Here is a 72,089-nt window from a genome sequence, read left to right as displayed (position 1 = left end):
TATTTTTTGAAACTTCAGAAGAGGAGGCGATAGAGCTGGAGGCTGTGTCAGCAATGTAAGCCAAAACTTGTTCCTGAAGCTCCGGCTTTAAAAGCGGTTTACCTACTCCCAGAAAAGGGAGCCTTCAAGGCCTTATGGAGCCAGACAATGACGCAGGCTGAACACCTCCTGCATTAGGTGCTATAGTGCTTTTGCCACAACCAACAGATGCACCACCAAAAACACCACCATCAGGACCAGCTGTCAACCCCCGCCCACTTCCACATTCTCTTCCACCATACTTCCTCATTTTTGTGAAAATGTACCCAAAATACCACCAGCTATATGGTACTTTAAAACAAGGTAGAAGGTGTATATAGTATTGGTGAGAATTTGAATCTCACTAGAGATTTGAGGACGCTGAACTATTGTCTCAGGCCCAGTAGTGATTACACCTCAATGTAACAGGCTGAAATTGGATGGTGTATGACAAGGTGGAGGGTGTATGTAGTATTGTTTAGAATTAGAATCTCACTAGAGATTTGAGGACGCTGAACTATTGTCTCAGGCCCAGTAGAGATTACACCTCAATGTAACAGGCTGAAATTGGATGGTGTATGACAAGGTGGAGGGTGTATGTAGTATTGGTGAGAATTTGAATCTCACTAGAGATTTTAGGAGGTTGACAATGATGCTCTCAGTCCAAGTATGGCAGCAGGCAGCCTAATAAGCAGGACTGCTGCACACAAAAGGGTGGAAAAATGAACGCTTGGTAACTGTGCAGAAAAGAGGAAGAAAAGTATTTTTGCTTTTAATAAAGCAGTTTGCACAGCAGTGTGCAAACAGCTATGCAGCTATCAGGGAGCCTTATAAGGCAGCCTAATAACCAACAGAGCTGATGCAAAAAAATAGAGCCTCCCCTGTCACTGCACACAAACTGTTGTGTTGTACAGTGGAAATCGCTAACAGCAGATGCAGTTTTTTTTTTGGTTCTTATTCCCTGCCTAACGCTTTCCTTATTCTGAATGAGCAGCAGCAACCTCTCCCTAATGCTAAGATCGGCAGAAGTATGATGACAGTCGGTGTGCTCGCCTTTTTATAGCCCCTGTGACGCCACACAAAGCCAGCCAATCACTTGCATGCCCTTCTCAAAGATGGTGGTGACCGATGCCTATGTCATCGCGTTGACCACAGTGTGCATCCTCCATCATTGGCTAAAAATGGGCGCTAGAAGCATCATTTGAAACGCGACTTTGGCGCTCGGGTCGCCGACCTCGTGGCCGACCTCACGCTATGGTCGGGTTTCGTTTCATGAAACCCAACTTCAGCGAAAGTCGCCGACTTTTGAATTTGACCGACCTGTTTCGCTCAACTCTAGTCATCTTCTCTCGATGTAAGGCTCCGACTTGCAACTCCACTTCCTCAGTGACCAAGGTTACGGTCTCCTGTAGCAATTTGCCATCCACTGCAGCAATCAGGCGAGGATTACATAGGGTAACCACAGGAATTTGGTACTTGTCCACCTCTTCATGCCGGATGAAGTTACCTGCCAAGCCCGAATCCACGTAGGCCACCTCGGACCCACGTCTCTGCCCTGAAACCACAAGAACAGATATAATAAGAGGTTGAGAGGAATCATTAGCAACTAGGGAGGCCTCTCTTACATGACCTAGGTGGAGGAGTTTCCCGGTCTCTCTGGACAGTTGCGGACAAAACCTCCACAATAGAGGCATTGGCCTTGCGCCCGTCTCTCTGACGCAACTCAGCCAACGTGAGGCAATCCTCCTGCAAGAGGTCGACAGAGGAGGGAGAAGAGGACCCAGCAGGACGGGGACTAGCGGACCGGTTGGAAAGGAGGGCCGGTCTAGCAGACTTCCGGTCTCTCGTTGACTCCCGGGCGTGCTCCTGGAACCGCAGTTCAATGGGGGTGGCCAGCGAGATAAGGTCCTCCAGGGTGGTCGGGGTATCCCGACCCATGAGTTCATCCTTTATCCTGCTCGAAAGACCACGCCAGAATGCCCCTACCAATGCCGCGTTATTCCAACCAATCTCAGAGGAGAGAGTACGAAAGTGGATAAGTGTCCGACCATGAGAGAACCCTGATGAAGGTTAAAAAGACTCGGTAAGAGAGGCTAACTGACTCGGCTGATCAAAAACCCTGCAATAGGTATCCAAGAAAACCGGAGAGCTCGAGACAATGGGATCGTCCCGTTCCCAGAGAGAAGGGTTCAGCCAGGACAGGGCCTCTCCCTCCAGATGGGACATAATGAAGGCTACTTTGGCCTGATCAGAGGGATTTTGCTGATGCAACCATTCAAAATGGTGGCTACACTGGTGTAAGAACCCCCTGCAGAGTTTGGGGTCGCCACTAAGCGAGGTGGCTTGGCGAGGCGATGGGAGAGCTGTAGACACGGGGGGTGGAGTCGGGACCACGGCGGTAGACTGGAGAGCCAGGAAACGGCTATCGATAGAGGCCATATAACTTAAAATATGGGCTTGAGTATCCCATTGCTGACCCAGTGTCACGGGGGCTTAGTTCAGCTAATGTTGTAATTCCCGGGGCCCCTGTGATGTACATATAACTAGGGAAGACCCTGTCTGACCCTCAACCCAGGGTTTTTGCTGAAGGTGCAAATGCCTGAGCCTCCACCCTTTCCTTATCTCCTGCTCAGCCCTGCACTTAACCCTCCACCCTCCACCCAGTGAGGAGACACACCACCAAAGCCCCTACACAAATAATGACAGACAGGGAGAACTTAAACTGCACTGCGCCGCACACACAAAGGAATAAACAGTAATGTGAACAGGGCACAACTAAACACAAATATGGGAAGGAGAAAGGATAACGACGAATCATACGACACCAGATACGAATCTCTCTCTCTGCAACACCTCCACTCCAGACCAGAACCACTTGGTATGAAAACACAAGCTATAATCGGCGACGTCCATATGCCAGTATGACTATTTAAAGACCGTGACTAACCTTCCAACCTGGTCTCCAGCAGGATTAACCCCCGAGAGCCTGAAGATCAAGCCGGCGCCACTGAGGCTATAGTGGCTGGAGGTGGAACTACCTCTGCCTGCCGGACGCTGTGGTGTGAACAGCATCCGACATGACAGTACCCCGTCTTCTACGAGGGACCCCAGGGCCCTCAAGACTCATAGGACCCGGCTTGTCCAGATGACGACGGTGAAAAGAACTGACCAGCCGATCCGCATGTATGTCTGAGGCTGGAACCCAAGACCTCTCCTCCGGACCATACCCCCGCCAGTGCACCAAATACTGAAGAGTACGGCGTACTACTCGAGAGTCCACTACCTTGGCGACCTCAAACTCTAAATCGCCATCCACCATGACTGGAGGTGACATCGGCGTCGTGTCCACCAAGCCTACCACCTTTTTCAATAAAGCCCTGTGAAAAACGTTATGTATTTTGTACACCGCAGGAAGTTCCAACCGATAAGCCACTGGGTTAATGATGGCAGAAATCCTAAAAGGCCCAATAAACCTTGGACCCAGTTTTAAAGATGGAATTTTGAGTTTTATGTTCTTCGTAGCTAACCACACCCATTCACCCACACACAGGTCCGGACCTGGCACGCGTCTACTGTCAGCCACCCGTTTGTACCTGGCACTCATGCTCAACAAACGCTGTTTCACCCGCCTCCAGACTGATGACAATTGGGCTCCTAGCTGATCCTCCTCCGGGACACCCCCGGAGTCACCCTGACGTAAGGTACAAAACTGAGGATGTTGACCATACACACAAAAGAATGCAGACTCTCCTGATGACTCTTGGCGGTGATTATTTAACGCGAATTCGGCCAGAGGAAGGAAAGTAGACCACTCCTCCTGGTTGTCGGACACAAAGCATCGTAAATACTGTTCTAGATTTTGGTTCATGCGCTCAGCTTGTCCATTAGACTGTGGATGAAATGCCGATGAATGTGACAACTTGATCCCCAACCTTGAGCAAAAAGCTTTCCAAAACCTCGCCACAAATTGCGTACCCCTATCAGATACTATGTCAGACGGTACTCCGTGGAGTCTGACCACCTCCTTCACAAATACCTGAGCCAACGTCTTAGCATTGGGCAAAGAAGACAACGCCACAAAATGCGCCATCTTTGAAAAACGGTCAACCACCACCAGGATGACCGTGTTCCCTGCCGAGGCTGGCAAGTCAGTGATAAAATCCATGGAGATTTCTGTCCATGGCCTATTCGGTACCCCCAGAGGCTGTAGCGTGCCAGCAGGACGGGTTCGGGGTGACTTAGCCCTAGCGCACGTGATGCAAGCTGCCACGTACGAGACCACGTCCTGCCGGATTTTGGGCCACCAGAAACGACGCGATACCAGCTCTAAGGTGCCCTTCACCCCTGGATGACCAGCCAGTACCGAATCGTGGTGTTCCTTCAACACCTTAAGCCGAAGATGCAGGGGTACAAATGATTTGTTGGCGGGAAGTCCTGGTGGTACCTCCTCTTGGGCCTCGCCAATCTCCACCTCTACCTCCGTTGTGAGAGCCGAGACCACTACACCTTCCTGGAGGATGGGTACCGGCTCTTCCCGAGGTTCACCCCCCGGAAAACACCTAGACAAAGCATCCGCCTTGGTGTTTTTAGCCCCGGGACGGTACGTCACAAGAAAATTGAAACGAGTAAAAAACAATGCCCAGCGAGCCTGCCTAGGAGACAGACGCTTGGCCGACTCCAGATAGAGCAGATTCTTATGGTCGGTGATAACTGTGACCTGGTGAGCCGCCCCCTCCAAGAAGTGTCGCCATTCCTCAAAAGCCAGTTTGATGGCCAACAACTCCCTGTTGCCAATATCATAATTCCGTTCGGCCGGCGACAGCTTCTTGGAGAAGTAGGCGCATGGATGCATCTCGCTCAAGGACGAGCCTTGAGACAGTACTGCCCCCACTCCCACCTCCGACGCATCAACCTCTACCACAAAAGGTTTAGACACGTCTGGTTGCACCAGAATGGGGGCTGAAGCAAAACTATTCTTCAGACGCTCAAATGCACGTATAGCCACCTCAGGCCAGTTCGCCAGATCGGCACCCTTTTTTGTCGTGTCCGTGAGCGGTTTGGCGATAGTCGAAAAGTGTTTTATAAATTTCCTATAATAATTCGCAAACCCAAGGAACCGCTGGAGTGCTTTCCGACTCTCTGGCCTCTCCCATTGCAGCACCGCTTGCACCTTAGCGGTGTCCATTTTAAACCCGGCTGCGGACACAATATATCCCAAAAAGGGCAACTCCTGGACAAAAAATAAACATTTTTCCAGCTTAGCATAGAGCTGGTTCTCCCGAAGCAACTGTAACACCTGCCTAACATGCTCCAAATGAGTGTCCCGATCACTAGAATAAATGATATCATCCAGGTATACAATCACAAATCTCCCCAGGACATGAGCAAATACATCATTAATAAAATGTTGGAAAACGGCAGGAGCGGTGGTCAACCCAAACGGCATAACCAGACTCTCAAAATGACCCTCAGGAGTGTTAAACGCCGTCTTCCACTCATCCCCCTGACGGACCCTTATGAGGTTATAGTGGCTGGAGGTGGAACTACCTCTGCCTGCCGGACGCTGTGGTGTGAACAGCGTCCGACATGACACCCAGCTCCTGTTGAAGACTGGCCAGCTGAGCAGCATTTCCAGGATCAGCCACCTGCAGGGCCGACAAACAGGAGTCCATGGACTTCATGACAGACATTATGCGTCCCTGATTCTCCCTTAAAAAGAGCAACTCCTTTTGGGTGGCAGCAGGAGTACCGTCAGGATCCATAGCCTGATCTTATTGTTAGCAGGGCCGGTCAGGTGAGGAAAGTCTCCAGGAGTGGACCCTCTGGATTGTGGCACCGAGGGGACCCCGGGGGAGCCGCCAGGTGGAGCCAACCCCTATACAGGGATCGTTTAAGATTATCAAGAGAATGCCAAGAGTGTGCAAGGCAGTAATCAAAGCAAAAGGTGGCTACTTTGAAGAACCTAGAATATAAGACATACAGTATTTTCAGTTGTTTCACACTTTTTTGTTAATTATATAATTCCACATGTGTTAATTCATAGTTTTGATGCCTTCAGAGTGAATCTACAATTTTCATAGTCATGAAAATAAAGAAAACTCTTTGAATGAGAAAGTGTGTCCAAACTTTTGGTCTGTACTGTAGTTCCAACTCAGAAAAGATCAGGGCCCCTCAGGTTGTCGAAGAGCTCAGGAATCAGTGGCGGGGGATATTTATTCTTTATCGTAATGTCGTTCAGAGCCCTTTAGTCCATGCAAGGACGCAGGGAGCCATTTTTCTTCTTGACAAAGAAAAACCTGGCATCGGCAGGCGAGGAGGATTTACGTATAAAACCCTTGACAAGGTTCTCCCGGACGTATTCCGACATGGCAGATGTCTTGGCAGGTGAAAGTGGGTAGATTCGGCCCCTAGGCAGGGTGGTTCCTGGCCTTAGTTTGACTGGGCAGTTATAGTGCCGATGTGGAGGAAGGGTCTCAGCCTCTTTCTTGTCAAACACATCCATGAAGGACCAGTACGCGTAAGGCAACCCAGCAGGACCAGAAGGGGTTTGCGAGATGGTGACTGGACGGATAGACCTTAGGCATCTTTCCTGACATAGATGTCCCCATCGGAGGATCTCACCGGAACGCCAATTTAAGACGGGCTCATGTGTCCGGAGCCAGGGAAGGCCGAGAAGCAGCGGATGTGATAAGTTGGGCAGGACATAGAGAGCAATCTTCTCCTGATGCAGGGCCCCAACCTGCAAAACCACCTACTCAGTAACCATGGAAACAGATTCTTGCAGGGGTTTACCATCCACGGAGACAATCATACAGGGAAACTTCAGGGTGATCACGGGAATCTGGCATTTCTTCACCTCCTTAAGCCGAATGAAGTTGTCCGCCACACCCGAATCCACATATGCCAGCTTTGAGCCACGCCTCTGACCCTGGACAATCAGAGCAGAAAGAGTAAGGGGTGGAGAGGAATCTGACTCACCTAGGGAGGCCTCTCTTACATTACCTAGGTGGAGGCATTTCCCGGCCTCTCAGGACATGAGCACAGAAAAAGGGAGGTACCACCATAGTATAAGCACAGGCCCTGTGCTATCCTCTCTCTCCGGCGTTGCTCCGCCATCTTAACCTGGTCCACCTGCATAGGTTCCAGTGCAGGACTGCCAGCGGAACTCGAAGGCCGAGAATTGGGCGGTCTATGACCCGAAGAAAAGGAAGGCCTAAAGGGTCTCCTCTCTCTGGCAGCCTCTTGAGAGCGCTCTTGAAAGCCCAAATCTATGCGTGTAGAAATTGAAATGAGGTCCTCCAAAGAGGTTGGGGTGTCCCATCCTGCGAGCTCATCCTTAATCTTGTAATCACAAAAATTGCCCAATAGTCACAAAATCCCATTTAAGGGTAATATACCACCAATAATAATAGTCACTTTATGGTAACCAAATAGTAAAAAAATTTGGAACCACACAATGGTATAAATTCATAAAATCACATTTTTATTGACAGAAAAAACGAACAAAACATATGAGTATAACAGAAAGGTGTCAAACAATAAGACCAGGGACTAAAAAAGTCCATAGGAAATCCCCTTACAACAATCTTTCATAGACATTAAGGCACACCCATATATAAGGGAATGAGGGAAACAAGGATGCAATGTCTCATAATGAAGTGAATGAATGTTATAGTCTGTAACCGACATGTAATGAATCAATCACTTGTGACCATCCCTTCTAAATTATGACTCCTAAGCAGCGCTAACCGCAAATAGGGTGAGCAATAAAAGTTTAATTACCTAGAGTATGAGCTGAGGGGAATCCCTGGACGTCCCTGCTGCCCCGACGTGCGTTTCGCAATGCTTCTTCCAGAGGCGTGTCAGGGCAGGGGGCACTACTGGGTTAAGTACCTAACCAATGAACACCATTGGTCCGTAAACATGTGTCATCTGCATTGTGATAATGAAGCGCTAGGCCCGCGCCTGCGCACTACAAACTGGAAGGTCCTGTAAACCACTATATAAAGATAGGTATAAAATGGCGCTTGCGTCAGATCACAAGGGACACGCCAACCAATCAGGAATGTAATAGACAATCACGTAACTTGGAAACCACAGGTCCTGTTAGGGACATGTAGAAACCACAGATCACAACAGATCACGGCATAGATCCCAGGCGGTCCTGTTTACCTGCATGCGCTCAACCTCAGGAGATTGTTTATGGCCAATATCTAACGGAAGTTGCTTATTATTCAGGATAATAGTGAAATAAGACAAAGTGTATAATAATCCCATATGAAGACCAAATATAAAGTGCATTGTGCAATTAAACATCCATTAATATAGGACAATTAAAAATAAAGTGCACAGTGCAAGAATAATCAAATATACAATATATCATAGACATATATGCATAACTCCTAATGACCCATACATATATAATAAAGTGACAAATATATACATATATATATATATATATATCAAAGTGCATAATGCTATAATTCCATATAACAATATTTAAAGTGACAATATTAAATTATCAATATTGAAATTATACAATATTCCAAAAGTGACATTCCATTCCATAAAATAAGCAATACCCAATAAAGATGAAAAAATAAATAAAAATTATTTAAAAAATAAATTATAATATAGAACATAAATGAAAAATAATTAATAAATGAACAATAATAATAATGAAATGATAAAAAATAATGAAAAATAATTAATAATAAATAAATAATAATGTTATCCAGCAACTGTTCCACCGATGCAGGGCCAAACCATCACCTTCCCAAGAAAGACATATAGCAGACAACCGACATAATCACATCATGGCAGATATAACTGAAATGAATAATAAAAACAATTAAAACCAGAAAATATATAATAGTGTAAAAAACAACAATAAAAAACCCCCACCCAACACTTCTAAAGCTATTAAAGATATGCGCTAAAGCCTGAGCTCTCATTTAGTCCTTGGGGGTTAAGAGACCCCAATCTGTAGATCCATTGACACTCCTTTTTAGCCAATCTTTTGGACAGATCCCCCCTTCCAGGTCCCAACTCAACAACATCTATTCCCTTGATGGAAAGAAACCTAGAATTACATTGGTAATGTTTCTTGAAATGTCTGGGAAGGGTTTTTAAGGTTGTAACATCCACTACAGCTTTGGCTTTGTCAATGTCTAAACAATGTTCCCGTACTCTCACCGAGTTCACGGCTTGTCATGCCTATATAAATTTTTCCACAGGGGCATTCTGCATAGTACAGTATGCCTTTAGAAGAGCATGTGATATGTGCTCTAATGTCAAACTTTCTGGACTGATCAAAATTATGGTAGGAAAATGCCCTCCTCATATTGGCACAGCCTTTGCAGAGGCCACAGGGAAACAAACCTTTACGTTCCAGGTTTCTTTTGGATCTCTCCTTATTCTTGGCATCATAAGAACTGTGAACCAACATATCTCATAGCTTTGGAGCCCTTCTAGTTACAAACTGAGGAGAGGATGGTAAACATCCCTTAAGGACTGGATCAGTGAGGAGGATTCCCCAATGTTTTTCAAAAATCTTTTTGAGATCCAACCATCTACTGTTATAGTTCGTAATAAACCTTACCTGATTATCACTAACTTCCTGCGACGAAATAGGTAAATTTTGATGTAGAAGTTGATCCCTTGGCATATTTTTAGCTCTCTTATAACCTCTTTGGATAACACGGTGACCATAACCTCTTTCCTGAAAGCGTTTCATTAAGATTTTTGTTCCTCAAAATGAAACTCTTCTGAACAAATCCTTTTAGCACGTAGAAATTTTCTGATCGGAATGCCGGATATCGTTGATTTAGGGTGAGCAGATGAGGCGTGCAAAAACGAGTTAGTTGAAGTAGGTTTACTTTAGATAGTTGTAGAAAGACGGTCATTTGGAAGCACTGTAATTGAATAATCCAAAAAATCGATTTGACGTCCAAATTTATAAGTCAATTTGAAATTTTGATTGTTAACATTAAGATGACTCATAAATACTTCCAGGTCCATAACTGGAGCTTCCCAAATAAACAAAATGTCATCAATAGAACAGATCCAGTTATGGACCCAGTCAACATTATTGATGTCCCCTGTTATGAGCTCATTTTCTCCTTCACCTTTGATGTCCGTTGAACTCCGTCTGCTGGTGAAAGGAGGTAGTGAAATTGATTTGGATGGGAAAAACCTGTCATCTGAACAGGTGGAGTGTGATTGGACATCCGGAATCTCTGAGTGGATATAAGGCCACCGACGCCCTGCTTGGTTGCTGGTGATCCTCTCTGCTCTGAGCTCTGGCCTCCAGTTTAGTCCTGTCTACTAAAGCTAAGTTTTTGCTCTGCTATTGTTCCATGAGATTTTGTCTGGTTTACTTAGGTATATTCTGAAAACAGAGCAAAGAGATCAACTGATCAGAGACAAAAATGGAGTTCAGCCAGTCCCAACCAGGGCTGGCTGAATACAAACACTGAGTGCTGATATAGTGATTTTGAAGTCTAGCGACTTCAGGGCCTTTTCTATCAGACGTGTTGGACATTATTTTTGGCAGGGTTTTTGCGTGATTGCAGACAGTTGCTTTTCTTTCCTGTCCTATCTAGTTAGTGAGGGCCCCATCGTTTGCTCAGCCTGTCTTTCTGTCTGTGTTTGTGTTTTCATCTGTTTTCACCGTCAATACATGTTGGGGGCTGTCTATTGCTTTGGGGTCTGCTCTGGGGCAGTTTAGATTTCCCCTTTCTTTCTTTAGGTTTCATTAAGTTCTCCGGCTGTGAACGAGGTGTCTAGGACCACCATAGGAACACCCCACGGCTACTGTTAGTTGTTACGATCAGGGGTCTGCAGTCCGCTAGCTACCAACCTCTCCGGTTTTCTGGACTTAGCTTGTATTTTTGTTTTTTCCTCCTCCGGTGACTCATTCATAACAGAATCACCAGCCATACCGCAGATTCTAGGGTACTCAATAGCAGGAAAGAATTGTAAAAAAAAGGGTCAGAATTTTTTTTTTATGTATATTTTTTCCTCTTTTTCTCTGGGGCTGTAGGAGGAATTTTCTTAATGGAGATTAAGCAATTGTCTGATCGTGTGGAGCAGCTGGCTGCTGAAGTGCGGGGAATTTCCGCCTATCTTGCTCATTCACATGCTGCTGAACCAAAGATTCCTACTCCTGATGTGTTTTTTGGGGATCTTTCTAAATTTTTGAATTTTAAGAATAATTGTAAATTATTTCTTGCCTTGAAGCCTAACTCATCAGGGAGCTCTGCGCAGTAGGTTAAAATTGTCATCTCTTTGCTGCGCGGCGATCCCCAGGATTGGGCGTTTTCTTTGACACCTGATGAGATGATCCTATTCTAACTAATGTGGATGCATTTTTTCAAGCCTTGGGGTTGTTGTACGATGAACCTAATGCTATTGATCAAGCTGAGAAAGCCCTGTTGGCATTGAGCCAGGGTCAGGATTCTGCAGAGTTATACTGTCAGAAATTCCGAAAGTGGGTGGTCCTTACTACCTGGAATGATGGTGCCTTGGCAGCTCTCTTTCGGAAGGGTTTGTCAGAAACCATTAAAGATACTATGGTGGGATTTCCTGTTCCATCTGGTCTTGACGATTCTATGTCATTAGCCATTCAGATTGATCGGCGTTTACGTGAACGTAAAAGTACACGAGAAATGTTGCCACCTGTTGAACAAATGTCTGAACCTATGCAATGTGATAGAGTTTTGTCTAGGGCGCAACGTCAGGAGTTCAGAAGGCGTAATAAGCTGTGTTTTTTCTGTGGAGATGCCTCTCATATGATTTCTGTCTGCCCTAAACGAGAGAAACGTTTTGCACACACATTTGCTGTGGGTGGTGTTCAACCTAAGTTTCTTCTGGCAATTACTCTGATCTGCTCCCTGTCCACATTTTCCACTAAGGCTTTTGTGGATTCGGGAGCGGCTCTGAACCTGATGGACTTGGATTTTGCTAAACGTTGTGGGTTTCCTATGACACCTCTGCGGATGCCTACCCTTTGAGGGGTATTGATGCTACTCCTTTGGCGAAGAATAAACCTCAGTCTTGGACCCAGGGGGTAATGCGGGTCGCCCCAGAGCATCAAGAAAAATGCAGATTTTTGGTGTTGCATAATTTGCATGATACCATTGTTCTGGTTGCAAATCCATAATCCAGTTTTGGATTGGAAATCTGTGTCTGTGGTGAGTTGGGGTTGTCGGTGTGCTCTTGGTGACGCTCCTGTTTTCTCCACCACTCCCCAGTCACATGATGTTCCTGACTATTTGGCTGATTTTTATGATGTATTTAGTGAGAATAAGTCTGCGTCTTTGCCTCCTCATAGGAGTTATGACTGTGCAATTGAGTTGAGCCCTGGGTGTAAATTTCCCAAGGGTCGAATTTTCAATTTACCTGTACCCGAGCACGAGGCTATGCGATCTTATATTAAGGAGTCTTTGGAGAAGGGTCATATTAGACCATCCTCTTCACCCTTGGGTGCTGGGTTTTTTTTCGTGGCCAAGAAAGATGGTTCATTAAGGCCTTGTATTGACTATCGTTCCCTCAACAAAATTACTGTTAAATATCCGCATCCATTACCCCTGATTTCTGATCTATTCTCCAGAGTTAAAGGTGCTTGCTGGTTTACCAAGCTTGACCTCAGGGGGGCGTATAATCTTATTCGCATTAAGCATGGGGATGAATGGAAGACGGCGTTTAATACTCCGGAGGGACATTTTGAGTACCTGGTGATGCCTTTTGGGCTCACTAATGCCCCTTCTGTCTTCCAGTGCTTCATGAATGATATTTTCCGGGACTTTGTGGATAAATTTTTGATCATCTATCTGGATGATATTCTGATCTTTTCCAGGGATTGGGACTCTCATGTGGAACCTGTACGGTCTGTGTTCCGGATTTTGAGGGAGAATTCCCTGTATGTTAAGGGATCGAAATGCCTTTTTAGTAGAGTTGAGCGAAACGGGTCGAAAAAATTCAAAAGTCGCCGACTTTTGGCAAAGTCGGGTTTCATAAAACGAAACCCGACCCTAGGATGAGGTCGGCCACGAGGTCGGCGACTTACGCGCCAAAGTCGCGTTTCAAAAGTTTGTTTTGCGCTCTTTTTCAGCCAATCAGGATCCACGGACACTGTGGGCAACGTGATGACATAGGCACGGGTCACCACCATCTTTCAGAAGGGCATGCAAGTGATTGGCTTGCTTTGGTGGGCGTCACAGGGGGTATAAAAGGGCGTGCACGCCGACCGCCATCTTACTTCTGCCGATCTTAGTATAGGGAGAGGTTAGTGCTGATTCTGTAGGGAGAGCGTTAGGCAGGGAAGAAGACAAAAAAAATGCTTCTGCTGCTAGCGATTTGGCCTGCACAACACACCAGTCACTGTGTGTGCAGTGCAAGGGGAGGCTATATAGTGGTGTATCAGTGGTGTTGGTTGTTGGGCTGCCTTCTAAGGCTTCCTGACATTCCTGCATTGCTGTTTACCCACTGCTCCGCAAACTGCTTTTTTAAAAGCAATCCAATCTCCCTTATCCTCTAGTCACTTTTGTCACAGCTGTGCCATCGAGCCTGTCACATAGTGCTCAGATATCAGTGGGCCTCACACAATCCAAAAGTGTCCACTGTCCACAAGTGTGTGCAGAAATTCAAAATCTCCCTTATCCTCTAGTCACTTTTGTCACAGCTGTGCCATCGAGCCTGTCACATAGCGCTCAGATATTCACTGGGCCTCACACAATCCAAAAGTGTCCAGTGTCCAAAAGTGTGTGCAGAGATTCAAAATCTCCCTTATCCTCTAGTCACTTTTGTCACAGCTGTGCCATCGAGCCTGTCACATAGCGCTCAGATATCAGTGGGCCTCACACAATCCAAAAGTGTCCACTGTCCACAAGTGTGTGCAGAAATTCAAAATCTCCCTTAGGCCTCTTTCACACATCAGGTTTTCGCCGTTAGGCGCAATCCGGCGCTTTTGACAGAAACCGGATCCGGCGAAATGCAATGCCGGATCCGGTTTCCCCCCCATTGACTTGCATTTGCGCCGGATCGCCCCGGATGGCCATGCGTTTCATCCGGTTTTCGCCGGATCCGGCAATGTGCCGCGATCCGGCGTCTGGAAAAAACGGCTACTGTAACGTTTTTTGTCTCCGGCGAAAAAGCCGGACACGCCGGATCCGGCGCGTCCGGCTTTTTCACACAATGAAAGCCTATGAGCGCCGCAATGCGCCTGATCCGGCGAAAGCCGGATCCGGTGGCCGGATCCGGATCCGGTTTTTTTGGTCTGAGCATGCTCAGTAGCTCTGCCCACAAGACATATATAAAAGCAAGACAGTGGGACCCACAGCCACACCCAACATGCCACCCAAGAAAGCAACCAAGCGCAGCAGGAGAAGGCAGGAAACCACTGCAGCACCATCAGCACCACTACCACCACCCCAAATGGAGCAGCAAATGGAACATGCTGAGGAGGGGAGGCCAGCAGCAGATGAGAGACGGTAATTATCAAATCCCCCATTCCTCCAAACTAGGGCTATTGAATATCAAGATATTCATTGGCCCTTTGTTTCTCTTTATTCAACAGCCGCCCAATAGATGCAGCAGCAGCAGCAATGGCAGCAGCTGGTACACCACCCACAGGCATGGAGTGTGGCCACCAGGAAGACAGCACATCATCTTCTGGGAGCCCTCCCTCGCATCGTCAGCATTTGACGGTAAGTTTTTATTTCCAAAATCCATCATCTCTGTAATATATGTCTATTTATTGCCTTTTATTTCAAAACAGGATTCACAAGATGAAGAGGAGCTCCCAGAAGAAGAAGGAAGGGGTGGACAGACACTTGGAGTGGGCTCACAATTGGTAAGTTTTTTGCATCAAACGCAGAAACACAACATCACACTACACACAACACATAGAAAACAATGTTCTGCAGACCACACACAGCAAACAAATGCCTACATCCAAAGACATAACATTTTTTGTTTTCTTCTCTAGTCTTCCCAATCTGGTGCTCGTCCAAGAGGTCCTCACAGTGCCTCCCAGGGTCGTCGGCGACAGCAACGCGGCGGTCACCAGCGTGTAAGTATAAATATTTTTGCTTTGTTTTTTTGCACTTTTTATTTCATTTCTTTTGTGGAGGCTAATTATGTTATTTTTGTCTTTTTCTTTAACAGCCTTCACAGCGTGCTCCCGACTCTGACGGTGAGGATGGAGGACTCGATGTGGACCACCTCATCGATCTCGTCAGAGAAAGGGAGCCGCTCTGGAATATGGCTGACCGCCGCCACGCTGACCTTATCGTTAGCCGATGACTCTGGGAGGAAATCTGTTCGCTCCTTGTGGGCCGCTGGGAGGACCTCGATGTTCGGGCCCAGATTAAAGAGCGTAAGTATATACAGTACCGGTTGCTTGATGTAAACCAGTGTTTCCCGAACTCCAGTCCTCGTGGTCCCCACGGATCATGTATTCAGGATTTCTATTTACTATGGAAATCCTGAAAACATGACCCCTGGGGACCATGAGGACTGGAGTTTGTGAAACACTGATTTTGTATACTAACCACTCCTTTCTCGTTTCAGGGAACAGAATTGTGAATCGGTGGCGGTCTGTGAGGGATCGTTTCAAGAAGGAGTTCAATAAAGAGATGCGGGCCCCGAGTGGATCTGGAGGACTCAGGAGCAAGTACAAGTACGCACAAGCCCTGTCGTTCCTCCGGGAAACAATGGTCACTAGAAGGTAAATATTACACACCACATGTGAAAAAAAATGTTAGATGTAAATTTTTTTTTCAGCCAGGGCCATACCATGTCAGTATTTTAATTGTTTTTTTTCTCTTTATTCCACAGCACGGTGAGCAGCACTCGGGAGCCTGCACGACTGGACCCTTCTGAGGCGATCCCTGAGGAGACCGGCACCGAGGGACACTTCGACCGCCCCGGTACATCTGCACCTTCCCAGCCTTCCCACACATTCGACCCATCTGTCCCATCCACCAGCACAGGAGCATCGTGGCCGCCTACATTACATGAAGCTGCTGGTGAGGAGATCGCTTTCCCTTTACCCCACCCTTCTGCCCCTGCCACCTCTAGTACACCTGTGGGTACTGGGCGGCAGCGGCAGAGGGGTCAGGAAAAGAGTTATGCGCCAGAGTTCTTGCATCTGAATGCATCTTTCCAGAACTGTCTAAAAGTCTTGTCAGAGCAAATCTCCGCAGGCTTTCAGCAGATCAACTCCAGCATTCTGGAGGTGAAGACACTGCTGCAAACCATGCATTCAGAAGCAAGATCTTCGCCAAACCACACCTTTTTCAGGTCTGTTGTGGAGCGCATGGCAACACTATCTCCTACCCAGCAGATGCATGTAATGCATTCGTGCCACGGTGCTCTACAGCAGGTTACCTCCCAACCTCCACCTCCCACCACTGTAGTTCCTCCACCTGCACCCCCTCCAGCCACTTTCCATCCTCCCCCTCCTATTACATCTGCACCCCCTCCAGCCACTTTCCATCCTCCCCCTCCTATTACATCTGCACCCCCTCCAGCCACCTTCCATCCTCCCCCTCCTATTACATACCAGCAACCTCACCAGTACCAGCAACCTTCCCAGTACCAGCAACCTCCCCAGTACCAGACATCTCCCCACTTCCAGCAACCTGCCCCGTACCAAACTCCTTCCCCGTACCAAACTCCTTTCCCGTACCAAACTCCTTCCCCATACAACTTTCCATCAACATCATCTGCTCCTACAGTCCCTGCCCAACCCTCCACTCCACCGCCCACCAGCTCTTCTGCCTCCCACATGTCCACCCATTCTGTAGCTTTTTCCACACCATCACCTCTAACTGTTCCTTCCCCACCACGATCCCAGTCCTCTCTCCACACTCCCATTGTCGAAGTGTCCCGCAGCCCCTCCAGCAGTATTTCCACCCCACACTACACAGATTTATGATGTGTTTTGTAATAAAAATGCCCAGTTGGTTTCAAACCTTTATTAAAAAAGTTTTTTTAACTTTAAAAACAGTTTACAAAAAAAAAATATTTTAAATAAAAGTTAAATTATTGTTTACACTGGTTGTCTGTCATTTCTTTCTGCGGCGAAATATGTTTAAAAAAAAGGTTAAATACAGGGTATTTAAAAGGTAAAAAGGTATTCAAAACCAGGTATATAACTGTGGGTAAATTTTAGCTTTTTGCCACAGTTGTGTTCCTGGTTGTGTTTGAAGCAAAGTATTTCACCTGAAAAGTTGTGTTTATTGTTGGTGATTTCCTAACAATGTACACAACTTTTGTTAAAAGGTGAAATACTTTGCATAAAACACAACCAGGTACACACCTGTGGCCTAAAGCTAAAAATAGTAAGACCATGACAAGATAGCCAACTTTGGTTGGCAAAGGTATATACTGTTGGTCCAGAAGGTACACAAGTTTGGTTAGGGGACAAATCTTTCACACTCTGTCATCCTGCCAGTGTACTCTGCCTTGAGGTGACATAAAGTATAGTGCAAAATTGTCCCTCATTACTGAAACCGTCACAGAACTTCTAGTGGTAATATTTCCAATGACAACATCCATCTTCGCCAGTAACTTGCTCTTCTCTCCAACCTGCACTTTCTCCTCTACAACCTGTCAAAGAAGGGCTGTAGGAACATGCTATATATAGTTTTCCAGTAGCCAATCCCGTTCGGAAGGCCACAAGGGTCAATTTTAAAAACCAGATCCGGCGTAATCCGTCGAAAAACGGATAGAAAAACGGATGAACCGGATGAGACGGATCCGGTTTTGTCTGTCAAGAACAAGACGGATCCGGCAGAAAATCGGATCCGGCACATCAGGTTTTACAAAACATTTGCCGGATCCGGCATTCCGGCACGACGCCGGATCGCGCCTGACGCCGAAAACCTGATGTGTGAAAGTAGCCTAATCCTCTAGTCACTTTTGTCACAGCTGTGCCTTCGAGCCTGTCACATAGCGCTCAGATATTCATTGGGCCTCACACAATCCAAAAGTGTCCAGTGTCCAAAAGTGTGTGCAGAGATTCAAAATCTCCCTTATCCTCTAGTCACTTTTGTCACAGCTGTGCCATCGAGCCTGTCACATAGCGCTCAGATATTCATTGGGCCTCACACAATCCAAAAGTGTCCAGTGTCCAAAAGTGTGTGCAGAGATTCAAAATCTCCCTTATCCTCTAGTCACTTTTGTCACAGCTGTGCCATCGAGCCTGTCACATAGCGCTCAGATATTCATTGGGCCTCACACAATCCAAAAGTGTCCAGTGTCCAAAAGTGTGTGCAGAGATTCAAAATCTCCCTTATCCTCTAGTCACTTTTGTCACAGCTGTGCCATCGAGCCTGTCACATAGCGCTCAGATATCAGTGGGCCTCACACAATCCAAAAGTGTCCACTGTCCACAAGTGTGTGCAGAAATTCAAAATCTCCCTTATCCTCTAGTCACTTTTGTCACAGCTGTGCCATCGAGCCTGTCACATAGCGCTCAGATATTCATTGGGCCTCACACAATCCAAAAGTGTCCAGTGTCCAAAAGTGTGTGCAGAGATTCAAAATCTCCCTTATCCTCTAGTCACTTTTGTCACAGCTGTGCCATCGAGCCTGTCACATAGCGCTCAGATATCAGTGGGCCTCACACAATCCAAAAGTGTCCACTGTCCACAAGTGTGTGCAGAAATTCAAAATCTCCCTTATCCTCTAGTCACTTTTGTCACAGCTGTGCCATCGAGCCTGTCACATAGCGCTCAGATATTCATTGGGCCTCACACAATCCAAAAGTGTCCAGTGTCCAAAAGTGTGTGCAGAGATTCAAAATCTCCCTTATTCTCTAGTCACTTTTGTCACAGCTGTGCCATTGAGCCTGTCACATAGCGCTCAGATATCAGTGGGCCTCACACAATCCAAAAGTGTCCACTGTCCCAAAGTGTGTGCAGAAATTCAAAATCTCCCTTATCCTCTAGTCACTTTTGTCACAGCTGTGCCATCGAGCCTGTCACATAGCGCTCAGATATTCATTGGGCCTCACACAATCCAAAAGTGTCCAGTGTCCAAAAGTGTGTGCAGAGATTCAAAATCTTCCTTATCCTCTAGTCACTTTTGTCACAGCTGTGCCATCGAGCCTGTCACATAGCGCTCAGATATCAGTGGGCCTCACACAATCCAAAAGTGTCCAGTGTCTAAAAGTGTGTGCAGAGATTCAAAATCTCCCTTATCCTCTAGTCACTTTTGTCACAGCTGTGCCATCGAGCCTGTCACATAGCGCTCAGATATTCATTGGGCCTCACACAATCCAAAAGTGTCCAGTGTCCAAAAGTGTGTGCAGAGATTCAAAATCTCCCTTATCCTCTAGTCACTTTTGTCACAGCTGTGCCATCGAGCCTGTCACATAGCGCTCAGATATCAGTGGGCCTCACACAATCCAAAAGTGTCCACTGTCCACAAGTGTGTGTAGAAATTCAAAATCTCCCTTATCCTCTAGTCACTTTTGTCACAGCTGTGCCATCGAGCCTGTCACATAGCGCTCAGATATCAGTGGGCCTCACACAATCCAAAAGTGTCCAGTGTCCAAAAGTGTGTGCAGAAATTCAAAATCTCCCCTGTCCTATAGACACCTTGTACCTTGTTTTACATTACTATATAGTTTGTTGGATTTTGTCTACATTTCTACCAAAAATGAGGAAGGCTGGTGGAAGAGGCCGTGGAATTGGGCGGGGGTTGGCAGCTGGTAATGATGGTGTTGGTGGTGGATCTGATGGTAGTGGCAAGAGCAAAATAGGACCGAATGCAGGAGGTGCTCACCCTGCGTCATCGTCTGGCTACATAAGGCCTCGAACGCTTAGTTTTCTAGGAGTTGGCAAACCACTTTTAAAGCCAGAGCATCAGGAAAAAGTTTTGTCTTACATTGCTGACTCAGCCTCCAGCTCTATCGCCTCCTCTTCTTCAGTTGTAAAAAGTAAAAGCACTGAGTCGTCATTGGAGGCTCATGTTCATGAACCACACCTTTCCTTGTGTCCTTCACCCCAACCAAGATTGAAGGATGACGCAGGCCATACTACTGATTACTCCATGGAGCTGTTTTCACATACCATTCCTGGATTATCAAGTGAAATGGTGAATTACCCAGGCCAAGATGAATCTGACATGGAGTGCACTGATGCACAGCCGCTGATGGATGATTCTGCTGGTACATTCACTCAGAGCACTACATTGTCCTCGCAGTGTACAGAGCCAGATTCTGACCCTGATGAGACTCAGGTGCCCCTTCCCGCACACTATACCACCATACACGGTGACACAGAGGAAGGTGCACATGACATAGAAAAGGAGGTGATGGATGACCCAGTTGTTGACCCAGATTGGCATCCATTGGGGGAAGAGGGTGCTGCTTCCAATAGCTCAGATGAGGAGCATCCACAGCAGACATCGACATCGCAACAGCTGTTATCTGGCAGGCCCGGAGCACTCCAAAGACAGGTTCCAAACATCAAAAGAGTTGCTGGACAGCTTGTCCAGAGGGTCAAAAGATCACAGCGTGCTAGGCCGCAAAATGTCTGCCAAAGTAGGAAGAGTGCAGTGTGGCACTTTTTTGAACAAAATCCTCATGATCAGGCCAAGGTTATCTGTAAGAAGTGCGCAAAGACCTTTAGCCGAGGGAAAAATCTGAAAAATTTGAATACCAGTTGCATGCTTAGACATTTAACCAGCATGCACTTGCAAGCGTGGACACAACACCAAACCTCAAGTGCCACATGTGCAACTGATCACAACGAAGGTAGTCAGCAACGCTACATTGTTTCCCCCACTGTAAGCCCACCGGTTAGCACAGCAGCAAATGTTGAGGTGTCGTTGCAAGACCACAGCAGTCAGGGAATCCCACTGTTATATCAACGAAAGACTGATTCTAGGCCATCAGAAAGAACACCAACTCCATCACCATCATCAACCCTCTCTCAGTCCGCCCTGTCCACCGCTACTTCCACCATATTCAGCTCTCAAGTCCAGCTCACCCTCCCAGACACTATGAGTAGGTCAAGAAAGTACTCAGTCTCTCATCCGCGTACACTATGTTTGAACGCCCACATTGCCAAACTAATCTCGTTTGAGATGATGCCCTTTCGGTTGGTGGAAAGCGCAGCTTTCCGCGAACTCATGGCCTATGCAGTACCACGCTATGACCTACCCAGTCGCCACTTCTTCTCTCGCAAAGCCATCCCAGCCCTCCACCATCATGTGAAAGACCGCATTGTCCATGCACTCAAGCAGTCAGTGAGCGGAAAGGTGCACCTCACAACTGATGCATGGTCCAGTCGGCATGGCCAGGGCCGTTACGTGTCCATCACTGCGCACTGGGTTAATTTGGTGGATGCAGGGTCCACAGGGGACAGCGGTGGTGGGACAGTGCTGCCTAGCCCACGGTATAGGAAACAGATGGCTGTAGGCGTTCGACCCTCCTCCTCCTCCTCCTCCTCCAGAAGCGAAAGCTCGTCCACAGAGCGCAGTCGTACGAGCACTCCATCTGCAGCTGCCACTGTTGCACACGATGTGTCCCCCTATCGAGCAGCTAGTGGAAAGCGTCAACAGGCTGTGTTGCAGATGATGTGTTTGGGCGACAGACACACCGCCGAGGTGCTGGCCGAGTACTTGAAGCGACAAACATGGCTGGGCAGTGTACATCTTGAGGCAGGCAAGGTAGTTAGTGATAACGGCCGTAATTTTGTGGCAGCCATAGCCCTTTCAAAACTCAGCCACATACCTTGCTTGGCTCACACCTTGAACCTGGTGATGCAGTGCTTCCTCAAAAATTATCCGGAGTTAACAGCCCTGCTCCAGAAGGTGCGTAGACTGTGCGCGCACATCCGCCGGTCGCCTGTACACTCCGTTCGTATGCAGAAGCTGCAGCGATTGCTCCACCTTCCCAACCACCGCCTCATTATCGACATTGCAACAAGGTGGAACTCCACCCTGCACATGGTTGAGCGGCTGTGCGAGCAGAGGCAGGCCATAATGCATTTGTGGGAGGATACACAGCCAGGCACTTTGAGAGCAGACATGGAGTTGACAGGTGTGCAGTGGTCGAAGCTGAAAGACCTTTGTAAAGTCCTTCAGTGTTTTGAGGAATGCACACGGCTGGTAAGCGCAGACGACGCCATCCTAAGCATGAGCATCCCACTTATGCGTCTGCTCATGCAAACTTTGACGCACCTTAAGGAGCAGGCGTCTGCAGCCAATGTTGATGAGGAGGAAGAGGAGGAGGGAATCCTTGATGACATTCAGCCATTGTCTGCTCAGGGACCTCTCCTGGACGAGGTGGAGGTAGAAGAGGAAGAGGAGGAGGATGATGGGGATGATTACTTAGGGGAGGAGGATGCATCTCGTGGGGCAAGTGAAAATGTTGGCGTGGCAAGGTCTGGTACAGGGTTTGTGCGTGACTGGAGGGATGTGGATTTGCCAGAAAGTGCTCCTCCAACCAGCACTCGCAGTGCATCATTGACACCGGGAACATTGGCCCACATGTCAGATTATGCCTTGCAGATCCTAAAAAGGGACCCCCGCATTGCCAAAATGATGAACGATGACGACTACTGGTTGGCCAGCATCCTGGATCCACGCTATAAAGGCAAATTACAAAACATCATGCCACAGGAGAACCTTGACCTAATATTGGCTAATAAACAAGCAACTCTGGTAAATCGGTTGCTTGAGGCATTCCCAGCACACAGCAGCGGTGATGGTTCTCACACGAGCCGTACGGGCCAGGGGCAGCTTGGCAGAGGTGTTCGTGGTGCACACAGCAGAAGTGGCGTTGGAGTCAGGGGTTTCATGACAATGTTGTGGACTGATTTTTCAAATACCGCTCACACAACTGGTAATACTGCATCGATGGAAAGTGACAGGAGACAGCAGTTGTCAACTATGGTTACAAACTACTTTTCCTCCCATATCGATGTTCTCCCACACAGGTCATTCCCCTTTGACTATTGGGCCGCTAAACTGGACACCTGGCCTGAATTGGCCCAATATGCCTTACAGGAGCTCGCTTGCCCAGCTGCAAGTGTGCTATCGGAAAGAGTCTTCAGTGCAGCTGGATCAATCCTGACAGAAAAAAGGACCCGTCTGTCAACCCAAAATGTGGATGATCTAACCTTCATTAAAATGAACCACGCATGGGTTTCCAAGGATTTTGTCCCACCTTCTCCTGATGACACAGGGTGACAGAAAAATGGCTTGCTTTGGTCCACCTCTTCCTGGTACTTCACCTATTTCGCCTTTTGCATCAGCTGAATGTCCAACATCAACATATTCCACTTTCTAAAACTCCCTAACTGTGCTGCCTCCCCCCCCATGGCCGGGGTCACCACCTACCGCACGACACCGTGCGAGTGCCGTTGCCCTGGACAGGTGGGTAGGCAGACTCTTGGGCGCGGGCACTGGCACAGGGTCCCTCATAGTGCAATCAAGTGTCTCTGACGGTGGTGGTGCACACCCGCCATCAGACACACCGCTGTACTATGAGGGGCCCAGTGCCAGTACCAACGCCCACGAGTGGGCCCCCCTTGCTTGGGCAGGGCCCAAGCATTTGCAATCTTTACCTCTCCCTGCTCCTCCGCTGTGTAATCTGGGCCGTCAAATCCATACTGTGCCTGACACCGTCTGAGCCTGCCTCCTGAGACATATATTTTGAATGTGTACGCTATCCATACATGTTATCCAGGGATACGGTACCCTTTCTAACCTTTGTGCAATCACGTGCAATCCATACTGGGCCTAACACCGTCTGAGCCTGCCTCATGCTGTATAGACATATATTTTGAATGTGTACGCTATCCAAACATGTTATCCAGGGATACGGTACCCTTTCTAACCTTTGTGCAATCACGTGCAATCCATACTGGGCCTAACACCGTCTGAGCCTGCCTCATTCTGTATAGACATATATTTTGAATGTGTACGCTATCCATACATGTTATCCAGGGATACGGTACCCTTTCTAACCTTTGTGCAATCACGTGCAATCCATACTGGGCCTAACACCATCTGAGCCTGCCTCCTGAGACATATATTTTGAATGTGTAAGCTATCCATACATGTTATCCAGGGATACGGTACCCTTTCTAACCTTTGTGCAATCACGTGCAATCCATACTGGGCCTAACACCGTCTGAGCCTGCCTCCTGAGACATATATTTTGAATGTGTACGCTATCCATACATGTTATCCGGGGAAACGGTACCCTTTCTCACCTTTGTGCAATCACGTGCAATCCATACTGGGCCTAACACCGTCTGAGCCTGCCTCATGCTGTATAGACATATTTTTTGAATGTGTATGCTATCCATACATGTTATCCGGGGAAACGGTACCCTTTCTAACCTTTGTGCAATCACGTGCAATCCATACTGGGCCTAACACCATCTGAGCCTGCCTCCTGAGACATATATTTTGAATGTGTACGCTATCCATACATGTTATCCAGGGATACGGTACCCTTTCTAACCTTTGTGCAATCACGTGCAATCCATACTGGGCCTAACACCGTCTGAGCCTGCCTCCTGAGACATATATTTTGAATGTGTACGCTATCCATACATGTTATCCGGGGAAACGGTACCCTTTCTGACCTTTGTGCAATCACGTGCAATCCATACTGGGCCTAACACCGTCTGAGCCTGCCTCCTGAGACATATATTTTGAATGTGTACGCTATCCATACATGTTATCCAGGGATACGGTACCCTTTCTAACCTTTGTGCAATCACGTGCAATCCATACTGGGCCTAACACCGTCTGAGCCTGCCTCATGCTGTATAGACATATATTTTGAATGTGTACGCTATCCATACATGTTATCCAGGGATACGGTACCCTTTCTAACCTTTGTGCAATCACGTGCAATCCATACTGGGCCAAACACCGTCTGAGCCTGCCTCCTGAGACATATATTTTGAATGTGTACGCTATCCATACATGTTTTCCAGGGATATGGTACCCTTTCTAACCTTTGTGCAATCACGTGCAATCCATACTGGGCCTAACACCGTCTGAGCCTGCCTCCTGAGACATATATTTTGAATGTGTACGCTATCCATACATGTTATCCGGGGATACGGTACCCTTTCTAACCTTTGTGCAATCACGTGCAATCCATACTGGGCCTAACACCGTCTGAGCCTGCCTCATGCTGTATAGACATATATTTTGAATGTGTACGCTATCCATACATGTTATCCAGGGATACAGTACCCTTTCTAACCTTTGTGCAATCACGTGCAATCCATACTGGGCCTAACACCGTCTGAGCCTGCCTCCTGAGACATATATTTTGAATGTGTACGCTATCCATACATGTTATCCGGGGATACGATACCCTTTCTAACCTTTGTGCAATCACGTGCAATCCATACTGGGCCTAACACCGTCTGAGCCTGCCTCCTGAGACATATATTTTGAATGTGTACGCTATCCATACATGTTATCTGGGGATACGGTACCCTTTCTAACCTTTGTGCAATCACGTGCAATCCATACTGGGCCTAACACCGTCTGAGCCTGCCTCATGCTGTATAGACATATATTTTGAATGTGTACGCTATCCATAAATGTTATCCAGGGATACGGTACCCTTTCTAACCTTTGTGCAATCACGTGCAATCCATACTGGGCCTAACACCGTCTGAGCCTGCCTCCTGAGACATATATTTTGAATGTGTACGCTATCCATACATGTTATCTGGGGATACGGTACCCTTTCTCACCTTTATGCAATCACGTGTAATCCATACTGGGCGTGAGAACGGCTGGCGCGCTGTTAAGCAAGCTACAGCACCTGTCCAGACAAGTACAGGGATTCCCTAGCGAGGAGACTTATTTGATTGTTTTCAATGTTGGGACAGCAATTTTTGGGGAGCACTATACTCTGGAGAATGATAGATGAGGCCCACCATACACTGGAACATTCCAAAGGTGGACATCAGACACTGGAGCAGCATTTACAGGGCCCATTATACACTAGAGCATTAGAAATGGGGCCCATTATGTTTGGAGCATTATTTGGGCCCATAAGACAGTGGAGCTTCATCCATGGGGACCAACATATACTGTAGCATTATGTGGAGCTCATCATATACTGTTTCAAACATTATATGGGACCAATGATTCTGTATGGAGAAATAGATGGGCCTCGTCATGAGATGTAAAAAGTGAGGTATTTTTCATTGTACTATACCGCTATTTCTCTGCCGTATCGGAGCATGATGAGTTGTGGTATGTGTTAAAGGGGCGCTCTTTCGCCCAGGGCACATGAAAACCTGCAGCCAGCCCTCCCCCCCCACAACTTTAGCCAAATAACCCCCATTTTTCAGTGCGTAACTTGTATTATGAAGTTAATTAAGGTTGACAAGCTTAAGGCTACTTTCACACATCAGGTTTTCGTCGTCAGGCGCGATCCGGCGTCGTGCCGGAATGCCGGATCCGGCAAATGTTTTGTAAAACCTGATGTGCCGGATCCGGTTTTCTGCCGGATCCGTCTTGTTCTTGACAGACAAAACCGGATCCGTCTCATCCGGTTCATCCGTTTTTCTATCCGTTTTTCGACGGATTACGCCGGATCTGGTTTTTAAAATTGACCCTTGTGGCCTTCCGAACGGGATTGGCTACTGGAAAACTATATATAGCATGTTCCTACAGCCCTTCTTTGACAGGTTGTAGAGGAGAAAGTGCAGGTTGGAGAGAAGAGCAAGTTACTGGCGAAGATGGATGTTGTCATTGGAAATATTACCACTAGAAGTTCTGTGACGGTTTCAGTAATGAGGGACAATTTTGCACTATACTTTATGTCACCTCAAGGCAGAGTACACTGGCAGGATGACAGAGTGTGAAAGATTTGTCCCCTAACCAAACTTGTGTACCTTCTGGACCAACAGTATATACCTTTGCCAACCAAAGTTGGCTATCTTGTCATGGTCTTACTATTTTTAGCTTTAGGCCACAGGTGTGTACCTGGTTGTGTTTTATGCAAAGTATTTCACCTTTTAACAAAAGTTGTGTACATTGTTAGGAAATCACCAACAATAAACACAACTTTTCAGGTGAAATACTTTGCTTCAAACACAACCAGGAACACAACTGTGGCAAAAAGCTAAAATTTACCCACAGTTATATACCTGGTTTTGAATACCTTTTTACCTTTTAAATACCCTGTATTTAACCTTTTTTTTAAACATATTTCGCCGCAGAAAGAAATGACAGACAACCAGTGTAAACAATAATTTAACTTTTATTTAAAATATTTTTTTTTTGTAAACTGTTTTTAAAGTTAAAAAAACTTTTTTAATAAAGGTTTGAAACCAACTGGGCATTTTTATTACAAAACACATCATAAATCTGTGTAGTGTGGGGTGGAAATACTGCTGGAGGGGCTGCGGGACACTTCGACAATGGGAGTGTGGAGAGAGGACTGGGATCGTGGTGGGGAAGGAACAGTTAGAGGTGATGGTGTGGAAAAAGCTACAGAATGGGTGGACATGTGGGAGGCAGAAGAGCTGGTGGGCGGTGGAGTGGAGGGTTGGGCAGGGACTGTAGGAGCAGATGATGTTGATGGAAAGTTGTATGGGGAAGGAGTTTGGTACGGGGAAGGAGTTTGGTACGGGGCAGGTTGCTGGAAGTGGGGAGATGTCTGGTACTGGGGAGGTTGCTGGTACTGGGAAGGTTGCTGGTACTGGTGAGGTTGCTGGTATGTAATAGGAGGGGGAGGATGGAAGGTGGCTGGAGGGGGTGCAGATGTAATAGGAGGGGGAGGATGGAAAGTGGCTGGAGGGGGTGCAGATGTAATAGGAGGGGGAGGATGGAAAGTGGCTGGAGGGGGTGCAGGTGGAGGAACTACAGTGGTGGGAGGTGGAGGTTGGGAGGTAACCTGCTGTAGAGCACCATGGCACGAATGCATTACATGCATCTGCTGGGTAGGAGATAGTGTTGCCATGCGCTCCACAACAGACCTGAAAAAGGTGTGGTTTGGCGAAGATCTTGCTTCTGAATGCATGGTTTGCAGCAGTGTCTTCACCTCCAGAATGCTGGAGTTGATCTGCTGAAAGCCTGCGGAGATTTGCTCTGACAAGACTTTTAGACAGTTCTGGAAAGATGCATTCAGATGCAAGAACTCTTGCGCATAACTCTTTTCCTGACCCCTCTGCCGCTGCCGCCCAGTACCCACAGGTGTACTAGAGGTGGCAGGGGCAGAAGGGTGGGGTAAAGGGAAAGCGATCTCCTCACCAGCAGCTTCATGTAATGTAGGCGGCCACGATGCTCCTGTGCTGGTGGATGGGACAGATGGGTCGAATGTGTGGGAAGGCTGGGAAGGTGCAGATGTACCGGGGCGGTCGAAGTGTCCCTCGGTGCCGGTCTCCTCAGGGATCGCCTCAGAAGGGTCCAATCGTGCAGGCTCCCGAGTGCTGCTCACCGTGCTGTGGAATAAAGAGAAAAAAAAACAATTAAAATACTGACATGGTATGGCCCTGGCTGAAAAAAAAATTTACATCTAACATTTTTTTTCACATGTGGTGTGTAATATTTACCTTCTAGTGACCATTGTTTCCCGGAGGAACGACAGGGCTTGTGCGTACTTGTACTTGCTCCTGAGTCCTCCAGATCCACTCGGGGCCCGCATCTCTTTATTGAACTCCTTCTTGAAACGATCCCTCACAGACCGCCACCGATTCACAATTCTGTTCCCTGAAACGAGAAAGGAGTGGTTAGTATACAAAATCAGTGTTTCACAAACTCCAGTCCTCATGGTCCCCAGGGGTCAGGTTTTCAGGATTTCCATAGTAATTAGAAATCCTGAACACATGATCCGTGGGGACCACGAGGACTGGAGTTCGGGAAACACTGGTTTACATCAAGCAACCGGTACTGTATATACTTACGCTCTTTAATCTGGGCCCGAACATCGAGGTCCTCCCAGCGGCCCACAAGGAGCGAACAGATTTCCTCCCAGAGTCGTCGGGTAACGATAAGGTCAGCATGGCGGCGGTCAGCCATATTCCAGAGCGGCTCCCTTTCTCTGACGAGATCGATGAGGTGGTCCACATCGAGTCCTCCATCCTCACCGTCAGAGTCGGGAGCACGCTGTGAAGGCTGTTAAAGAAAAAGACAAAAATAACATAATTAGCCTCCACAAAAGAAATGAAATAAAAAGTGCAAAAAAACAAAGCAAAAATATTTATACTTACACGCTGGTGACCGCCGCGTTGCTGTCGCCGACGACCCTGGGAGGCACTGCGAGGACCTCTTGGCCGAGCACCAGATTCGGAAGACTAGAGAAGAAAACAAAAAATGTTATGTCTTTGGATGTAGGCATTTGTTTGCTGTGTGTGGTCTGCAGAACATTGTTTTCTATGTGTTGTGTGTAGTGTGATGTTGTGTTTCTGCGTTTGATGCAAAAAACTTACCAATTGTGAGCCCACTCCAAGTGTCTGTCCACCCCTTCCTTCTTCTTCTGGGAGCTCCTCTTCATCTTGTGAATCCTGTTTTGAAATAAAAGGCAATGAATAGACATATATTACAGAGATGATGGATTTTGGAAATAAAAACTTACCGTCAAACGCTGACGATGCGAGGGAGGGCTCCCAGAAGAAGATGTGCTGTCTTACTGATGGCCAGACTCCATGGCTGTGGGTGGTGTTCCAGCTGCTGCCATTGCTGCTGCTGCTGCTGCATCTATTGGGCGGCTGTTAAATAAAGAGAAACAAAGGGCCAATGAATATCTTGATATTCAATAGCCCTAGTTTGGAGGAATGGGGGATTTGATAATTACCGTCTCTCATCTGCTGCTGGCCTCCCCTCCTCAGCATGTTCCATTTGCTGCTCCATTTGGGGTGGTGGTGGTGCTGATGGTGCTGCAGTGGTCTCCTGCCTTCTGCTGCGCTTGGTTGCTTTCTTGGGTGGCATGTTGGGTGTGGCTGTGGGTCCCACTGTCTTGCTTTTATATATGTCTTGTGGGCAGAGCTACTGAGCATGCTCAGACCAAAAAAAACGGATCCGGCCACCGGATCCGGCCACCGGATCAGGCGCATTGCGGCGCTCATAGGCTTTCATTGTGTGAAAAAGCCGGACGCGCCGGATCCAGCGTGTCCGGCTTTTTCGCCGGAGACAAAAAACGTTACAGTAGCCGTTTTTTCCAGACGCCGGATCGCGACACATTGCCGGATCCGGCGAAAACCGGATGAAACGCATGGCCATCCGGCACGATCCGGCGCAAATGCAAGTCAATGGGAGGGAAACCGGATCCGGCATTGCATTTCGCCGGATCCGGTTTCTGTCAAAAGCGCCGGATCGCGCCTGACGGCGAAAACCTGATGTGTGAAAGAGGCCTAAGAAAGAAGAATTGATGCTTTTGGCATTCATTTGGGCACTGTAGGTGTGTTTCCTGTCCTCCTCTCACTGCCGACTTTTATTCCCCATTGACTTACATTGGGTTTCGTGTTTCGGGACGACCCCGACTTTTCCCTATAATAGGACGATCTTGCTCGACCCGACTTTTGGAAAAGTCGGGTTTCACGAAACGAAACGCGACCCTAAAAAACCAAAAGTCGCTCAACTCTACTTTTTAGTGTACAGAGGATTTCATTTTTGGGATTTATTTTGTCTCCGTCAACTATTGAAATGGACCCGGCCAAGGTACAGGCCATTTATGATTGGGTTCAGCCCACTTCTTTGAAGGCCCTCCAGAAGTTTTTGGGTTTTGCTAATTTTTATCGTAAATTTATAGCTAACTTTTCTGGTGTTGCCAAACCATTGACTGATTTGACTAAGAAGGGTGCTGATGTGCTGAATTGGTCTCCAGAGGCTGTTTCTTCCTTTTAGGAGCTGAAGCGGAGGTTCACTTCTGCTCCGGTTTTGCGGCAACCTGATGTCTCACTCCCGTTTCAGGTAGAGGTGGACGCTTCTGAGATTGGTGCAGGAGCTGTTTTGTCCCAAAAAGATCCGGTAACATCTAAAATGAATCCCTGTGCTTTCTTTTCCCGAAAGTTCTCCCCATCCGAATGCAACTATGATGTGGGGAATCGGGAACTGTTAGCCATGAAATGGGCATTTGAGGAGTGGAGACATTGGTTGGAGGGAGCTAAACATCAAGTCGTGGTCCTTACTGACCACAAGAGTTAGATTTACCTTGAGTCGGCCAAACGTTTGAATCCTAGACAGGCTAGGTGGGCCTTGTTTTTCACACTTTTTGATTTTGTGGTCTTTTTTCTTCCGGGCACTAAGAATGTCAAGGCAGACGCCCTCTCTAGGAGTTTCTTTGCTGATTCTCCTACTGTGACCAAGCCTGCTACCATCTTAGGTGAGGGGGTAGTTCTTTCTGCCATCTCGCCCGATTTGAGACGTGCTCTGGAAGAGTTTCAGGAGGACAAACCTGAGCGTTGTCCCATTGGAAAATTGTATGTTCCTGACCAGTGGAGGAAGAGAGTAATGTCTGAAGTTTATTGCTCCGCATTGGCTGGTCATCCAGGTATTTTTGGTACTAGAGATTTGGTGAGTCAGTCTTTTTGGTGGCCCGCCTTGTCTCGTGATGTCAGGAATTTTGTGCAGTCCTGTGGGACTTGCTCCCGGTCTAAACCTTGTTCTCGCTCTAGTGGGTTGTTGATCCCTTTTCCGGTGCCCAGGAGGCCATGGACCCATATTTCAATGGATTTTATTTCTGATATGCCTGTCTCTCAGAGAATGACTGTTATTTGGGTGATTTGTGAGAGATTCTCTAAGATGGTCCTTCTTGTACCATTCCCTAAGTTGCCATCTTCCTCAGAGTTGGTGCCCTTGTTTTTGCAACAGGTGGTTCGCTTGCATGGGATTCCTGAGAACATTGTGTCTGACAGAGGAGTTCAGTTTGTTTCTTGATTTTGGAGGACTTTTTGTTCCAAGCTGGGAATTCAGTTGTCCTTCTCCTCTGCGTTTCACCCTCAGACCAATGGGCAGACGGAGAGAACAAACCAGACTTTGGAGTTTTATTTGAGATGTTTTATTTCTGCTGATCAGGATGATTAGGTTTCATTTTTGCCCTTGGCCGAATTTGCTTTAAATAATAGAGCTAGTTCTGCCACTTTGATGTCACCTTTTTTTTGTAACTTTGGGTTTCATCCTCGATTCTCTTCAGGGCAGGTGGAGTCTTCTGCCTTCCCAGGTGTTGACACTGTGGTGGAGAGAATGCACCAGATCTGGGACCAAGTGGTGGATAAGTTGTCTCTCTCCCAGGAAAAGGCCCAGCGGTTTTCCAACCGTCAGAGGACCATTGGTCCCCGGTTTAAGGTGGGTGATATGGTTTGGTTGTCATCAAAGAATATCTCTATGAAGGTGGCTTCTCCAAAGTTTAAACCTAGATTTATTGGACCTTACATGATTTTGGAGATTCTTAATCTGGTCTCTTTTCGATTGGCTCTTCCTGTTACATTCAAGATCCATAACGTGTTTCATAAGTCTCTGTTAAAGAGGTTTGTTGAGCCAGTAGTTCCTGTGGTGGCACCTCCTGACCCTGTATTGGTTGAAGGTAATGTGGAATATGAGGTTGAGAAGATACTGGATTCTCGTCTGGCTAGACGGAGACTCCAGTATTTGGTTAAGTGGAAGGGTTATGGCCAGGAGGATAATTCTTTGGTCTCTGCATCCGATATTCATGCCGAAAGATTGGTTCGTGCATTTCATCGGGCCCATCCTGATCGCCCTGGTGGCGTGGATGAGGGTTCGGTGACCACTCCTCAAGGGGGAGGTACTGTTATGAGCTCATTTTCTCCTTCACCTTTGATGTCCCATGAAATCCCTCTGCTGGTGAAAGGAGGTAGTGAAATTGATTTGGATGGGAAAAACCTGTCATCTGAACAGGTGGAGTGTGATTGGACATCCGGAATCTCTGATTGGATATAAGGCCGCCGACGCCCTGCTGGGTTGCTGGTGATCCTCTCTGCTCTGAGCTCTGGCCTCCAGTTTAGTCCTGTCTACTAAAGCTAAGTTTTTGCTCTGCTATTGTTCCATGACATTTTGTCTGGTTTACTTAGTGTTTGTATTCAGCCAGCCCTGGTTGGGACTGGCTGAACTCCATTTTTGTCTCTGATCAGTTGATCTCTTTGCTCTGTTTTCAGAATATACTTGAGTGCTGATATAGTGATTTTGAAGTCTAGTGACTTCAGGGCCTTTTCTATCAGATGTGTTGGACATTATTTTTGGCAGGGTTTTTGCGTGATTGCAGACAGTTGCTTTTCTTTCCTGTCCTATCTAGTTAGTGAGGGCCCCATCGTTTGCTCAGCCTGTCTTTCTGTCTGTGTTTGTGTTTTCATCTGTTTTCACCATCAATACATGTTGGGGGCTGTCTATTGCTTTGGGGTCTGCTCTGGGGCAGTTTAGATTTCCCCTTTCTTTAGGCTTATTTAGTTCTCCGGCTGTGAACGAGGTGTCTAGGACCACCGTAGGAACCCCCCATGGCTACTGTTAGTTGTTGTGAATAGGATCAGGGGTCTGCAATCCGCTAGCTACCAACCTCTCCGGTTTTCTGGACTTAGCTTGTATTTTTGTTTTTTCCTCCTCCGGTGACTCATTCATAACAGTCCCCCTCCTGAAATTTCGACCACTCCCATGCCCCATGAACAAGTTTGCATAAGAGTGGGCACAAGAGGCCCCCATTGCAGTACCCCTCTGTTGCAAGAATATTTTTCCATTAAAAAGGAAGGCATTGTGATTCAGAATGAATCTCAATAGTATTAGAATAAATGATGCCATTTCACAACTTAAATTACTGTGTCGTAAATAGTTTTCTACAGCTCTTAAGCCATCTGTATGCTCAATGGAAGAATACAATGCCTCCACATTGGCGGTGACTAAAATCATTTCTTCTGTTAAATGCAAATTCTCCAGATGACCTAAAGCCGCGATAGTATCCTTAATAACCGATGGAATTTGTACTGCCAGTGGCTTCAAAAAATACTCCACCCCATCACAGATAATCTCACAAAGACCTTCATTGGCAGCAATTATGGGTCTACCTGGGGGATTGAAGGGATCTTTATGCACCTTAGGAATAAGGTAGAAAGTGGCCAATCTATAACTAAGTTTCTCATAGACCTCCAGGAGTTTCTTAGGGATGATGTTGTCTTCGTATGCCCTCCTTAAAATATTTACCTATTCCATTTGGAATTTAGTCAGGGGGTTATAAGTAAGTGGCTTATACTCAACAGAGTTATCAAGAATTTTGTATGCCTTAGCCTCATACATGGTATTTGGCCAAATAATGATGTCCCCCCCTTTATCGGCCATTTTTAAGACAACATCATCCCATTCCCTTAATTGCTGTAAGGCCTCACTCTCAATCCTAGTGAAATTGTTAAATGCCATATTTTTAGATTTTCTCAAATCCTCAATGTCAGAGGACACAATTTTAGTGAAAGTATCAACTGCAGGTACAGTGGTCAAAGGGGGAAATTTCTTTGACTTATTAAACAATCTTGTGGGAAAACCAGTACTTACTGTAGGAGAATTCTCCTCCATTAATGATTCCATAATTTCTAGAGCCTGTTGTTCCTCACTGCCTGAAATAACATCATCAGTTTCCCCTCTGCAATGCATCCTTTTCAAGACCAATTTTCTTGAAAAAAGGTTAAGGTCTTTTATAACCGTGAAAGGGTCTAAATCAAATGAAGGTGAAAAGATCAAGCCCTTAGACAACAATTTCTCTTGTGCTTCAGTCAAAGAATGTGAAGATAAATTAATTACCTTAACCCCATCCTTCTCCATTTTCCTCATAGGTGCATTTTTCTTATAAGCTTGTCTTGTTTTGGGGCCATACCTTCCTTCAAAGTTAGATCCCCCACTTTCACTCAAGGATGAAATGGAGGCCACAGAGGAGCTCCCTTGTGATCTGACCCATGGGCCATTTTATACCTCTCTTTACATAGTGGTTTACAGGACCTTCCAGTTGGTACTGCTCAGGCGCGGGCCTAGCGCTTAATTATCCCAATGCAGATGACACATGTTTACGGACCAATGGTGTTGATTGGTTAGGTGCTTAACCATTAGTGCCCCCTGCCCTGACTCGCCTCCGGAAATAGCATTGCGAAACAAGCGTCAGGGCAGCAGGAATGTCCGGGGATTCCCAACAACTCATACTCTAGGTAATTAACCTTTTATTCCTCACCCAATTTGTGGTTAGTGCCGCTTAGGAGTCATAATTTAGACGGGATGGTCACAAGTGATTGATTCATTACATGTCGGTTATAGACTATAGCATTCATTCACTTCCTCCATTATGGGACATTGCATCCTTGCTTCCCTCATTCCCTTTTATATGGATGTGCCTTAATGTCTATGACAGATTGTTGTAAGGGGATTTCCTATGGACTTTTTTAGTCCCTGGTTTTATTGTTTGACACCTTTCTGTTATACTCATGTGTTTTGTTCGTTTTTATGTCAATAAAAATGTGATTTTTTTAATTTATACCATTGTGTGTTACCAGATTTTTTTACTATTTGGTTACCATAAAGCGACTATCATCTTTAATCTTGCCGAACAGCCCTCACCAAAAGGCACCAACCAAGGCCTCGTTGTTCCACCCCAGCTCCGATGACAAGGTGCGGAAGCGTATGGCATATTGACCCACCATGAGAGAGCCCTGATGGAGGTTGAACAAGGAATCCGTAGTGGAAGCCAACCACCCAGGCTCATCAAAGACCCTTCGGAAGGTCTCCATAAAGGTCACCACACTGGAGACAATAGGGTCATCTCGCTCCCATAGGGGATTCACCCAGGAGAGAGCCTCTCCCTCCAAATGGGACACGATAAAGGCCACCTTAGCCCGGTCGGTGGGCTACTGTTGGGGTAACAATTCAAAGTGCAAGCGACACTGGTTGAGGAAAACCCGGTACAGCTTGGGGTCGCCACCATAGTGAGGTGGTTTCCCCAATCGGGGCGAGGGTTAAGGGGTAGGATCAGTGGCCAGAGAGGATGTCTGTGAGGAGGACACCTGCAAGGAGAGCAGGCGGTCATCCACGGAGGCCATGTAGGACAAGATATGAGCCTGCGTGCCGCGTTGCTGAACCAGCTCCTGCTGGAGACTGGCTAACTGAGAGGCATTCACAGGGTCCGCGGCCTGCAGGGCAGACAACGGAGAATCCATTGTCTTCATATAAGACATGATGCGAGTCTGGTTTTCTCGCAAGAACACCAACTCCTTCTGGGCAGCAGTCCCAGCGGGGTCCATGGCCTGAAGATGCTGTAACGCTTGAGGCGTCGTGTATCGAGAGTGAACCCAATGGACTGTAGTTCCAAACCTTCCTGGACCGAGCGCACCAGGTTTGACCAACCCCTATACAGGGATCATTTGGGAGCAGGCTCGGGAACCTCAAGAACCATGGATGCCAGGACCAGGGGTCGGCTTAGGAAGGAGGCAGGAGAACCATGGAGAAAAGACAAAAAGGAGCAGGAGAGGAGAACATAGGGACCAGAGGCAGCAAGGAGGCAATGAGACAGGAGGTAGGCAGATGGTGAGATAGCGGAGCAGTGAGGAGAGGTTAGAACTGGTAGCTGACAGAGGAGAGAGCCGGAGGCAATGGAGGCGGGACGGGAGCAAGTGAAGGTGCAGATGGAGGCAGGACCTGGGGGTACATGGAGCAGGTACAGGTCCTGGAAGAGAGGAAGAAAATGACGGGGTTAAGTTCCTTGCAGTGCGGAGCCAGGTGGTGACAGCAAGGCGGCCAAAAATGTTGCAGGTTAGTCACGATATTCAGGCGCCTCCACTAAGGGACGGTGGATTGAAATACCCGACGCCTGTCCATCATTGGACAGGCAACACAACCGGGTCATGTCACTGGAGGACGCAAGATAGGGGGAGCGAGCGCGGTCCGGCCCTAGGTGGCATGTGCAAGCATCGGGGGCGCGCGGTCGGCAGCAGGAGAGGAAGTGCGCCGGGGAGCCCGTGCAGACACTCGGATGGGAGCGCAGGCAGAAGACAGAGACAAGGCAGGAGCAGTGGCACGGCAGGTGGCGGGCCCGGCTGCGGTAAGGTGGAAGCCCGGGGAGCGGGACGCTCTAACACACAGTGCCATATAATAGGAAGATTTCAATATTATAAGTGAATAAAAACTTTGATGGGAAGAGGAGTGCGTCTTTAAAAAACTATATAGAGGAATTGTATAAAAAAAAAACAAAATATGGCATGAACTGAAAAAATTTTGTCATTAATTCATATCATTTATGATTTATTGTGACTATTCTGTCAAGAAAATCCAGAAGACAAATCTATAGTTCCTCCCTTTCCCCATCTTGAAATACAGTAATCAGCTAAGATAGTCTCATAAATATGTGTGCTACATTTAAGTATAGCCTTAACATTTTCTAAACATTTGTTGAAGAGTTCTCCTGATCTCCTTATTCCTCAGACTGTAAATGATGGGATTCATCATTGGAGTCACCAAAATGTACAGCAGAGATAAAAACTTATTCGTGCTCGATGATGTGTCATTGGATAGTGGCATGTAAACCATGAAGAGCGTTCCATAGTAGATGCATACAGTGGTGAGATGGGAGCCACACGTGGAGAAGACTTTTGACAAGCCACTGGTGGATGAAAGGATCATTATGATGAAGAAAATACTCAAATAGCTGATAAGAACTAAAGCAAAAGGGATGACACCTCCAATGATGGCTATTACAAAGTTAACCAAAGTCAAGAGGTAAGTGTCGGAAGTAGCCAAATCAAGAAGTAACTCAAAGTCACAGAAGAAGTGGTCTATTGTGTTGTTACCACAAAACTTCAGCCGCCAAACCAAAATCACCTCAAAGGAAAAGACAAAGTTCAAAAACCAGGAGCCAAGAACCATCTTGAAGCAAACATGAGGTTGCATTATAGAATTGTAGTGCATCGGGCGGCAAATGGCCAAGTACCGATCATAAGACATTACACTGATCAGAAAAAAGGGGTTAAAACCAAATATAAATACCATATGGAAATGGAAGATGCAGCTCCACACTGGCACCTCCTTCATGTCATATAGAATTACATTTAACATCATGGGCACTATGGTCGTAGTGGAAAGGATATCGGCTACAGCTAGATGCTTGAGAAAGTAGAACATTGGGGTATTGAGGTTGTGATTGGTGGACACCAACACTATAATAAGGAGGTTTCCAGCCAGTATTATCATGTAACAGAAGAAGAAAAGGATGAAGAGCAGAAATTTGTATTTATATAGACCTTTAAATCCAAGGAGCAGGAACTCTGTGACTTCAGTCTGGTTGACGTCGCACATTTTCTGTGAATACACTGAAAACAAGAGAAAATGATTGAAGTCTCTTTCTTGTAAGAAAGTGAATTATGTCAATAATGAAAGCATTAAAAGATCACAATAATCTACATGTAGAAAAAATGCCTCATACACAGATTATCGATCTTGATTAGCACCACGTTGAGTCAGAGGTGTATCTAGGCTTTCTGGCACCCGGGACAAGAATTCAGTTCAGCACCCCCCCAAGTACATATGCGACTTGCTCACTTAGTCATGTACCGACGAGCTGCTCTTCCTAATGCTCTCAATGTTCAGTGAAAAACAGAGAAGGAAGAGAAGCTCGTTGTCACAGGACCAGGGCCGGACTGGGACAAAAAAGCAGCCCTGCCACACAAATCCCACCAGCCCACAAACTATAACACTCATCAGCCCCAATCAGTGAATTTTTGCTATACTTTGTTGTCCCCTCATCACTCTCTTAAAGGAGTTAATTGAAGAGCCACAGGTGAATGGCACCACAGTGCGTATGATTGACCACAGCTCCATTTACATGGTGCTCTTCAAAGCTACGTTTCCCAGGATCATGGGGGTCCCAGCGGTCAGACCACAACAAACAGAAAGTCATCCCCTATACCCACATAATGCTCCATACAGTATTATGTGCCCCATATATTACTGCATACAGCATAATGGGCACCATATAATTCTTCTTACCATACCCTGCTGCTCTGGTCTCCTCAGTGTATTCTGATCCTCCGCACTGCTTGGCACAGGGACATCATTAAATTTACGTATATAATTGACCACTTGTACTAATAGTAATAGTGATTTGTTTGTACCCTGTGGTCTGGGGCTGGCCCACTTTATGGGGGTGCTCAGGGCATATGATTATACACCAGTAAAAAGTCTGAAAGGATCAATGTGACCAGTGCCACCTAGTTTCCTAGAAAGAAGAGAGAAAGAAAGAAAGAAAGAAAGAAAGAAAGAAAGAAAGAAAGAGGGGAAAGAAAGAACAGAGAGAGAAAGAAAGAAGAAAGAAAGAAGAAAGAAACAGAGGGAGAAAGAAAGAGGGGACAGAAAAAAAGAACAGAGAAGGCGAGAGAAAGAAAGATCGGACAGAAAAAAGGAACAGAGAGAGAAAAAAAGAAAGAGGGGAAAAAACAGAGAGAAAGAAAGAGGGGAAAGAAAGAGGGGAAAGAAAGAACAGAGAGAGAAAGAAAGAGAAAGAGGGGAAAGAAAGAACAGAGAGAGAAAGAAAGAAAGAGGGGAAAGAAAGTAACAACAGAGACAGAAATAAATAAATAAAGAAAGAAAGAAAGAACAGAAAGGGGACAGAAACAAAGAACAGAGAGAAAAAAGAAAACAGAGAGAAAGAAAGAAAGAAAGAAGAGAGAAAGAAAGAAAAAAAGAAAGAGAAAGAAAGGAAAGAAAGAAAGAAAGAAAGAAAGAAAGAAAGAAAGAAAGAGGGGAAAGAAAGAACAGAGAGAGAAAGAAAGAAGAAAGAAAGAAACAACAGAGAGAGAAAGAAAGGGGAAAGAAACAGAGAGAGAGAAAGAAGGGACAGAAAAAAAGAACAGAGAGAGAGAGAGAGAAAGAAAGATGGGACAGAGAAAAGGAACAGAGAGAGAGAAAAAAAGAAAGAGGGGAAAGAAAGAACAGAGTGAGAGAAAGAAAGAGGGGAAAGATGGAGCAGAGAGAAAGAAAGAGAAAGAGGGGAAAGAAAGAACAGAGAGAGAAAGAAAGAAAGAAAGAAAGAAAGAGGGGAAAGAAAGAAACAACAGAGAAAGAAAGAAAGAAAGAAAGAAAGAAAGAAAGAAAGAAAGAAAGAAAGAAAGAAAGAAAGAAAGAAAGAAAGAAAAAGAAAGAAAGGGGAAAGAAAGAAAGAAAGAAAGAACAGAGAGAAAGAAAGAGGGGACAGAAAAAAAGAACAGAGAGAGAGAAAAAAAAGAAAGAGGGGAAAGAAAGTACAGAGAGGGAGAAATAAAGGGGGGGAAAAAGAACAGAGAGAGAAAGAAAGAGGGGAAAGATAGAACAGAGAGAGAAAGAGAAAAATAAAGAAAGAACACAGAGACAGAGAGAGAAGAGAGAATGAATAGAAAGAAAGAGGGGAAAGAAAGAGAACAGAGAAAGAAAGAACAGAGAGCAAGAAAGGAAGAAAGGAAATCCTGACCTGTATATAAATCCACATCAGCGCAGGCAGATGGCGCCCCCCCCGTCCTGCCCTGTATATACATCCAAATCAGCGCAGGCAGATGGCGGCCCCCCAGTCCCTGTATATACATCCACATCAGCACAGGCAGATGGCGGCCCCCAGTCATGCCCTGTAATATACATCCACATCAGTGCAGGCAGATGGCGGCCCCCCAGTCCTGCCCTGTTATATACATCCACATCAGCGCAGGCAGATGGCGGCCCCCCAAGTCCCTGTATATACATCCACATCAGTGCAGGCAGATGGCCGCCCCCCAGTCCTGCCCTGTAATATACATCCACATCAGCGCAGGCAGACGGCGGCCCCCCAGTCACTGTATATACATATATATATGCACAGCACAGCCCACCCCACCAGCCCCAGCACAGACCACCTGCCCCAGCACAGCACACCTGCCCCAGCACAGACCACCTGCCCCAGCACAGCCCACCAGCCCCAGCACAACCAATCTGCCCCAGCACAGAGCTGCCACCACCGCACCAGCCTCGACCACCGAACGACCCCTGTGACCACTCCTCCACCTGTGCCGGATCCCTGTCCTTGTAAGCTGAATTCGCACTGTAAGACGGACCCCCATCTGACACATTATTATTTTTTTCCCTATTTTCCTTCTGAAAATTTGGGGTGCATCTTATGGTCCGGTGCGTCTTATAGTCCGAAAAAAACAGCAACTGCTGCTCCGTAATGGCGGATACTAAATGGTGGTATCGCACTGAACACACGTGGGTTAACCTCCACCCAGTATGTAGTAGCGACGGATTCTGTTGTTTCACAGAGCCATGGTATCACACAAAAAAAATGCCGTACCCTGTTGACTGTCACAGGGCAAAGCTGAGTCAGCGCTAGTGAATGGTCACAAGACTCTGCCCCAAGGACACGAGGTAAGAACCTCTCTAGACCCACTAGGTGCACGGTGTTGCACCTGTGAATGCCACTAATAGATGTTGGCTACTGTGGAGTGCAGACCAAGTACACAGTGACGTACAGGCAAAGCCACTATTTTTTGCTGAAGCTAGGCCCTGACTCTGCCTCATACCTGCGCTATCAGCCTAGGAACTAACTGGCAAATCTGATCAAAATATGCGTACCAAGGGTAGGAGTTTGATAATGAGTCAGTCACCAAAGAAATTCATACATGCATACAACACTCACTCCACATTGTCTATACTAGCACACGGCCGTGAGATTATTTTTATAACCCCAGCCTTCCGGGACCTTGCTAATGACCCAACCCGAGCTGCTTGAGGACCTGAGCATATGACCTCCAACCACCAATGAGCGGTCATCTCACGGGCATGCTCAGATGGAGTGGAGAAAAGCAGAACTTAGTCCCTGGAGCGTCTGCTCATTGCTGACTAATGCTGGATGCTATAGCTGAACCTGGGGCAGCAGCAGCAAGCAGATGCATAGAATTAGCCTGAGCAAAATGCTGGGACCAACGTCTCTAAGGGCAGGAATCTCTGCAGCTGCAGAACAATGAGAGACCGCAGAGGACATGGCTTGAGAATCCCTCTGTGTAGTGGCGGAAACTTGACGCCTAACATCGCCCCCCTCCTAGGGCCCCGCTCTTTGGGCCTCGCTACTCTCAAAAGCTGCAATAAGCTGAGGATCATAAATGTGCTCAATAGGTTCCCAGGTCCTGTCCTCTGGGCCATTACCCTTCCAATCCACCAGATAGTATTTTTTGCCACATACCACCTTGCAACTACAATGGCATTCACCTCATAATTGTCCGTAGACGAGCCCGATGTCCTGGCAGATGACTCTGAAAACCGGGAAATGGGGACGAGTTTTAGGAGGGACACATGAAAGGAGTCGGTGATACCTAGGCGTGGAGGAAGGGCCAGACGATAGACCACAGGGTTAACTTGTTCCAGGACCTTGAAGGGACCTATATAGTGAGGCGCAAACTTACTGGACTCAACTCGCAGCCTGATATTATGGGCGGAGAGCCACACAAAGTCACCAGGAGCAAAGGTCGGAGCGGGGCGCAGGAGTGCATCAGCGGAAACCCTCATTCTCTCTTTGGAGGCCCGGATGGCATACTGTGTGCGGTCCCAAATGTCACGTGCCTCCATCGCCCATTCTGCCATCCTAGAGTCGGTGGAAGAAACGGGCATCAACACATAAACCTGCGGATGCTACCCATAGTTAAGGAGGAATGGGGTTTTTCCTTTGGAATCGGCTACGGCGTTGTTCAGCGCAAACTCCGCCCACGGTAGCAAGGATGTCCACTCATCCTGCCTGGCCAAAACAAAATGTCACAGATATATGACCAGGGTCTGGTTGTCCCTCTCTACCAACCCGTCCGTCTCGGGATGATAAGCTGAAGAGAGATTCAACTCAATACTGAGTAGGCGACAAAGCTCTCTCCAGAACCGAGACGCAAACTGAGGACCCCAGTCGCTGACAATTTTGTCAGGCATACCGTGTAGGTGAAAACGTGCTTAATGAACAACGCCGTCAAGACCCATACAGAAGGTACCCCCAAAAGGGGCACCAGGTGCACCATTTTGGAAAAATGGTCGGTGACTACCCAGATGACTGTGCAGCTGCGATACTTGGGTAATCCCACCAAAAAGTCCATCCTGACCATTTCCCAGGGCCTGTCTGCCACTGGCAGGGGGTAAAGTAGCTAAGCAGGCCATTGCCAAGAGGACCTATTCTTGGCGCAGGAGACACATGCCCGAATATAGTCGCCGATGGTACGGGCTTTGTGCGGCCACAAAAACATCCTCGCCAGAAGCACAGATGTCCTCTTGGTCCCAAAATGTCCACCCACCCTGGACGAGTGAGCCCAAAAGAGAACCTCCGGTCACAGATTAGGTGGCACAAAAGTCTGCCTGGGGGCACAGACTCAAGCAAAACCAGGGCCACGGTCCTCAGGCTCTCAGAAGGGACAATTAGCCGAGGCTCCTCCTCCTCTGATGACACTACGGAGCGGGAGAGAGTGTCGGCACAAATGTTCTTCTCCCTGGAACGAAAGAGGAGGGTGAAGTGAAACCGGGAGAAGAACTTAGACCATCTAGCCTAGTTTAGCAGCTGTGCAGTTTGTAAATAAACCAAATTTTTGTGGTCGGTGTATACTTGGAATGGATAGCGAGCCCCCTCCAGGGCTTCATGGCTAGCAACTCCCTGTCCCCGATGGAATAGTTCTTCTCCACCAGTGAGAAGGTCTTAGAAAAGATGAAGCAAGGATGCTTCTGACCTTGAGCATCCTTTTGAAACAGGACTGCTCCAGCACTGACGGATGAGGCATCCACCTCCATAAAAAATGGTTTATCTACTTAGGCGTGATTTAAGATGGGAGTGCTAGCGAATTGTGCTTTGATAGAGAGGAAGGCCTTGGAGACCTCCTCCAACCACAATTTAGGATTTGCTCCCTTCTTGGTGAGGGCAACCAAGGGAGCTACCAAAGTTGAGAAGTAGGGAATGAATTGACGATAATAGTATATGAACCCCATAAAGCACTGCACCGCTTTGAGGGAATGGTGTTCCTGCCAATCCATCACCGCCTGTAGCTTGGTATGATCCATGGCCAATCCATGGGCAGAGATGATATAGCACAGGAAAGGCAAGGACTCCTGCTCAAACACACACTTCTCCAACTTGGCGTAGAGGGAATTTGCCCGTAGGAGGTCGAAAACTTTGCAAACATCTCTCCGGTGAGAGTCAATACCTGGAGAGTCGATGCCTGGGTATCACCGACACCTTCCACGTGTCCCTCCTTAAGCCCGTTCACATATCACAGTTTTCTGAGTCATTGACCAGGACATCAGGCTTGTCCTCGGACGAGTACGAAGTGAACGCCATCGTAGGGTGTAAGGTAGTTCATGGCAAAAGGTATTACCTAGTGGACTGGAAGGGTCATGGCCCAGAGGATAGGGCCTGGGAACCTGTGGAGAATATTTATGCTCCCCTGCTCATTGCAGCCTTTGAGCATAGTGAAGTGCAGGAGGGAGAAGGGGTAATGTTAGGCATTGGGTTTCTCACTCTGCACGGGAGGAATCCCGAGCCTTGCCTTCTGCGGTCTCCTATTCAGTTCTGGCCGCAGAGGAGCCTGCTCAGCAAAGACGTTGTTCCCGACGCCTTGCTCAGACTAGTGCTGTCAGGTTGGTTGCTGCTGCCATCCCTGATTCAGCTATAACAGCCTGCACTAGCCAGCAGCGAGCAGCTCCTGGGACTAAGTCCCTTTTTCGCTCAACTGAGCATGCCCAACCTCCCATTGGAGTTCAGGGTTGACATGTTCAGGTCCCGTGCCTGTTCCGATTGGACCACAGGGAAGGTCCTGGAAGGTCACCACTATAAAAGACTTGCATGGCCGCTCAGCCATGCGCTAATATAGACTCAGATGGCTAGTTGTGTGTGTGATGAAGGATGCTTGTGAACCGCTGATGGACTCATTAAGACTTCCTCCCCTCTGGTTGTGTTTGTTTATAGGGTTAGGGAGTAGATTCAGCGCCGAGTAGTGGCATGCCAATCTGCACTAGGCACCACTGTACCGCTTATACAGCAGTGTCCTTCAGTGTGGCGCCGTGCGCAGATAATGTGCTTTCCAGATCTAGCTTAGGCTGGTAAGTGGCATCCGCCAGTGCGGCGCTGCATGCTTTTGGAGTGGTTATCCCTAGTCGCTTTGTCCAGGCATCACAGTTGCTGTGCTGAATGATAGTGGGGCTAAAGGGACTCTAACCCTGTGTCCTTGAGGCAGAGATCTGTGTCTCTACACTAGCGCTCAGGGGCGTATCTAGGGGGGGCAGCCGGGGCAGTTGCCCCAGGCTCAGCCGGCAGGGGGCGCAGTCCGGGCCGACTAATGCAGTGGTCCGCAGTGTCCTCCCTGGTGGCTGCATACTGCCTCCCCCCTAGGCCTGAGAGTCGGCGGTTCTCTGTGACAGCTGTCAAGCTGACAGCTGGCGCAGAGAAAGTGAGCGTGCCGGCTCCGAGGGAACAATTGTACTGGCGTCTGTTTAGAGGGTTAATGTGTGGCGGGCTAATGAGTGGGGATGGGGGTTATTGAGTGGGGGGTTAATGAGTGGGGATGGGGGTTAATGAGTGGGGATGGGGGTTAATGAGTGGGGATGGGGGTTAATGTGTGTGGGGGTTAAAGAGTGGGGATGGGGTTAATGTGTAGTGGGGTTAATGAGTGGGGATGGGGGTTAATGATTGGGGGGTTAATGAGTGAGAATGGGGGTTAATGTGTTGCGGGTTAATGAGTGGGGATGGGGGTTATTGAGTGAGGGTTAATGAGTGGGGATGGGGGTTAATGAGTGGGGATAGGAGTTATTGAGTGGGGGGTTAATGAGTGGGGATGGAATTAATGAGTGGGGATGGGGGTTATTGCTTGGGGTGTTAATGAGTGGGGATGGAGTTAATGTGTGGGGGATTTGGAGTGGGGGGTATATAATGTGTGTGGGGGATTTGGAGTAGGGATGCGAGGTAATTTAATGTGTGGAGGATTTGGTGTGGGGATGGGGGTTAATGTGTGGGGGATTTGGAGTGGGGGGTACATAATGTGTGTGGGGAATTTGGAGTAGGGATGGGAGGTTATTTAATGTGTGTGAGGGATTTGGAGAGTGGATGGGGTGTTATTTAATGTGTGTGAGAGATTTGGAGTGGGGATGGGGGGATTTAATGTGTGTGAGGAGATTTGAGGACACAGAGTATGTATGAGGAAACAGTATGGGGCTTGGGTGCAGACAGTATGGGGAGCGAACGGGTTAATGTATGTGGACACAGTATGGGGAGTCAGGGGTATGTGTGAGCAGACAGTATAGAGAGTGAGGGGGTAAATATATGATGAGACAGTATGGTGAATAGAGGGATGTTAGAGGAGGGAGGGGAATAGTGTGAGGCGACAGTATATTGCAGACATTTTTATTCAGGAGCATTATAATGACACTTCTATATTTAAGGGCATCGTGTGGAGATTTGCTGCAGAAGACCGGAGAAGATGGAAGTCTGCAGAGGCCGCTGTGGATGAGAAAACTCATCATGGGGTCTGGACAAGAAGAAGAAAAGGAGACCGACTGCAGAGACGTCATCTATAAGGTACCTGGATGTAAATGTTATTTGTGCTACTGACTAATTCTCATGTTTTTATTTGTTAGGAACATTAAACGGGTTGTCCAGGTTTGCACAGAGTCTGTAGTCATTCTATGTGACTGCAGACTTCTGAATTCTCACTGAACGCTGTCAGGATTCTCTCGTGCCGGTAATTTACATACATGCGGTCACATGCTGACTAGACATGTGTGGCCTCACTCAATGAAAATGAACCGAGCGAGGCCAGGCACGTCTAGTCGGAATGTGGCCAGAAGTATATACGAGTAAATCACATACTTGTGCTGACATGACTGTACATCGACAAGGGAGAATCCTAAAAGTGTGCAGTGCATTCGTTGTGAGAATTCAGAAGCTGCAATGTCAGGATACAGCTCTGCAGGTTCCAGTAGTCATCACACGGACACTTCACTCATATGCGATTTTCATACTTGACGAGCTTCTCATCCTGCTTTCAGTTTTTTACTGAATATTGAGAGCATTTGGGAGAGCAGCTCGTGGGTACATGGCTAAGTGTGCAAGTCGCATATGTACTTGGTGTGGGGGGGGCGCCGAACCAAATTCTTGTCCCGGGTGCCAGGAAGCCTAGATACGCCTCTGCTAGCGCTCTCCTTGTCGGGCTCTGTGAGCGTAATTTGCTCCGTCGTATATGTTTGGCGACTCTGTGCTGTAACAGAATCCGTCACTGTACACACCGGGTCAGTGGTTAACCCGCCGGTATTCAGTTAGTACTCCACCATTACCGAGCAGCAGGTTACCATCTCTGCACGGTGAACCCCGGGTTGCGATTGCACTTTCTTATATTTTATATTTAGTGCGATCCGCAACCCTATTATCAAGGGCTACTGGTTCGAGCAGAGTACGAAGTGTGTCAACTGTTCCCAAGCGCAATCCCTCTGTGCCCCAAGTCAAGGCAAGGGGGCGCACATCCTCTGTCTGGAATTTTTTCAGACAGTCCTTCTGAAGCAAACATTGTCATCTGTAGCATCTGCCATATGAAGCTGAGCAGAGGCCATGGCAAAGGCAGCCAGAGCACCACCAGTATGCGGAAACACATGGCAGCCAGAACCCTAGTCGGTGGGCAGAGTAACTGGGTACCAAATCAGTGTCTGCGGGTCAAATCACTGTTATGTCTCCTGTGATCCATCCTTCCCAATCTGCTGTCCTGGACACAGGTGCTCATACCTCCTGCACATAAGCTGCGGTTGAAGAGACACAAGACACAACAACCTCATTCACTTGTTTATCCCAGCCAAGCATCCAGTAGTTCGTGCCCCAGATCTATGAATGGAAGCGTAAGTACCAACCCACGCACCCACAAGCACAAATACTAAACGCGCACATTGCCAAGTTGCTAGCCATGAAGATGTTGCCGTTTAGGCTTGTGGGGACACAGTCTTTCTGTAATCTCTTGGCTTTGGCTGCTTCACAACACTCTGTTCCTAGTTGGCACTATTTTTCCCAGTTTACCATCCCCGCGTTACACCAGCATGTGTTAGATAATTTAAAGCGTGCTCTCACCAATGCCGTAACCGGGAAGGTCCATCTAACAGCAGACACAGGGACAAAAAGTAGTGGACAGGGATGATACATTTCTGTCATGGCACACTGGCTGAACCTGGTGGAGGGTGGGACAAAGTTGCAAAGTGGAACATCACATATCCTACTCACACCACGAATAGTGGGCCCAACCTCAATCAAGGTTTCTGCCTAATCATATATGTCCTGTCTCCCCTCTTCCTCCTCCTCCTCCACCTCCTATGCTGAATTACCCTCCACATCACTCCCAAGTTGGGAGCTGCACAGCAGGGCATCAGCAAAGTGGCAACACACTCTACTGAAGCTGATCTGTTTAGGTCAAGCACCACACACTGCAGCAGAGCTGTGGCAAGGAATAAAACAACAGACCGATCAGTTGCTCTCCCACTGCAACTAGAACGCAGTCTGGTTGTCTGCAATAATAGGCCTAACCTGGTGGTGGCTTTAAAGCTCGGAAAGCTGGTTCACGTGTCATGCATGGCTCACGTGCTGAACCTAGTTGTTCAGAAATGTATCAAAACATACCCTGACTTGCTGTACCTTCTTGAGAAGGTGTGCCGTATTTGCGCCCATTTCCGCCAATCCTCAATTGGTGTTGCCGATCTTGCAGCATTTAAAAAGCAATTTAATTTGCCAAATCGCCAACTCATTTGCAATCTGCCCACAAGGTGGAACTCAACATATCAATTGTTGGCAATGATCAGTGTGCAGCAGAGGACACTTGCTAAATACCAGCTTAAACATGTCCGTCAGACTGCAACTCAGCCAAGACACATAACAACTGTCGAGTGGGTGTGGATCGCTGACATTTGTGAAGTGCTTGATAACTTTGAGTACTGCATCCACCTTGTGAGCGGTGATCAGGCTAATATCAGTGTAACCATCCCGCTGCTGTGTACGTTGAAAGAATTGCTGCATAATCTAAGCATGGAATCTTTGAGTGCCCATCACCTGGGTAAGGAGCAAGATTTCACATTAGGTGATCCTGCCCAGCTCAGCCAATATCATGAGGCAAGATTGGGAGATGAAGATGAGGAGGAAGACAAGGAGGGAGAGGACTTCTTTTTCTGTGGTAACAAGGGGAACCCTGATGCTACAAAGGAGACTCCAAACCCCAGCTTCATGTCTGTCCAGCATGGGTGGGCTAGAGAGGAGGATGTGGAGGAGAGTCAGTGTGAGGAGAGGATGGGTATTGTTCCTCCTTCTGGAGCCACATAACATTTGCCACTTTGCAGCTTGGCACACATGACACAGTTCATATCTAACTGTCTGTCCCAAGACCCTCACTTGATCCACATTTACAACAGCAAAATACACTGGTTGGCCACCTTTCTTGACCCATGGAACAAGGAAAATTTCCTTTGCTACTGTTGCAGTCACCAAGGGGTGTCAAAATTGAATCCTTCAAGAGGCCCGTTGTCAATCATTTGATGACAACGTCACACTCAGACACCGCTGGTAGCAGAGGTACCAGCTCTTTTCAACAGCTTGCATTAATGGGGAGAGACATGCCAAGCAGGTCCAAAATAGGTGGGGGGAAAATGTCAACAAACTGGACTATCTTCAATAAAGCGGCTCATCAGCAAGGGCTAGCTGGACAGGTAACAGTGTCAAGGAGGCAGAAGTTGAACAACATGATCAACGAGTATCTAAGTTACCATACCTGCGTCCTTCCTAATGCTTCTGTTCAGTTTATTTTCTGGGTATCCAAGCTGCACCGTTGGCCAGACCTCTCCTAATATGCATTGGGGGTGCTGGCCTGCCCTGCTGCTAGTGTGAAGTCAGAGCATGTTTTCAGTGCCGCTGGGGCAATCATCACAGATACACGCACACGGTTGACTACAGAGAATGCAGACAGGCTGACTCTGATAAAATTTAACAAGGGCTGGATATCGCCACAGTTTATAAGTCATCCTGATGACAGTATCCCAACCTAAAGTCACCCGAAACGTTCTATTATGCCACTGGTGATCACGTCCCATTCCTTCCCATACAAACCCCTTTCCTTCTTCTTACACTTGCATCCTACTCCTGCTTCTGCCACATGTACCTCATGGTCATCAAGGTAGAAACAATGTTCCATTCATTAATATTTCCCATTGGAGGCACTTGTGATGAGACCTCCTTCCTGCGTCAGCAATGATAAAGCCCCTTGGATAATTTTTTGAAATACTATATCTATGCCTGCACATTGGGCACTGGAACTACTGTGCTAGCAGTCCTAGCTTCATAAGTGTATGGCCCTTGAGGCCTCCTTCCTGCATCAACCATGATACAGCCCCTTGGGCAGATTTTTGGAGACACTGTGCCTGCACATTGTGCAGTGTCAGTGGAACAACAAGGATAGTAGTCCAACCTTTATAATTGTGAAGCCCTTGTGATGACGAAGAGTGGCTTCTTCCTGCATTAACCAACACACAGATTTTTACGGCCTGTTTTTAAACAGTCATGCACCCATTTCAGCCTTTTGCTCAGGCCCCCAACCCACTTTGTAGGGTTCAGCAGAAAATTACTTGCATTTTCCATTGACTTGTATTAGACTCACTACTCGTTACGAATACCCGAGTGTTAGGACCTACTCATTATGAGTATAGTGATTCCAAATAATTGACTATTTAAACAGCAGACAAAAAGGCAGAAAAGCTTACCTGCCCAGATCCTGGAACAAATGCACTACAGGGTGCATCCTGCCCAAAAAACAAGATGTTAGCAATATAGGTGCAAAATACCAGATCAACAGCCACTTTCCACCTACCCAATCCTGGAGGGGGTGACTGCCCAGTATACAATTGCACAATAAAGGCCCACATAGGGCATTGTTCACACAAGGGTACTGCATAGTGTCTGCTTCCCAGCCTATTTGACACACCCCTACTTTTCTATTAGGTGAGCTGGCCAGCACACTCTCAATGCATCACAGTGTGAACATTCCTCATGCGAGAACAAACGTGTTTGGGCTTGGCTGCACCCCAAAAAACATAGTGCAAAGAATATAAAAATAGTGAGGTATAGATATTTTGACCAAAATAGGTAAGCTCGTAACCCGCGCCAAGGGTCCCTACACTTACGAGTCCCTACACTAATTATCAAAGCCACAAAAGAAGACTCAAAGTCTCCAAAAATTCAATTTAAACAGCAGACAAAGAGGCAGCAAAGCTTACCTGCCCAGATCATGAAACAAATGCACTACAGGGTGCAGCCAGCCCAAAAAGCAAGATGTTAGCAACGCAGGTGCAAAATGCCAGATCAACAGCCACTGTACATTTACCCTTTCCTGGAGGGGGTGACTGCCCAGTATACAATTGCACAAAAAAGGCCCACATAGAGCGTTGTTCACACAAGAGTACTGCACAGTGTCTTGTTCACATCCTATTAGTCATGCCCCTACTTTTTGATTAGGCGGGCTGGCCAGCACACTCTCAATACATCACAGTGTGAACACTCCTCATACGAGACCAAGCTTGCTTGGGCTTGACTGCATCCCGAAAAATACAGTGCAAAGAATACAAAAATAGTGAGGTATTGTCATGTCGGACACTGTTCGCACCAGGGTGTCCGGCAGACAGCGGTAATACCCCATCCTACCACTTGGTTCTCAGCGGCGCTGGTTGGTCTTCTGATCCGGCTTGGATTGGGTTAACCAGGTTGTCATTCTGGCTGAGGGCTTAGCCATGCCCTCTGTCTTTAAATTGTCCTGCGTGACTATGGGCGTCGCCGACTATAGCTCTTGCCTTGTGCTAGCGATACCGGTCTGGAGTGGTGGTCTAAGGAGCATACGGTGTCTGGTGTAGTATATTCCGTTGTTGCAATTTTGCCTCCCTGTGTTGTATTATTTGGTTGCCCTTGCACATTATTGTATTCTCCTGTGTGTACATGGTGTGGTGCGTTTCCTTTATCCCTGTCCATACTTACTTGTGGGGTCTGGTGTTTGGTCTCCTCACTGGGTGGAGGGTGGTGGGTTCAGCTTAGGGCTGGACAGGAGACAAGGACAGGGTGGAGGCCCAGGCAGGCACACCTTCAGTGTAAACCCTGGGTTGAGGGACAGACAGGGTTTCCCCTAGTCTGAGGGACACCGCAGGGGCCACAGGGTTTCAGCCTAAAGTTACGTAGGCTTCCCATAACAGGTATTAGTTGATATTTTGGCCAAAATAGGTAAGCTTGTAACCCGCACCAAGGGTCCCCATACTTATGAGTCCCTAAACTAAATTAATTAGCATAGCCACTAAAGAAGACTCAAAGTCTCCAAAAATTCTATTTAAACAGCAGACAAAGAGGCAGCAAAGCTTACCTGCCCAGATCATGGAACAAATGCACTACAGGATGCGCCAGCCCATAAAGCAAGATTTTAGCAACACAAGTGCAAAATACCAGATCAACAGCCACTTCTCACCTACCCATTCCTGGAGGGGTTGACTGCCCAGTATACAATTGCATAAGAAAGGCCTGCATAGGGTGTTCACACAGGAGTACTGCATAGTGTCTTGTTCACATCCTTTTAGTAACGCCCCTACTTTTTGACTAAGCGGGCTGGCGAGCACACTCTCAATGCATCACAGTGTGAACACTCCTCATATGAGATCAAACTTGTTTGAGCTTGGCTGCACCCCGAAAATTATAATGCAAAGAATACAAAAATAGTGAGGTATTAGTTGATATTTTGGCCAAAATAGGTAAGCTCGTAACCCGCGACAAGGGTCCCCACACTTACGAGGCCCTACACTAAACTAATTAGCAAAGTCACTAAAGAAGACTCAAAGTCTCCAAAAATTCTGTTTAAAAAGCAGACAAAAAGGCAGCAAAGCTTACCTGCCCAGATCCTGGAACATATGCACTACAGGGTGCATCCTGCCCAAAAAGCAAGATGTTAGCAATATAGGTGCAAAATACGAGTTCAACAGCCACTTCCCACCTACCCATTCCTGGATTGGGTGCCTGTCCAGAATACAATTTCACAATAAATGCTTGCATAGGGCGTTGTTCACACAAAGGTACTGCATAGTGTCTGTTTCACAGCCTATAAGTCATGCCTCTACTTTTCAATTAGGCAGGCTGGCCAGCACACTCTCAATGCATCACAGTGTGAACACTCCTCATGCGAAAACAAACATGCTTGGTCTTGGCTGCACCCTGAAAAATATAGTGCAAAAAATACAAAAAGTGAGGTATTAGTTGATATTTTGGCCAGAATAGGTAAGCTCGTAACCCGCGACAAGGGTCCCCACACTTACGAGTCCCTACACTAAACTAATTAGCAAAGCCATGAAAGAAGACTCAAAGTCTCCAAAAATTCTATTGAAACAGCAGACAAAAAGGCAGCAAAGCTTACCTGCCCAGATCCTGGAACAAATGCACTACAGGGAGCAGCCAGTCCAAAAAGCAAGATGTTAGCAGCACAGGTGCAAAATACCAGATCAACAGCCACTCTCCACTTACCCATTCCTGGAGGGGGTGACTGCCCAGTATACAATTGTGTAATAAAGGCCCACATATGGCGTTGTTCACACAAGGGAATATTTGACTATTCGCTCATCCCTATTTTTTAACATTTCAATATTATATAAAGTTTTTAACACATTTTTGTTACTTATAAATTTAATAAAACTTATAAAATATTAAAATGAGAAATAAAATAAAAACTGAAAAATGAGGGGAAATATCTAAGAAGAAGAATGAAACCAGAGGAGGATCCATCTGGATCAGTTGGTCTTTTTGACATTGTGAAAAAGCAGCAAATAGATCTATGAGCCACTACACCAGTGTTTGTTTGCAATGTTGCTAACGGGAGAAGAATATATGTATGTATATATATATATATATATATATATACATATATATATATATATATATATACAGTATATGCATAAAAAAAAATATATATATATAGATCTCTGGTGCCAGCAACTTGGTGTGCCTGTCAGGACATTACAAATGTATAATATTCATGTAAGGTGTGGGGCCCTACTTGAGCACCTTCTGAAGTTGTGCATACGCTGTTTTTCCTAGGGCATTACAAATGGACATGACATTGGAAAGAGAAAGTGAAGACAGGAAGAAAGAATCCAAACCACAAATACTGATAAGAAAAGAGAGGACAGAGCATGAAATAAGAGCAGTACAAGACTGTTACAGCAAGTGAAATGACATATGTGTGTTGTTTAGAGCTAATGCCGAACTTTACCATATACTGACAAGAGGTTGAGAAAACACAGATAACTCTGCACAGAGCAGAGCAATGGTGCAGACAAGAGGAGTCCTGGCACATGGGTGACAGATGCAGTGAGAGGAGGCTGCACTGATTGCTGTGACAAGACTGTGCTGAAGAAGAACAGGCTGTCAGAGTAAAAACTGGTTCTCGGACAGATGGAACTATATATTGTGTGTCAGATTTATCTATTACTAGCTGAAGAGCCTGGCGTTGCCCGGGCATAGTAACCAACTATGGTTAGTTATAACAAATTATAATGATTATATTGCACATAAAAACCGAGCATCTAATCCTCTCCTGTGACACTGACTGCTGAGCCATGTATCTAATCCTGTCCTGTGTGATACTGAGTGCTGAGCCGTGTATCTAATCCTATTCTGTGATACTGTCTGCTGAGCAGTGCATCTAATCCTATCCTGTGTGATACTGACTGCTGAGCCATGTATCTAATCCTATCCTGTGTGATACTGACTGCTGAGCCATGTATCTAATCCTATCCTGTGTGATACTGGGCTCTCCCTGCAGTCTGTGTCAGAGGGTGGTCTGTGTTGGCACGGTAATAAATTGTTATTTCCAGCTCTACAGTAGGACGATAACACCATAGAAATGATAAGAATAATAGGCCTCAGTTACCACAACTGTACAAAGAAAACTGTTGCTGATAGTGACCAATCACAGCTCATTTTTCATCTTTTAAGCAGCTCTGGGACTGCGTGGCGAGTTTTGAGTGGCGAGATTTGAGTGGCGACTTTTATGTGGCGAGGTTGGTGTATGTGTTGTGAAATGTGTGCTGAGGGTGGTATATGTGGTGAAGCACGTGGTAGTGTATGGCGCATTTTGAGTGCGTGTTCATATCCCCATGTGTGGTGAGTATCCCATGTCAGGGCCCCACCTTAGCAACTGTACGGTATATACTCTTTGGCGCCATCGATCTCATTCTTTACGTCCCCCTTGTTCACATCTGGCAGCTGTCAATTTGCCTTCAACACTTTTCCTTTCACTTTTTCCCCATTATGTAGATATGGGCAAAATTGTTTGGTGAATTGGAACGCGCAGGGTTAAAATTTCGCCTCACAACATAGCCTATGACACTCTCGGAGTCCAGGCGTGTGACTGTGTCAAATTTTGTGGCTGTAGCTGCGACGGTGCGGATGCCAATCCTGGACAGACACACATACATACATACACACATACACACACATCCACATTGATCTTTATATATTAGATTCCGAGGAGGGGAGATGTATAATTATACGTGGAAGGTGCTATGGAGATAGACTTTGAGTGCATTAAGAGGGAGGGATTGGAAAGTGAAGGGAATGATGATAAGATGAAACCCGGCAATAATACTAGAATGAATTAGCCCCAGCAAGAAATAAGAGTAAATTGTATTGCATATAATCCTACCCTGGTACAATCTCTGCTACAATCCCTGCTTGTGACATCTAGTGCAGCCTTTCCTTTAATGGTATATAACAGTGCCACTGCCTACTGAATGTCTGCTAAATTCATTTGTTGCATTGAACTCAATACTTACTGCTGTATAGCCATGTTTGGGCCAGTAGAGATGTTATCAGGTGCAAGGTGTTACTAGCATATGGATGTAGCCAGGCCCTGTGTCTTTGATTGTGTAACCTCCCCTGGTGTGCTAGCCAATTGCTAATTTATCCCAAATCAGTTCCCACAATCCCTCTCACCTGATCCTCTACTCAGTCCTATATATTCAGATGCCTCCTAAAGGTACTGTCACACTTAGCGATGTACCAGCGATCCCGACCAGCGATGTGATGCGGTCAGGATCGCTGGTGCATCACTAAGTGGTCGCCAGTGAGCTACCACACAGGCAGATCTCACCAGCGACATCGCAGGGGTCGGGGGTCGCTACTTACCTGTCACACTAGGCGATCCTGACGTCCTCCCGCCCGCATTCACGCTCGTCGCTCGTCTCTCCACAGGAAGCCCAGCAGGAAGCTGACGACGAGAAACGGTCCAGGACGTTCTTGCGCGATCAGCGATAATCAGCGGGGGAGCGGGTCGGAGGTAAGTATCAGACATAGTGATGTCGCTAGCAATATCGCTATAATGTCACAAAACCAGTGACGTTATAGCGATATTGCTAGCGATATCGCTTAGTGTGACAGTACCTTAAGGGGCGCAGGTGTGCGGGGTCAGGCACGTGTCTCCCTGCAGCATAAGTATCACTGCACCAAAAGTTTCGTGAAGATGCAGTTATTACTATGGCAGTTATTCACGGCAGGAGTCAGGACCCCACACTATCTACCTGTCTCTTTTGGGTGTCTGCTGAGGAAGCACTTCTTATTACTTGTATCTAGCTTTTCTATTAACCTTCCTACTCCTTCATCATGTTTACATATGCCCTCAAAGTGTTTGCTCCTTTAATCCTCACTCTCTTTCGCTATCCCAAACCCCAGCACCTTCTAACCAAATAATCATCTCCCCTTCCCTCTTTCCTTCCCACCTGACCTCCTCTGCTGAACTGCTCCTCAACCTCAAATCTGTCTGAATGAAACCTAAAACAAGCTGCCCACTCTCCTTCTCCCATCTGCTCTCCCTTTCTCTGCTCCTCCTCACAGCTGGCGACATATCTCCCAATCCTGGACCCCCACAGCTCATAACCCCCATTACTACCCCTTCCTACTGCTCCCTATGTAATAAGAACTACGGCAATCTTTCCAACTTAAAACCCGTGCCATTGACACCCAACCCCCTGCTCCCTCTCGCTGGAGCACTTTGCAATGCCCGCTCCATCTGCAATAAGCTTCATGTGATTCACAACCTCTTTCTCTCTCCCAATCTTGTCTTTCTCGGCCTCACAGAAACCTGGCTGACACCCTCTGACACCACCTCCCCTGCTGCGCTGTGTCACGGCGGCCTCCACTTCACCCACACTCCTCGCCCTGGCAACAGACACGTTGGAGGAGTGGGTCTTCTCCTTTCTTCCAACTGCACCTTTAACCCAATCCCACCGCTTCCCTCCATAATCCTCCCCTCTTTTGAAGTCCACTCTGTCCGCATCTACTCTCCTTCCAACCACCAAGTGGCCATCATATACCGACCTCCAGGCCCAACCACTGCCTTCATTGACCAATTCTCTACCTGGATTCTTCACTTTCCTTACATAGTGGTACCACACCTCGTGCTTTTTTCTTTTATAAGTAGTCACATAAAATAATGATCGCCCTGGGAATTATTGGCTAGTACTTTGTTATTATTTGCACATATATGCAACACGTTAACATTACATAGTGGTATTGCACCTTGCACTTTTTCTTTTATAAATAGTTACACATACTATTGATAGCCCTGTGAATTATTGGTTTATTTATTTATTTATTTTTGCAAATTTGCACCTTACTCTGAGATTGTTTTGTTCTATTTTATATGACAATTTGTTGCGTCTTGCACTTTTTTATAAATAGGGTCACAATTAAAGTTGAGCGAAACGGGTCGAAAAATTTCAAAAGTCGCCGACTTTTGGCAAAGTCGGGTTTCATGAAACGAAACCCGACCCTAGGATGAGGTCGGCCACGAGGTCGGCGACTTACGCGCCAAAGTCGCGTTTCAAAAGTTTGTTTTGCGCTCTTTTTCAGCCAATCAGGATCCACGGACACTGTGGGCAACGTGATGACATAGGCAGGGGTCACCACCATCTTTCAGAAGGGCATGCAAGTGATTGGCTTGCTTTGGTGGGCGTCACAGGGGGTATAAAAGGGCGTGCACGCCGACCGCCATCTTACTTCTGCCGATCTCAGTATAGGGAAAGGTTGCTGCTGATTCTGTAGGGAGAGCGTTAGGCAGGGAAGAAGACAAAAAAACTGCTTCTGCTGCTAGCGATTTGGCCTGCACAACACACCAGTCACTGTGTGTGCAGTGCAAGGGGAGGCTATATAGAGGTGTATCAGTGGTGTTGGTTGTTGGGCTGCCTTCTAAGGCTTCCTGACAGGCTGGCATTGCTGTTTACCCACTGCTCCGCAAACTGCTTTTTTAAAAGCAATCCAATCTCCCTTATCCTCTAGTCACTTTGGTCACAGCTGTGCCATCGAGCCTGTCACATAGCGCTCAGATATTCATTGGGCCTCACACAATCCAAAAGTGTCCAGTGTCCAAAAGTGTGTGCAGAGATTCAAAATCTCCCTTATCCTCTAGTCACTTAGGTCACAGCTGTGCCATCGAGCCTGTCACATAGCGCTCAGATATCAGTGGGCCTCACACAATCCAAAAGTGTCCAGTGTCCAAAAGTGTGTGCAGAGATTCAAAATCTTACTTATCCTCTAGTCACTTTTGTCACAGATGTGTCATTGAGCCTGTCACATAGCGCTCAGATATTCATTGGGCCTCACACAATCCAAAAGTGTCCAGTGTCCAAAAGTGTGTGCAGAGATTCAAAATCTCCCTTATCCTCTAGTCACTTAGGTCACAGCTGTGCCATCGAGCCTGTCACATAGCGCTCAGATATCAGTGGGCCTCACACAATCCAAAAGTGTCCAGTGTCCAAAAGTGTGTGCAGAGATTCAAAATCTCCCTTATCCTCTAGTCATTTAGGTCACAGCTGTGCCATCGAGCCTGTCACATAGCGCTCAGATATCAGTGGGCCTCACACAATCCAAAAGTGTCCAGTGTCCAAAAGTGTGTGGAGAGATTCAAAATCTCACTTATCCTCTAGTCACTTAGGTCACAGCTGTGCCATCGAGCCTGTCACAGCTGTGCCATCGAGCCTGTCACATAGCGCTCAGATATTCATTGGGCCTCACACAATCCAAAAGTGTCCAGTGTCCAAAAGTGTGTGCAGAGATTCAAAATCTCCCTTATCCTCTAGTCACTTAGGTCACAGCTGTGCCATCGAGCCTGTCACATAGCGCTCAGATATCAGTGGGCCTCACACAATCCAAAAGTGTCCAGTGTCCAAAAGTGTGTGCAGAGATTCAAAATCTCCCTTATCCTCTAGTCACTTAGGTCACAGCTGTGCCATCGAGCCTGTCACATAGCACTCAGATATCAGTGGGCCTCACACAATCCAAAAGTGTCCAGTGTCCAAAAGTGTGTGCAGAGATTCAAAATCTCCCTTATCCTCTAGTCACTTTTGTCACAGCTGTGCCATCGAGCCTGTCACATAGCGCTCAGATATTCATTGGGCCTCACACAATCCAAAAGTGTCCAGTGTCCAAAAGTGTGTGCAGAGATTCAAAATCTCCCTTATCCTCTAGTCACTTAGGTCACAGCTGTGCCATCGAGCCTGTCACATGGCGCTCAGATATCAGTGGGCCGCACACAATCCAAAAGTGTCCAGTGTCCAAAAGTGTGTGCAGAGATTCAAAATCTCCCTTATCCTCTAGTCACTTAGGTCACAGCTGTGCCATCGAGCCTGTCACATAGCGCTCAGATATTCATTGGGCCTCACACAATCCAAAAGTGTCCAGTGTCCAAAAGTGTGTGCAGAGATTCAAAATCTCCCTTATCCTCTAGTCACTTAGGTCACAGCTGTGCCATCGAGCCTGTCACATAGCGCTCAGATATCAGTGGGCCTCACACAATCCAAAAGTGTCCAGTGTCCAAAAGTGTGTGCAGAGATTCAAAATCTCCCTTATCCTCTAGTCACTTTTGTCACAGCTGTGCCATTGAGCCTGTCACATAGCGCTCAGATATTCATTGGGCCTCACACAATCCAAAAGTGTCCAGTGTCCAAAAGTGTGTGCAGAGATTCAAAATCTCCCTTATCCTCTAGTCACTTAGGTCACAGCTGTGCCATAGAGCCTGTCACATAGAGCTCAGATATTGATTGGGCCTCACACAATCCAAAAGTGTCCAGTGTCCAAAAGTGTGTGCAGAGATTCAAAATCTCCCTTATCCTCTAGTCACTTAGGTCACAGCTGTGCCATCGAGCCTGTCACATAGCACTCAGATATCAGTGGGCCTCACACAATCCAAAAGTGTCCAGTGTCCAAAAGTGTGTGCAGAGATTCAAAATCTCACTTATCCTCTAGTCACTTAGGTCACAGCTGTGCCATCGAGCCTGTCACATAGCGCTCAGATATTCATTGGGCCTCACACAATCCAAAAGTGTCCAGTGTCCAAAAGTGTGTGCAGAGATTCAAAATCTCCCTTATCCTCTAGTCACTTAGGTCACAGCTGTGCCATCGAGCCTGTCACATAGCGCTCAGATATCAGTGGGCCTCACACAATCCAAAAGTGTCCAGTGTCCAAAAGTGTGTGCAGAGATTCAAAATCTCCCTTATCCTCTAGTCACTTAGGTCACAGCTGTGCCATCGAGCCTGTCACATAGTGCTCAGATATTCATTGGGCCTCACACAATCCAAAAGTGTCCAGTGACCAAAAGTGTGTGCAGAGATTCAAAATCTCCCTTATCCTCTAGTCACTTAGTTCACAGCTGTGCCATCGAGCCTGTCACATAGCGCTCAGATATCAGTGGGCCTCACACAATCCAAAAGTGTCCAGTGTCCAAAAGTGTGTGCAGAGATTCAAAATCTCCCTTATCCTCTAGTCACTTAGGTCACAGCTGTGCCATCGAGCCTGTCACATAGCGCTCAGATATTCATTGGGCTTCACACAATCCAAAAGTGTCCAGTGTCCAAAAGTGTGTGCAGAGATTCAAAATCTCGCTTATCCTCTAGTCACTTAGGTCACAGCTGTGCCATCGAGCCTGTCACATAGCGCTCAGATATCAGTGGGCCTCACACAATCCAAAAGTGTCCAGTGTCCAAAAGTGTGTGCAGAGATTCAAAATCTCCCTTATCCTCTAGTCACTTTTGTCACAGCTGCGCCATCGAGCCTGTCACATAGCGCTCAGATATTCATTGGGCCTCACACAATCCAAAAGTGTCCAGTGTCCAAAAGTGTGTGCAGAGATTCAAAATCTCCCTTATCCCCTAGTCACTTAGGTCACAGCTGTGCCATCGAGCCTGTCACATAGTGCTCAGATATCAGTAGGCCTCACACAATCCAAAAGTGTCCAGTGTCCAAAAGTGTGTGCAGAGATTCAAAATCTCCCTTATCCTCTAGTCACTTTTGTCACAGCTGTGCCATCGAGCCTGTCACATAGCGCTCAGATATTCATTGGGCCTCACACAATCCAAAAGTGTCCAGTGTCCAAAAGTGTGTGCAGAGATTCAAAATCTCGCTTATCCTCTAGTCACTTAGGTCACAGCTGTGCCATCGAGCCTGTCACATAGCGCTCAGATATCAGTGGGCCTCACACAATCCAAAAGTGTCCAGTGTCCAAAAGTGTGTGCAGAGATTCAAAATCTCCCTTATCCTCTAGTCACTTTTGTCACAGCTGTGCCATCGAGCCTGTCACATAGCGCTCAGATATTCATTGGGCCTCACACAATCCTAAAGTGTCCAGTGTCCAAAAGTGTGTGCAGAGATTCAAAATCTCCCTTATCCTCTAGTCACTTAGGTCACAGCTGTGCCATCGAGCCTGTCACATAGTGCTCAGATATCAGTGGGCCTCACACAATCCAAAAGTGCCCAGTGTCCAAAAATGTGTGCAGAGATTCAAAATCTCCCTTATCCTCTAGTCACTTTTGTCACAGCTGTGCCATCGAGCCTGTCACATAGCGCTCAGATATTCATTGGGCCTCACACAATCCAAAAGTGTCCAGTGTCCAAAAGTGTGTGCAGAGATTCAAAATCTCCCTTATCCTCTAGTCACTTAGGTCACAGCTATGCCATCGAGCCTGTCACATAGCGCTCAGATATCAGTGGGCCTCACACAATCCAAAAGTGTCCAGTGTCCAAAAGTGTGTGCAGAGATTGAAAATCTCCCTTATCCTCTAGTCACTTAGGTCACAGCTGTGCCATCGAGCCTGTCACATAGCGCTCAGATATCAGTGGGCCTCACACAATCCAAAAGTGTCCAGTGTCCAAAATTGTGTGCAGAACTTCAAAATCTCCCCTGTCCTATAGACACCTTGTACCTTGTTTTACATACTATATAGTTTGTTGGATTTTGTCTACATTTCTACCAAAAATGAGGAAGGCTGGTGGAAGAGGCCGTGGAATTGGGCGGGGGTTGGCAGCTGGTAATGATGGTGTTGGTGGTGGATCTGATGGTAGTGGCAAGAGCAAAATAGGACCGAATGCAGGAGGTGTTGAGCCTGCGTCATCGTCTGGCTACATAAGGCCTCGAACGCTTAGTTTTCTAGGAGTTGGCAAACCGCTTTTAAAGCCAGAGCATCAGGAAAAAGTTTTGTCTTACATTGCTGACTCAGCCTCCAGCTCTATCGCCTCCTCTTCTTCAGTTGTAAAAAGTAAAAGCACTGAGTCGTCATTGGAGGCTCATGTTCATGAACCACACCTTTCCTTGTGTCCTTCACCCCAACCAAGATTGAAGGATGACGCAGGCCATACTACTGATTACTCCATGGAGCTGTTTTCACATACCATGCCTGGATTATCAAGTGAAATGGTGAATTACCCAGGCCAAGATGAATCTGACATGGAGTGCACTGATGCACAGCCGCTGATGGATGATTCTGCTGGTACATTCACTCAGAGCACTACATTGTCCTCGCAGTGTACAGAGCCAGATTCTGACCCTGATGAGACTCAGGTGCCCCTTCCCGCACACTATACCACCATACACGGTGACACAGAGGAAGGTGCACATGACATAGAAGAGGAGGTGATGGATGACCTAGTTGTTGACCAAGATTGGCATCCATTGGGGGAAGAGGGTGCTGCTTCCAATAGCTCAGATGAGGAGCATCCACAGCAGACATCGACATCGCAACAGCTGTTATCTGGCAGGCCCGGAGCACTCCAAAGACAGGTTCCAAACATCAAAAGAGTTGCTGGACAGCTTGTCCAGAGGGTCAAAAGATCACAGCGTGCTAGGCCGCAAAATGTCTGCCAAAGTAGGAAGAGTGCAGTGTGGCACTTTTTTGAACAAAATCCTCATGATCAGGCCAAGGTTATCTGTAAGAAGTGCGCAAAGACCTTTAGCCGAGGGAAAAATCTGAAAAATTTGAATACCAGTTGCATGCTTAGACATTTAACCAGCATGCACTTGCAAGCGTGGACACAACACCAAACCTCAAGTGCCACATGTGCAACTGATCACAACGAAGGTAGTCAGCAACGCTACATTGTTTCCCCCACTGTAAGCCCACCGGTTAGCACCGCAGCAAATGTTGAGGTGTCGTTGCAAGGCCACAGCAGTCAGGGAATCCCACTGTTATATCAACGAAAGACTGATTCTAGGCCATCAGAAAGAACACCAACTCCATCACCATCATCAACCCTCTCTCAGTCCGCCCTGTCCACCGCTACTTCCATCATATGCAGCTCTCAAGTCCAGCTCACCCTCCCAGACACTATGAGTAGGTCAAGAAAGTACTCAGTCTCTCATCCGCGTACACTGGGTTTGAACGCCCACATTGCCAAACTAATCTCTTTTGAGATGATGCCCTTTCGGTTGGTGGAAAGCACAGCTTTCCGCGAACTCATGGCCTATGCAGTACCACGCTATGACCTACCCAGTCACCACTTCTTCTCTCGCAAAGCCATCCCAGCCCTCCACCATCATGTGAAAGACCGCATTGTCCATGCACTCAAGCAGTCAGTGAGCGGAAAGGTGCACCTCACAACTGATGCATGGTCCAGTCGGCATGGCCAGGGCCGTTACGTGTCCATCACTGCGCACTGGGTTAATGTGGTGGATGCAGGGTCCACAGGGGACAGCGGTGGTGGGACAGTGCTGCCTAGCCCACGGTATAGGAAACAGTTGGCTGTAGGCATTCCACCCTCCTCCTCCTCCTCCAGAAGCGAAAGCTCATCCACAGAGCGCAGTCGTACGAGCACTCCATCTGCAGCTGCCACTGTTGCACACGATGTGTCCCCCTATCGAGCAGCTAGTAGAAAGCGTCAGCAGGCTGTGTTGCAGATGATGTGTTTGGGCGACAGACATACCGCCGAGGTGCTGGCCGAGTACTTTCAGCGACAAACTGAGTCATGGCTGGGCAGTGTACATCTTGAGGCAGGCAAGGTAGTTAGTGATAACGGCCGTAATTTTGTGGCAGCCATAGCCCTTTCAAAACTCAGCCACATACCTTGCTTGGCTCACACCTTGAACCTGGTGGTGCAGTGCTTCCTCAAAAATTATCCGGAGTTAACAGCCCTGCTCCAGAAGGTGCGAAGACTGTGCGCGCACATCCGCCGGTCGCCTGTACACTCCGTTCGTATGCAGAAGCTGCAGCGATTGCTCCACCTTCCCAACCACCGCCTCATTATCGACATTGCAACAAGGTGGAACTCCACCCTGCACATGGTGGAGCGGCTGTGCGAGCAGAGGCAGGCCATAATGCATTTGTGGGAGGATACACAGCCAGGCACTTTGAGAGCAGACATGGAGTTGACAGGTGTGCAGTGGTCGAAGCTGAAAGACCTCTGTGAAGTGCTTCAGTGTTTTGAGGAATGCACACAGCTGGTAAGCGCAGACGACGCCATCCTAAGCATGAGCATCCCACTTATGCGTCTGCTCATGCGAACTTTGACGCACCTTAAGGAGCAGGCGTCTGCAGCCAATGTTGATGAGGAGGAAGAGGAGGAGGGAATCCTTGATGACATTCAGCCATTGTCTGCTCAGGGACCTCTCCTGGACGAGGTGGAGGAAGAAGAGGAGGAGGAGGATGATGATGGGGATGATTACTTAGGGGAGGAGGATGCATCTCGTGGGGCAAGTGAAAATGTTGGCGTGGCAAGGTCTGGTACAGGGTTTGTGCATGACTGGAGGGATGTGGATTTGCCAGAAAGTGCTCCTCCAACCAGCACTCGCAGTGCATCATTGACACCAGGAACATTGGCCCACATGTCAGATTATGCCTTGCGGATCCTAAAAAGGGACCCCCGCATTGCCAAAATGATGAACGATGACGACTACTGGTTGGCCAGCATCCTGGATCCACGCTATAAAGGCAAATTACAAAACATCATGCCACAGGAGAACCTTGACCTAATATTGGCTAATAAACAAGCAACTCTGGTAAATCGGTTGCTTGAGGCATTCCCAGCACACAGCAGTGGTGATGGTTCTCACACGAGCCGTACGGGCCGGGGGCAGCTTGGCAGAGGTGTTCGTGGTGCACACAGCAGAAGTGGCGTTGGAGACAGGGGTTTCATGACAATGTTGTGGACTGATTTTTCAAGTACCGCTCACACAACTGGTAATACAGCATCGATGGAAAGTGACAGGAGACAGCAGTTGTCAACTATGGTTACAAACTACTTTTCCTCCCATATCGATGTTCTCCCACACAGGTCATTCCCCTTTGACTATTGGGCCGCTAAACTGGACACCTGGCCTGAATTGGCCCAATATGCCTTACAGGAGCTCGCTTTCCCAGCTGCAAGTGTGCTATCGGAAAGAGTCTTCAGTGCAGCTGGATCAATCCTGACAGAAAAAAGGACCCGTCTGTCAACCCAAAATGTGGATGATCTAACCTTCATTAAAATGAACCATGCATGGGTTTCCAAGGATTTTGTCCCACCTTCCCCTGATGACACATAGGGTGACAGAAAAATGGCTTGCTTTGGTCCACCTCTTCCTGGGACTTCACCTATTTCGCCTTTTGCATCAGCTGAATGTCCAACATCAACATATGCCACTTTCTAAAACTCCCTAACTGTGCTGCCTCCCCCCCCATGGCCGGGGTCACCACCTAGCGCACGACACCGTGCGAGTGCTGTTGCCCTGGACAGGTGGGTAGGCCGACTCTTGGGCGCGGGCACTGGCACAGGGTCCCTCATAGTGCAATCAAGTGTCTCTGACGGTGGTGGTGCACACCCGCCGTCAGACACACCGCTGTACTATGAGGGGCCCAGTGCCAGTACCGACGCCCACGAGTGGGCCCCCCTTGCTTGGGCAGGGCCCCAGCATTTGCAATCTTTACCTCTCCCTGCTCCTCCGCTGTGTAATCTGGGCCGTCAAATCCATACTGTGCCTGACACCGTCTGAGCCTGCCTCCTGATGTATAGACATATATTTTGAATGTGTACGCTATCCATACATGTTATCCGGGGATATGGTACCCTTTCTAACCTTTGTGCAATCACGTGCAATCCATACTGGGCCTAACACCGTCTGAGCCTGCCTCCTGAGACATATATTTTGAATGTGTACGCTATCCATACATGTTATCTGGGGATACGGTACCCTTTCTAACCTTTGTGCAATCACGTGCAATCCATACTGGGCCTAACACCGTCTGAGCCTGCCTCCTGAGACATATATTTTGAATGTGTCCGCTATCCATACATGTTATCTGGGGATACGGTACCCTTTCTAACCTTTGTGCAATCACGTGCAATCCATACTGGGCCTAACACCGTCTGAGCCTGCCTCCTGAGACATATATTTTGAATGTGTACGCTATTCATACATGTTATCTGGGGATACGGTACCCTTTCTCACCTTTGTGCAATCACGTGTAATCCATACTGGGCGTGAGAACGGCTGGCGAGCTGTTAAGCAAGCTACAGCACCTGTGGTTTGCACACGTAAGTTTTTCATTTTTTCAGGAATGACGGTTAGGCCTAATTCCGGAACTGCAGTTGACCTGCACTTACTGGGAAATCATTGTTCGCGGGTAATAATTGTAATCAGTGTTCCCCATCACTAACGTTGTTCAGCAGGTTATCTGCACCTGTAAGCGACAAACGCTGGCCTTTTCAGTGTAGCGCACATGCAGCCACGGACATGTAAGGGCATGACACACCAGTTATTGGCCAATCTCATGTGCCAGAGCCTCACGTGTCCCTCTAGTAAGCCGGACTCGGACCGCGGGGCATGACGGAGTCTCGTTCGTTAATGGAATTAAGCTTGCAATGTGTGCATCTGTTCTGTAGCTGGCATGGTTGAGGTTTCCCAGGTGGAGTCGAATTTAACCGTAGGCTCCACTCCTGGTGGTGCCCTTCTGGACATTCCTTTAAGGTTCAGCTTTGCAACCATACTGCCCACGTAAAACAAACACTTTGCCTTCATGAACGCTGTTTGGAGGGTCATGACTCGTGGGAATAACGCCGCCCAATCAGTTAACCTGCTAGAGAGATCGTTCGTTGCTCCCAAGCATGACATCACACTCCCTAGGAGGAAGGTAATGCCACTGTGGCGACCGTACTCCTGGGGGCGACACAAGTGCACTGATGCTCAGCCACTGCTCGATGAATCTGCTGGTACATTGACCCAGACCACTACATTCCCCTCGCACGCTACATGGCCTGAATCTGACCCTGATGAAACTCAGGTTACCCTTCCCATACACAGTTCCATCTTACACGGTGACAAAGAGGAAGCTGCAGATGAAAGTGCAGGTTCGGCCCACCCGCCATCAGACACACCACCGTACTATCATGGGCCCTGTGCCAGTGCTGTTGCCAACGAGTGGCCCCCCCCTGCTTGCTCAGGATCACAGCACTTGCAAGGTTGAAATACTGTGCAGTGAGATGGAAGATGGGGACGACGAGGAGTCCAGACTAGTACATGGATTCCATAGCGAGGAGACTTATTTGATTGTTTTCAATGTTGGGACAGCAATTTTTGGGGAGCACTATACTCTGGAGAATGATAGATGGGGCCCACCATACACTGGAACATTCCAAAGGTGGACATCAGACACTGGAGCAGCATTTACAGGGCCCATTATACACTAGAGCATTAGAAATGGGGCCCATTATGTTTGGAGCATTATTTGGGCCCATAAGACAGTGGAGCTTCATCCATGGGGACCAACATATACTGTAGCATTATGTGGAGCTCATCATATACTGTTTCAAACATTATATGGGACCAATGATTCTGTATGGAGAAATAGATGGGCCTCGTCATGAGATGTAAAAAGTGAAGTATTTTTCATTGTACTATAACGCCTTTTTCTCTGCCGTATCGGAGCATGATGAGTTGTGGTATGTGTTAAAGGGGCGCTCTTTCGCCCAGGGCACATGAAAACCTGTAGCCAGCCCTCCCCCCCCACAACTGTAGCCAAATAACCCCCATTTTTCAGTGCGTAACTTGTATTATGAAGTTAATTAAGGTTGACAAGCTTAAGTAAGAAGAATTGATGCTTTTGGCATTCAAATGGGCACTGTAGGTGTGTTTCCTGTCCTCCTCTCACTGCCGACTTTTATTCCCCATTGACTTACATTGGGTTTCGTGTTTCGGGACGACCCCGACTTTTCCCTATAATCGGACGATCTTGCTCGACCCGACTTTTGGAAAAGTCGGGTTTCACGAAACGAAACGCGACCCTAAAAAACCAAAAGTCGCTCAACTCTAGTCACAATTATTATAGATTACTTTGTTGTTTAATGAATACACCTATGTGATATTGTAATTTATGCACTTTTAAAGGGATCACATATGTTATAGAGTACCCTGTAATCTATTGAATTCTATGTGATATTGTATTCTTATGCATTCTTCATTTTAAAGGGGTCACTTATATTATTAATTATTCTGTTTTTTATACATATGTCTTGGGTTTTTTATACCGATTATTATTATATACATAAATTTTCTTTTGATGAGTTTTACTATAGGCCTGCTGAGTTTTAGATATACTGCACAGGCAGACATTGTTTTAAATTATTTTTACAGAGAACATGTGCTTAGTATTGCTATTTATTACCAATACTGAATAAAGATATATATATTTGCTAAACAGGCCTACTTCACAACCCTCGTATCTTCCCTATCCTACAATCCCAAACAGTTATTCAAAACTTTCAACTCCCTCCTCCGCCCACCACTGCCCCCTCCAACCTCCCTCATCTCTGCTGAGGACTTTGCCACACACTTCAAAAATAAGATCGACCAAACAAGGCAAGTCTTCATTGTTCAACCACCACAATCCCTTTGTATACCAGACCAATGCCCAAACCCCATAACCTCCCTCTCCAACATCACTGAAGGGGAGCTAATCGCCTCTTCTCCAAATTGCAGCTCACAACCTGTGCACTTGACCCCATCCCATCCCACCTCCTCCCCAACCTCAACACCACACTTATCCCATCCCTAACCTACCTCTTCAACCTATTACTAACGTCCGGTACCTTCCCTTCTGCTTTTAAACATGCCACAATCACGCTTATCCTTAAAAAGCCAACCCTCGACCCAACCACTATGTCCAGCTATGGCCCAATATAACTGCTCCCATTCGCTTCCAAACTCTTGGAGCTGCACGTCCACACTGAACTTTCCTCCCACCTCTCATCTAACTTGCTCTTTGACAATCTACAATCTGGTTTCCACCCCCATCACTCCACTGAGACAGCCCTGACCAAAATTACTAACGACCTACTTACAGCCAAAGCAAATGGACAATACTCTATACTACTCCTTCTAGACCTCTCCTCTGCATTCGACACAGTTGACCACTGCCTCCTACTACAGATCCTCTCCTCCTTTGGCATCAAAGACCTCGCCCTATCCTGGATCTCCTCATACCTCTCCAACCGCACATTCAGCGTCTTCCACTCCCACACTACCTCCTTGTCCCACCCTCTCTCTGTTGGAGTCCCCCAAGGCTCTGTTCTAGGACCCCTACTCTTCTCAATTTATACCCTTGGCCTGGGTCAACTCATAAAGTCCCATGGATTCCAGTACCACCTTTATGCTGATGACACTCAGATCTACCTCTCTGGCCCAGACATCACCTCTCTGCTGTCCATAATCTCAGAGTGTCTATCAGCCATATCCTCCTTCTTCTCTCGCTTCCTCAAGCTCAATGTGGACAAAACTGAACTCATCATCTTTCCTCCATCTCACAGATCTTCCTTGCCTGGCCTATCTATCACAATTAATGACATCATGCTTTCCCCAGTACCGGAAGTCCGCTGCCTCAGGGTAACCCTTGACTCTGCAGTGTCCTTCAAACCACACATCCAAGCTCTTTCTACCTCCTGTCGCCTCCAGCTCAAAAATATTTCCAGAATCCGTCCTTTCCTCAACCCTCGATCTACTAAAATGCTTGTGCATGCCCTCATCATCTCCCATCTCGACTACTGCAGCATCCTTTTCTATGGTCTCCCTGCTAACATCCTTGCACCTCTCCAGTCCATCCTTAACTCTGCTGCCTGACTAATTCCTCTATCTCCTCGCTACTCCTCTGCTTATCCCTGTCATGATCCAGGCGTGGATCTGACAGATTAAATGGACAAAGTGAACTTTTCTTCCTTTGGCAAGGTGCCAAAGAGTGATGTGATTGCCCCCAGTGGCCATTAGAATTATCGCACGTGGTGTTTCATTCTGGGTTGCCCGGTGGTGGTGAGTGGTATCACACTTTAGTTTTAGTGCACAATTATGAAGCAGGTGTTACACCCTATAAAGGAGTGTTAGGTGTGTGCAATCACTGCTGGTGATATTGTGTTCATTTGGGAAGGAAGCCTGGGTGAAGAGGGAGCTGAACGAGTCCTGCGCAGTCAGCCAGAGGGGATGAGTGGCAGCTAATGGTGTCTGCAGGAAGTGCTGGCATGGCGTGGAGGAGTCGCAGTTTATGGTGTCGGCGGGAAGTGCGTGCATGGCTTGGTGGAGTGGCGACTATGGAGAGAGTTGCACTCGGCATGCTCGACTTGGTTGCTGAGAACTGGACTCAAGCATGCTTGACTTATTGGCAGAGGCTGAACTCGTCCTTGGGACTCTGTGTACTGGACTGCTGCAATTGGTGGTGGACTCTGCTCCAAGGCTGCACTACGGTGAAGGATCCAGGATGGTGATGGATCCAGGTGGAGGAGAAGACGCACGCAGGTGGTGGGGCTCTGTTGCAGGAGCATAAGCACAGAGCATAAAGATAAGTGTTGTCCCCCTGTATTGTCTTCTTTCCTTTTGTGTCTCTAGTGCAGTGGTGGGATTAGTCTCCACACCGACCAATTCCCTAGTGAGGGATTAGGGTCAGGGCGAGCAAGGGTTTTAAGGTACGCATGCGGCGGCCGGTGCGGAGCCGGCATAGGGAACGTTAGGAGTGCAGGGACACTGGCTCAGGGGAGCTCAGGAGGTCTCCACTTCCCTATTCCCTATTGCAGGGCCCACCATTGTTAATGTTACCCAGGTCCCCCTTATTATTTAAATTCGCCTTACTGGAGGCGGGGTTTCCAGAATGTATGTATAATGTGTAATACCTAAATTCGCCAGTTGGAGGCGGCGTATCCAGCTGCACGTTTTATTATTTAAATTCGCCCCACTGGAGGCGCTATATCCAGGGTCATGTGTGTCATATGGGTTCGCCTTGCGGTACTCGCTGCGTCCAGACACACGTGACCGTGACATTATCACCAGCCTTACCTTTTTTTTTTTCTGGTGAGCTTTTGGCCATGTGGAGTCCTGTGAGCAATTATCAGGGTCTGGGGCCTTTGGCCATATGGAGACCTGTGAGCAATTAACAGGGTCTGGGGCCTTTGGCCATGTGGAGACCTGAGAGCAATTGCTGCTGGGCTTCACTGAGGTGAATGAGGAGTGGTCTTGAGGGTCCAGAGGCCCCTCATTAAGGAGGGGGTACTGTCATGATCCAGGCATGGATCTGACAGATTAAATGGACAAAGTGAACTTTTTTCCTTTGGCAAGGTGCCAAAGAGTGATGTGATTGCCCCCAGTGGCCATTAGAATTATCGCACGTGGTGTTTCATTCTGGGTTGCCCGGTGGTGGTGAGTGGTATCGCACTTTAGTTTTAGTGCACAATTATGAAGCAGGTGTTACACCCTATAAAGGAGTGTTAGGTGTGTGCAATCACTGCTGGTGATATTGTGTTCATTTGGGAAGGAAGCATGGGTGAAGAGGG

General features: G+C 47.3%; 1 protein-coding gene across 1 annotated transcript; it reads right to left on the bottom strand.

Annotated features, from left to right (window-relative positions):
* Positions 1-37,371: 37,371 nt before the first annotated feature.
* On the bottom strand, positions 37,372-38,295 carry LOC141049931 (olfactory receptor 1E16-like). The gene has a single exon (XM_073546773.1). The coding sequence runs from the start codon at positions 38,293-38,295 to the stop codon at positions 37,372-37,374; it is 924 nt and encodes a 307-aa protein (XP_073402874.1).
* Between the last annotated feature and the right edge of the window lie 33,794 nt (positions 38,296-72,089).

This window comes from Dendrobates tinctorius, unplaced genomic scaffold, assembly GCF_039654945.1.
Source record: "Dendrobates tinctorius isolate UK_male_01 unplaced genomic scaffold, ASM3965494v1 ptg000151l, whole genome shotgun sequence".
Taxonomy (NCBI): Eukaryota; Metazoa; Chordata; class Amphibia; order Anura; family Dendrobatidae; genus Dendrobates; species Dendrobates tinctorius.
The sequence above is the reverse complement of the archived record's forward strand: the minus strand, read 5'-3'. Positions and strand labels throughout refer to the sequence as shown.

Coding starts and splice junctions, on each gene's coding strand:
- LOC141049931 (XM_073546773.1), bottom strand. CDS start 38,295: ATGTGCGACGTCAACCAGACTGAAGTCACAGAGTTCCTGCTCCTTGGA.